The 72,089-nt window shown below is 43.1% G+C and overlaps 2 protein-coding genes across 3 annotated transcripts; both read right to left on the reverse strand.

Moving 5' to 3' along the window:
- Window positions 1-2,220: 2,220 nt before the first annotated feature.
- On the reverse strand, window positions 2,221-26,398 carry hinfp (histone H4 transcription factor). Of its 2 annotated transcripts, none has more exons than XM_080214706.1 (11): window positions 26,320-26,398; window positions 23,221-23,456; window positions 19,997-20,166; window positions 17,580-17,806; window positions 16,075-16,186; window positions 15,344-15,496; window positions 14,164-14,241; window positions 12,838-12,958; window positions 9,881-10,019; window positions 8,670-8,794; window positions 2,221-4,569 (listed from the first exon to the last, which is right to left on the reverse strand). In XM_080214706.1, the coding sequence occupies exons 2-11, from the start codon at window positions 23,238-23,240 to the stop codon at window positions 4,041-4,043; spliced, it is 1,674 nt and encodes a 557-aa protein (XP_080070832.1). In that variant the 5' UTR covers window positions 23,241-23,456; window positions 26,320-26,398; the 3' UTR covers window positions 2,221-4,040. The 2 variants fall into 2 exon arrangements, with proteins under 2 accessions (XP_080070832.1, XP_080070833.1); XM_080214707.1 differs by having other exon boundaries at window positions 26,333-26,387.
- Window positions 26,399-32,713: 6,315 nt separating this feature from the next.
- On the reverse strand, window positions 32,714-50,838 carry dpagt1 (dolichyl-phosphate (UDP-N-acetylglucosamine) N-acetylglucosaminephosphotransferase 1 (GlcNAc-1-P transferase)). The gene is made up of 10 exons (XM_080214739.1): window positions 50,723-50,838; window positions 50,472-50,626; window positions 45,796-45,916; window positions 44,671-44,884; window positions 43,835-43,981; window positions 41,193-41,277; window positions 39,270-39,458; window positions 38,777-38,864; window positions 36,498-36,653; window positions 32,714-34,843 (listed from the first exon to the last, which is right to left on the reverse strand). Exons 2-10 carry the CDS (start codon window positions 50,624-50,626, stop codon window positions 34,778-34,780), a joined length of 1,221 nt encoding a protein of 406 aa, XP_080070865.1. The 5' UTR covers window positions 50,723-50,838; the 3' UTR covers window positions 32,714-34,777.
- Between the last annotated feature and the right edge of the window lie 21,251 nt (window positions 50,839-72,089).

Raw genomic sequence — 72,089 nt, forward strand, 5'->3', positions numbered from 1 at the left:
TTCCTCCTCAGCTGTATCCATCATACTGAGCTATCAGTTCAGAGGTCAAAGAAACACAGGTCACAATTTAAAAAAAAAATAGAATTAGCATGAGACAGCACCATGGGTGGTTAGCACTGCTACCTCAGTGCCAGGAACCCAGATTCAGACTTTGGATGACACTTGTGTGGAGTTTGCACATTCCTCCTGTGTCAAACACATACATCCTCTCCTCAGCAGTAATCGTTGGGTTGCATTCAAGGAGGGCAAATTATTGCCCATTCCTCGCACCCCCATCACTAATTTGTACAAACTGTGCTGCACCCACCAACCATCCAAGGTGAAGATGGGTTATGTGAACATCAAACTGGTATCTGATGCTGCTACTACTAGCCAAACCAGACAGAACTTCAGTCAATTCCCACCTTGGTCCCTTGATCATCCCTTACTTTTATAGTTGCAGTACTGGCAGCCAGGCCTTCAGCAGCCTAGAGCTTTGGAACTCATTAAAAACTCATCAAGACATTCTTTCAAACCTATCACAGTCATCTGCCCTAATATCACATGGGGTTTAGTGTAAACTTCTGTTTGATAATGCTCCTGTGAAGTGACTTGGGGCGGCACGGTGCCTAGCACTGCTGCCTCACAGCATCAGCGACCTTGGGTAACTATCTGTGTGGAGACTGCACGTCCTCTCCTTGTCTGGAACATAAGGCCTTTGATGCAGAAGATTAGTAATGCAATCCTGATTTGTCTTCCTGATAAACAAAGAAAAATTATAGCATTCATTCCATTCTATTCATGTATTTGTCAAGACACCCCTTAGAAGTCACTATCATATCTGCTTCCACTACCTCCCCAGCAGCGAGTTCCAGGCATCCACCACCCTCTGTATAAAAACACTTGCCTCGTACATCTCCTTCAAACCATGCCCCTCGCACCTTAAATCTATGCCCCCTCGTAATTGACTCTTTCACCCTGGAAAAGCTTATTTATTAGTCACATTAGCCTTACATTAACACTACAATGAAGTTACTGCAGAAATCTGTTAGTCTCCGCACTCCAGCGCCTGTTTGGGTACACTGAGGAAGAATTTAGCATGGCCAATGCACCTAACCAGCACATCTTTCAGACTGTGGGAGGAAATCAGAGCATCTGGAGAAAACCCATGCAGACACGGAGAACATGCAGACTCCAGACAGTGACCCAAGCCAGAAATCAAATCCGAGTCCCTCGTGCTGTGAGGCAGCAGTGCTAACCATTGTGCTACTGATATTCAGGAAGATATGGAGAGGAGGCACAGTGGCTCCTGGGACTAGCTGACAGTAACACTACAGCATCTTTACAACCAGAGCACCCTTATACCAAAGCTCAGAAGGACAGATAAACATGGCAAAGAACTGGGTCAAGACAAAGTTACAGTTCAAGCAATTGGGACCAGGAGGCACTACCTTCAATCAGGAAAAGAAATTTAAAAAATGCCTCTAAGTGCACACACTAGTGAACAGAGATTTAAACAAACTTGCTCACTATTCCAACACATATTAAGACATTTTACTCAATAGCTCTTTTAACCCATACTGACAAAACACCATCTTACAGAAATAAATGTTAAAATTTTAAAATCCTAGCAATCTAGTTGGCGCACCAGCTAAACATCACATGCAAACTCTAGGGTGGAAGCTTAAATGACATCACTTGTTACGACCCAGTAGTTGTCGGTGCTTGTAAAAATAGTGAAAGGCTCCATCTGGAGCAGACTGCATTATACTTTTGACTACAAGAGACAGTGATAACTTGGGAGCAAAATATTATTTTATAGTGGGGGTGGGCAACCTGCAGCCCAGGAGCTACATGAAACCCACAAGACATTTACAAAGAACAATACAGCACAGGAACAGGCCCTTTGGCCCTCCAAGCCTGCACTAATCACGTTTACCTATCTAAACCAACCACTTATATCCCTCTAGTCCCTGTTTGTTCTTATTGCCTATCACGATAAATCTTAAATGTGGCTAACGTAACTGCCTCAACCACCTTATGTGGCAGTGCATTCCAGGCCCCCACCACCCTCTGTGTAAAAAAAAAAATCCCCTGCACATCTCCATTTAAATTGCCCCCCTTAACTTGAACTTGTGCCCTCTTGTAATTGTCATTTCCGCCCAAGGAGAAAGCTTCCAACTGTTAGGTGTTGATGTGATCGGCGCAACTCGTGGGCCGAAGGGCCTGTTTGTGCTGTAGTGTTCTATGTTCACCCTATCTATACCGCTCATAATTTTATAATCAGGTCGCCCCTCAGCCTCCAATTTTCCAGGGAGACCAATCCCAGTTTGTTCATTGATAATACCCTCCATACCAGGCAACATCCTGGCAAACTATTTTTGCACTCTCTCCAGAGCGTGGTGACCAGAATTGGACACAGTATTGCAAATGTGGCCTAACCAACGTTTAACAGAACTGTAACATAATTTGCAAACTTCTATATTTTATTTGATTGTTGCCAGTGCACAGGGTTGCCATATTCTACTGATGTCAGTCCATGTGGTTGTTTTTTATTACTGGTGTGACAGAAGTGATTTCCACGTAAATCAAGGGCACGCCCTTGAGTGTGAGAGCAGTACATTCCCTCTGCACCTAACGTATAAATAGTTCTTTTGTTTTTACTATTTGAAGTTGATGACAGTTCTATTAATATATAAATGATTAAGCATTTTCTATATAACCCATTATGAAATATTCAACATGTATTAAACATATTTAATCTTATTCATGGCGTCGTGATTAGTGAACAAGCCCGATTTCGATCTTGTGGCCCAGAGATGGAGAAGGGCTAATCATGCAGCCCACTCACTAATCTTAGGTTGCCCATTACTGGTTTATGCACACAAACACAACGGGAATTAAATCTTCAATTAAAGTGTTCTTGATAAAGTTCTCTTCAGCCTGTCTGATTCTGCTTGTTCTTGGGCGGTTGCAATGCAAACTAAAGTTAAAAGTACAAACTCAACAATGGGTTGTAGAATAATGAGGTGAAGGAGTGATCAGTCACTCAGAAACATCCTTACTATTGAGTTCAGATGGTGTTTCGATTTGAACCAGAACAGGTCCTTAACAACTGGAGCATGACATGGTAAGATACTAGTTACAGCACGTAAACATTTGGATCCTTGTGACGCTCTCTAATGCTTCTACATCAAGCTAGCAGGGATCAAGGGCTCACAAGTGAAAGCATTCAAACATTTCAGCGATCACGTTATTATTCCTGTGTAAAGAAACAGTGGAGGTTGTGTGGCCACAGGGATTAGCACCCCGCCTCTGATCTGGGAGCTTCAGGTTCAAGTCCCATGTCAGGACTTGATGGCTGAGGAAGGTGTGTTTATAACGTGATCAAACAGGTCGATTATCAGCCTGTAGATCCTTCCAAAAATGTCTGACGGCAGGCAATAAGACTGGGGAAAGCTTCCAGGTCAACCATTCTGCGAAGGCAATGGCAAACAAAACATAAATCATGGACAGTGACTGCCAATCTACCTTTGGGCATGGTACCCGAAGGAGGAGGAAAATAATGGCAATACCTGAAGGCAACAGTAAATCCTACAAGAGTAAGGAAGAGTTATTTTATAATTGTTTATGAAAAGGATTGCAGGGCAATAAAGATAGTGCATTTCACAAAAATGAACAGTAATAATTCCAGAGCACTTTTACACAATAAAAATACAATTGCTGGTATTTGCTGTATTCACACTGACCACCCACCAGCCGTCAAAATTTATTTTCCAACAGATTTGTTTGACCTAATATTTAAAGCATAATTTAGTAGGGGCTGCACCGCGCCTGACAACGCTACAGGTAGAATGTAATGAACCACTTATTTTGAAGGGAGGGGTAAATTAGAAAGAAACATGATATATATAATACAGCCCCATGTTGACCAACCCAAAACCGATACAGCATTGCAGCAAAAGCTCATTCCTGACTCAAAAGTAAAACAGAATATACAGATCAGATCACGGCTTGAAACTTGCATCGAGAAAAGTGGTGATGTGCGTGGGTGGTTAATCCTAGCCAATTATTTGAATGCCTAGTTCTTCCGCAGTCTTTTCTATATTGTCAGCGGAGGTTCCCTCAATCTCCATATTCATGTCCTCACCAGGTACGTCTGTGTTCCCTGGGGTATGCGGTGCATTGGTCAGAACGTAGTAAACGGTTTCACTTTCTCCGTGCTCATTTGTCCGATTGACTACACGAATTATGGGATTTTTACTCGAGTCGGGGGAATCCAACTGTGATTCCTGGGGGTGGTCCCCACCAGCAGCCTCATCATGATTGGGATGTTCCACGTACTCGGGCGTACAATAGTTCAGAGCGTCAGGGCTCTGCCTCCCTGGGTCAGGTTCCTCACTGTTTGTTTCCTCTATTGGTTCCAGTATAATCCCTCTTAGGTTTGCTTCTGACAAAACCAAACTCTCCGACGTGCTGTCCATGCGACCATCCTGCTTTTCCCGGTCTTTCATCAGCTGTTCCGTCAGCTCGACACTCTCATAACGTACCAACTGCAGACGCATGTAGCCATCTTCATGCTCTTTGTATCTGTATGAATGAACATGAGTGGGAAAGGTGAGAACATGCAATTTGTGGTATTTTTCTCTGCTTTACTGACCTTAGCCAAGAGAGGGGACCTGGGTGGCATGGTGGTTAGCACTGCCACCTCATAGTGCCAGGGACCCAAGTTCAAATCCAGTCTCAGGTGATTGTGTGTATGGAGTCTGCATGTTCTCCCCATGTCTGTGTAGGTTTCCTCCGGGTGGTCCAGTTTCCTTCCACAGTCCGAAAGATGTTCAGGTTAGGTGCATAGGCCATACTAAATAGCCCTTAGTATCCCAAGATGTGTGGGTTAGATGGATTAGCCATGGGAAATGTTTGAGGCCTGGGTGTCAGAGAGTTGGTGCTGATTCAAACAGTCGAATGGCCTCTTCTACACCATAGGGATTCTATGACCTTCTCCTAGTCCTTTTCAAGCAAGGTGCCAGGGTCAGCAGAAGTTTGTGAGCAGGGAGAAGTTTTATTTTTCCCCCTCCCTGCAAAGTATTGATTTGTAATAATAGTTAATACTCATGAACTGCTATGTGGGAAATGACAGATATGAACCCAGGACAAGTGCATCAGTGCGCTGTGCCAACATACCTTACAAACCATGTGAGTGTCTTTCCGAGTGAGGTCATTAAAGATTGGGAACAGCTGACCATAAACCTAAGTTCAGTCCTGGGCAAAACAATACGTCAGTCCAGGTGAAAGCTACTTTTCTGCTCTAAGATGTGCTCATTGTTTCCACAAGCAAGTAGTCAAAAGGACAGGCTCAATTTTTTTCTTCTCTACTGACCAGTTCAGGCACATTTTGTCCTGCCTGGAGGTAGAGGATTACAAGAACGATCCCAGGAATGAAGGGTTTGTCATATCAGGAGCAGATGAGCAGTATGGGTCTACACGATGGCCTTTAAAAAGACGGGGGGGGGGGGGGGGGGGGGGGGTTGGATTGGAATACTGAGAGGCCTGGACAGAGTAGAAAGGACGTTTCCACTAGTGGGAGAGACAAGAACTCAGAGTAAAAGGGCGGCACGGTAGCACAGCAGTTAGCACTGCTGCTTCACAGCTCCAGGAGCCTGGGTTTGATTCCTGGCTTGGGTCATTGTGCAAACTCCACACAGACATTCCCCTAGTCTTTGCGTGGGTTTCCTCCAGGTTCTCTGGATTCCTCCCACAGTCCAAAGATACGCGGGTTAGGTTGATTGGCCATGCTAAAATTGCCCCTTAGTGTCCCGGGATGCGTAGGTTAGAGGGATTAGCAGGTAAAACATGTTGAGACATGAGGGTAGGGCCTGGGTGGGATTGTGGTCGGTGCAGACTCGATGGGCCGAAGGGCCTCTTTCTGCACTGTAGAGTTCTATGATTCTTTAAAACTGAGATGAGGAGGAATTTCTTCAGCCAGAGTGATGAATCTGTGGAACTCATTGCCACAGAAGGCTGGGGAGGCCAGGTCATTGAGTATCTTTAAGACACATATAAATAGGTTCTTGATTAATAATAAGGGAATCAAGGCTTATGGGGAGAAGGCAGCAGAATGGTGATGAGAATCATATCAGCCATAATTGAATGGTGGAGGAGACTTGATGGGCTGAATGACCTAACTGTGCTCCTATATCTTATGATCTTACAGAAACATAGCCTTAAAACCAGAGCACAGACATTCAGGAGAGAAATTAGGAAACATTGGGGGTGATTCTCCCATTGCGACCTGTACATTTTCTGGTGGATGTGGTCAGAAAAATTGTGTGTCAGCCATTTTGCCAGATTCGCATTTGCATTCCTGATGCACGTGCGTCTCCCAAAGCCAGGGAACAGTCACAGTCAGGACCGCACTGGAAACCACTGGGGAGAGGGGTAAGTGATTTAAATCTGTTTTTAATATATTTTAAATCTATTTTGCATGTGATTATCGGGCATGGCAAGTTAGCATCTCCCACCCCACCTGGAGTACTTCACTCTAGGGAAGTTTAGAGTAGCTTCCCATGTTCGGAGAACTAGCAGGAGACCCCGCTGGAGTGAAGGGGGGGAACAATCAGGGAGTTGGCAGGGGACCCAGGGGGGTGGGCAGCAGGGGATTGATGTCCCTGGGCATGGGCCCCTTGGCAATGCCAGTCTGTGCCTCCTGATACTGCCCAAGGGGCAAAGTGCCCACACCTAGGGGGCACCTTGGCACAGCCCATCAGGCATGGGGCAGTGCCAAGGAGTGGGGCACCCCACTGCCAGTCTGCATGGGGATCAGTCTGGGTTGGAGGGAGGCCAGTGATCAGGGTAGGCTCTGGGGAGGGGTGTGTGTGTGTGTGTGTGTGTGTGTGTGTGTGTGTGTGTGTGTGTGTGTGCGTGCGTGCGCGTGTGCGTGCAATTGTCTGCCGGGGGGCCTACTACTGTTGGATGCAAGGGTCTAGACATCAGGGTGCTCCAGGACGGGGGTCAGGGCTGGCATGGGAATTGTCATGGGGGCCACAATCAAGCTGGCCAGCAAACGGGAAAACTGACAGATCAGGACTACTGTGCACGCACAGAGTTCCAGAACTGTCAGACTTGCAGTGTGGAACTCTTCCACAAAAAAAGCAGCAGATGCTAGTTCAATTAACAATCTACAACTCAAGATCAATAGTTTTGGTAAGCAAAGTCCAGTGGATTGAGTTAAGCTTCAGATTAGTCATGACCCTAGACCATTTACCCATAGCAAACTGTTCCCAAATTAATAACTGCACATTTTTTGTATTTCTTTACATATTTTGTTCAAATCTGAAAGGGACTCTAAAATAGAAACCGTTCTTCATTTCAAGGCCATTCTGAGGAATGAAACAGCCTTCTGCTCAACACAGCTGGAATAATTCGATAGTCGTAAAGATCTCTTAGCACAGCCAAACAACAACTGCTCGATCCAAAGCAGCTCCGCTTTCCAAAGCAGCCATTCCAATGGTCATTGTAACCGAGACTGCTAACTCACTCAGTGCCAGACTTTGGATAACTTTGCATTGCTGAGTTGTGGCTGCATTAACTCATTTGATACAGTTAAAGAGATGCCTCCCATCAATCCAATAAAAAAAGCAGCAAAATTGGAATTTCATAGCATCACTACCGTGCAGAACATCATTCGGCCCATTGAGCCTGCACTGACAACAATCCCACCCGGACTCTATTCCTAGAACCTCACATATTTAGCCTGCTATTCCCCCTGACACTAATGGTCAATTTGGCACGGCTAATTCACCTAGCCCTCTTCTTTGGACCATGGGAGGAAACCAGAGCACCTGGAGGAAATCCACGGAAACATGGGGAGAACATGTAAACCCCACACAGTCACCTGAGGTCAGAATTGAACCCATGTCCCTGGTGCTGTGAGGTGGTAGTGCTAACAACTGTGCCACTGTGCCATCCCATGCAGCTAACATGGAAATGAAGTGTAAGTAACACAGTAGCACGAATAAGGAGCGGAATTAAAGACCAGTCTTGCATTGGCTGAGAGTTAAACCCAGGCTTCCTAGTGAACCACCAGTGCTCTGAGTCTCTAGTTTAGTTCTGGTAAGAAATCCTACAGTAACAATTTGTTTTTTAACCGGAAGAAATATGAAAGGACAGCAACTTGACCCAGTTTCCTTGGGATCATATGACTTCAACCTAGATACAGTAAAGATAAACAACTCAACAAAACTGACACTCACCATCCCATTCTAAAAGTTCACCGTTTTTTCCAGAGTTGGAACATTTATACGGTGTCAATTGGCACAAGCAGTTACTATTCTGAAATGGAAGTAAATTCACTGCCCTTGGACAGGCACATGTGCAAGTCATTTATAGTTTGACTGCAATTTAAAATGAATTATCCAGGTCAAGGTCTCTGTCATACTTAATACGGAAAAAAATGTACTTACATACAAACTTGCTTTTGTAAATTTAAGAGTTCCTGGACACAGGAGTGATGGTGGAGGGGCAGGGAAGAAACAGGATGTCATCTGGTTTGCTACCCCAATTCTTGCGCATCATTATTCTTGCTCGTTAGATTGGTAGAGGACCCTCCCCTCTCATCTAACAAACTGTATCCCACCCAACACGAAACCCAGAATGAAAAAGCGTTAAAAGCACATGAAAGGTCAACACACCTGAATCGTGGGTGACCTGAAGGCCACTTAAACTGGTGCTTCTTCCTGAGGTGCACAGTCAGATTGTTACCTCTGGTGAAACATTTGTCACAAACATGACATTTGTATCTGGGTTCCAAATCTCCCTGGAAAAGTCATAATGTGCACAGTTACACCACATCATTGTTAAGACTTTTAAGATAAATGCCTGTCATAACTCATTAAAAAGATTGAGCCCCTACAATAAGTAGGGAGTAGAAACATTTATAACTATAATGAAGAATTAGTGCAATTTGGTTCCAAAATTAGGTAATGAAAAGAGAACAAAAGAAAATTATAGCACAGGAATAGGTCTTTTGGTCCTCCAAGCCTGCTTTGATCATGCTGCCTGACTGAACTAAAACCCCCTACCCTTCTGGGGACCATATCCCACTATTCCCTTCCTATTCATGTATTTGTCAAGACGCCCCTTAAAAGTCACTGCCATATCTGCTTCCACTCCCCCCGGCAGTGAGTCACCAACCCCTGTAAAAAAAAAACTTGCCTGTACATCTCCATTAAATGTTGCCCCCCTCACACTTTAAACCTATGCCCCTCAGTAATTGACTCTTCCACCCTGAGAAAAAGCTTCTGACTATCCAATCCTCCTGACAATCTTGAAAATTGGCTTTCGGAGAGCAACTGAGCACCTGTGTGAAAGAGTCAAATTAATATGCAGTTGAAACTAATATGGTGGAAAAAAATGAGTGCCAGCAATTTAAACATGCTCTAGTAGATGCTCAAGCTGCTCAAGACCAAACTGCTCACGTGCCTGCTTTTCCAGTTCTACATTGAGTGGGATAAATCAAGGAAAGGTGCAAGGGAGAAAACACAGAAATCCTGCTTTCACCAACAACCATTTATGATGGAAAGATCAATTTAGTCATCTGCTTCAATCCCTCTGAGGAAAAGGGACCTTTCAGAAAGTCAAAACTAGTGTTTCTGATATACAATAGGGAAATACAACATGAGTTTAGTCCGGTTTAAAATTTTCATTAACACTTTAATTTGGTGTTAACAGTGATCAAACATCATATCACTGCAAGGGTTTCAAAACGATTTCATTATCGATATAACAACTCACATCAGGTGGAGGGCCGTGGCCTTACGTGGATTGGCAGTGCTCTTGGGCATTACAGATTCCACTTTCCTAAAAAAAGTAGCAAAATTTTACACTGCCTTCAACTGCTTACCTCATGGACCTTCCTGTAATGAGACTTGATGGAATACTGGGATCGTGCACTGAATGTACAACCTGCAAACTCACAGCGATAAGTTGGATCCTCGCTATGTGTATCCAAATGCTTTCTTAGATCCACCAGGTTCTTGCAGCTGGGAGGAAACACATTACAACAATTATGCAAGAAGCTCCAAAAGGTTGTGAACAAAACCCAATCCATCACACAAACCAGCCTCCCATCCACTGACTCTGCCTACACATCCCGCTGCCTCAGCGAAGCAGCCAGCTTAATCAAGGACATTCTCTCTTTCACCTGCTTTCGTCAGGAAAAAGATGCAAAAGTCTGAGGTCACATACCAACCGACTCAAGAACAGCAGCTCTCCTGCAGCCAACAGACTTTTGAATGAACCTATCTTGCAGTAAGTTGATTTTTCTCTACATCCTAGCTATGACTACCACTACATTCTGCACTCTCTCCTTTCCTTCTCTATGAACTGTATGGTTTGTCTGTATAGCACGCAAGGCACAATACTTTTCACTTAATACTAATACATGTGACAATAATAAATCACATGCCTCCCTAAAATATCTTTGCACAGTTCTCAAAACTCGCTAATAATACTGTAAGGCCACAATGCAAATTGCAGCACAGAACTGGAACTTGTCACCAGGAATGCTTGCTTTCTCAAATGCTGAGATTTTGTGGAAGCAGGCACAGATCTATTCTGTTGAAAAAAATCAGTAAAGACCTCAGTGAAAATACAAGGATTCTCCACTAATTTAAAATTTAAAAAGTACATCCCATTCTATCACAGAGGCGAAAGAGAAGTTATTCAACGAGACATTTTTCAACCATAGCACGGAATAGCAGATTGGCCACATTACAAGCGCAGATTACAGGCTGCTGAAGGATGGAAAGTAAACTTCATTTGTAAAGTCAATAGAATGATGGGTAAGTGTAATTGCAGGACATTTAAACTGCCCAGTAAGAGGCAACTTCATCAAAATTGTTAAGATCCTGAGGGGTATTGACAGGGTTTGTGAACAGAACTTGCACTCACCTGATGAAGGAGCAGTGCTCTGAAAGCTTGTGCTACCAAATAAGCCTGTTGGACTTTAACCTGGTGTTATGAGACTTCTTACAGTTCTATGGCCAAGCCAGTTCTGAATCCATCTAGCTAGTTCATCCCCGATCCTGTGCGATTTAATCTTTTGCACCAGCCTGCCACGAGGGACTTTGTCAAATGCTTTATTTACTAAAGTCCATGTAGACAACATTCATGGCCCTTCCCTCATCAATTATTTTAATCACCTCTTCAAAAAGCTCCAATCAAATTAACGAGACATGACCTCCCTCATACAAAACCATGCTGTTGATCGCTAATAAGACCATTCAGTTCCAAATGTGTATAGATCCAAACCCTAAGAATCTTCCCCAACAATTTGCTGTCATTGGTGTCATGCTCACTGGTTTATAGTTACCCAAGTTATACTTGCTATCCTCCTTAAATAACGGGACAATATTGGCTACCCTCCAATCTGCTGCTACCTCATCTGTGGCCAATGAGGAAACACAGATTTCTGTTAGAGGCCCAGCAATTTCCTCTCTAGTCTCCCTCAGTAACCTGGGAGAGATGCCATCTGGCCATGGGAATTTGTCTACCTTAATGCCTTTTAATACACCTAATACTTCCTCCCTCGTAATGATGAAATGCTCTGGAGGGTTTACACACCCTTCCAAGACACTATCAATTGTCGTGTTCCTCTCCTTTGTATTCATTAAGGATCTCACCCACTTTCTTTGGCTTGACGCAAAACTTCCCTCCTTTCTCCTTGAGTGGACCAACTCTTTCTCTTGTTCCTAATATATGTATAAAATGACTAGGGATTGTCCTTAATCCTGCCTGCCAAGGACATTTTGTGACCCCTTTTTGCCCAACTAACTCCCTGTTTGAAAGTACCAGCAGCTAACGTGGGAAGTGACCCTTCAGCTTGAAGCAATCCAATAATTTTATTTTTTGACTTTACTTTTTACTTGGCCAAGTTTAAAGGTCTGATGCTCAGCATATTATTTCTCTTTTGCAAGCATGTTGGGTTTTGTTAATGCATATCTAAAATATTAGGTCATGAGCTTGAATAGCACAAAACTCTTATGAGGCAAAACAGGACACAGGAAATGGTTTAAATGGATTTTTGAAAATGATTTGTCATATTGCCACAAATTACTTGTAGCTAAATTGCTAGAAAATAGAATAACAGGACCATGCCTGCATGAATAAATATTACTGGAGAGCAGCTCTAAAAGGAAGTTGTTTTTGACTGGAAAGGTGCACTGTTTCAATGGGTTTAGGAACCCCATTAATGGGAAGCACATAAGAATGCAAATTTACCAGGATGGAAGGATTAAAAGTTATTTAAATTTTATTAGTGCCACAAGTAGGCTTATATTAACACCGCAATGAAGTTACTGTGAAAATCCCCTAGTCACCACGCTCCAGTGCCTGTTTGGGTACACAGGGGGGAGAATTTAGCATGGCCAACGCACCTAACCAGCACATCTTTTGGACTGTGGGAGGAAAGCAGAGCATCTGGAGAAATGCACGCAGACACAGGGAGAACGTGCAGACTCCACACAGACAGTTATCCAAGCCGGGATTGAACCTGGGTCCCTGGCGCTGTGAGGTAGCAGCGATAACCATAGTGTCACCCTTTGGAGTTTTCTCCACTTAATTCAAAAAGATCAGAGGTTATGAAGGTTATGAGAGGGTAAATTGAGAGATTTGTTTTGATTGGTTTGTGAAACAGCAGCAAAAGTGTATAGATTTGAGGGAGAAAATATCACCACAAGTAAAATTAGCCACAGCAAAACCAGATCCAATCCATACTATGGGGAAGCAAAGAGTAATATGGAGGTGGGAAAGCAGGAACAACTGGGCAAGATAGGCCAAAGTTTTAACTGAAGGACATACCTGTACTCACAGTACTCGCATCTGAATGGTTTCTCGTCGCTATGGCGGAATTTGATGTGGTTCCGCAAGGCAGAAGGTGCTGGACAGGTCATATCACAAAATGGGCACTTGTAATAGTTCACTAGAAAAACAAAATATTCAATGTTCTCTCAAACCCAGCTGAGTATTTCATGTATGTCCTCAAAATGAGGGACAGTCAATGGTTTACTGAGGTGTAGGGTGACTGACTGTTTCTGTATGCAAAAGAGAAGGAACACTAAAATCCCATTTTTATTTCCCCTAATTATTTCGCAAGATTTTTCATATCCAATCTTGATTTGAGAGAAGTGAGTTTTCTTCTGAGAGGGATGGGGAAAGGATTATTACTGTGTTACTTAGCTGATGTTGTGTAAAGGCCATCACTCGAGCATTCAATGCTTAGCGATACCAGTTCTGTATTGAACTTTCCCAAACCTGCTCCAATAGGCATGTAACAATGAAATACAGCTATCTCCATAATACCCTATTATTCACCCCACAGTTTGCAGCAACTAAGTGGCTCCCGCTGCTAAGAAGGGGAAACTGGGAAATTACCTGCAGATGGTGAAATGCATTAAAAATGTTCAAGGGATGAGGTTACTTGGACTGCAATTTATTAAAATGGAGCACAAATCATGTTCATAGAAGAATCTACGTAGCAGGAGGCCCCAGGCCCTATCCCTGTATCTAGAACCAGAGGGCACAACCTCAGGCTAAAGGGACGACCCTTTAAAACAGAGTTGAAGAGGAATTCCTTCAGCCAGAGAGTGGTGAATCTGTGGAACTCTTCGCCGCAGAAGGCTGTGGAGGCCAGATCATTGCGTGTCTTTAAGGCAGAGATAGATAGGTTCTTGATTAATAATGGGATCATGGGTTATGTGAAAAAGACAGGAGAATGGGGATGAGAAAAAAAGATCAGCCATGATTAAATGGCAGAGCAGACTCAATGGGCCGAATGGCCAAATTCTGCTCCTATATATCTTATGGTCTTAACGCCACATATTTACCCTGATAACTAAGGGGCAATTCAGCTTGGTCAATCCACGAACCTGCACATCTTTGGATTGTGGGAGGAAAGCGGAGCACCCAGAGGAAACCCACACAGGAAGAAGGTGTAAAATCCATGGTGTCACCCAAGTCCGGAATTGAACCCAGGTCCCTGGCACTGAGAGGTAGCAATGCCAACCACTGTGCCACACTGTCAGTGAAAACTATTTTATTCTCAAGACAGTGTGACTGAAAGGGCCAGGAGCGTGTGTGCAAAGATCCTGGATATAGAGATAAGCAACAGCATAAAACTCTGCTTACCATGATGCCGCATGTGATCCCTGAGTAGCCTTTCAGTGGCAAATCTCTTTGAACAGTGGGAGCATTGAAAACGTTGGTCTGGTGAAACAAAAATTGCGACACACGATTCTTTTAGTAATAGGTTCAGTGCTGTACTCACACGCTGCCTTTGTGAAGTTCTGTGCCTGCGTCAATGGCATAGAATGGCATGCACAACCACAACCTAGTTTGAAGTCAGTGGCTTTACACCAGCGTCACATTTATTTCACAGATGTTTGTCACATTGGGGCAGCAAATCAATCCACTCAAGAAACTATTTAACAACTGGCGATTGCAGCTCACTCCAGAAATGATTTGCCGCTTTTTGGCAGGATGCAGTGGTTGGGAGCCCTATTATGTGCCTCATTTACATGCCCTAAATTGGCTTTAGGTAACAAAGGCGCCATGTTTCAAAGATAGAATTCTGGTCTGGAGATCAAAAGAGAAAATGCTGGAAAATCTCAGCAGGTCTGGCAGCATCTGTAAGGGGAGAAAAGAGCTGACGTTCCGAGTCCAGGTGACCCCTTGTCAAAGTTAAAAGGCTTAGAAAGCAGGGAGATGTTTACACTGCAGGGTGAGGGAACGAAAGATGAGCCAAAGCTACAAAAGACAAGGGGAGAGGCTGCTAATGGCAGTCCGTAGAGAGAATAAAAGATGTGAATGGCCAAGAAGCTGAAATCAGAGGGTTAACTGTGACAAATGAAGATATGGGGGAGGGAGGAACAGGTGGGATCTTTTTTCCTCCCTTTTCTCAATATTACCTCTCCCACCACATCTTCACCTGTCACAGTTTACCCTCTGATTTCAGTTTCTCTGCCATCTGGCTATTCAAACCTTTTACTGTCTCCATGGGTTGCCATTAGCAGCCTTTCCCCTGGTTTGTGTGGCTTTGGCTCATCTGCCATTCCTTCATCCTGCAGTATAAATATTTCCCACTTTCGATGCCTTTTACCTTTGACAAAGGGTCATCTGGACTCGAAACATCAGCTCTTTTCTCTCCATACAGATGCTGCCAGGCCTGCTGAGATTTTCCAGCATTTTCTCTTTTGGTTTCAGATTCCAGCATCTACAGCAATTTGCTTTTATTCTGTCTGGGGAAATGATTTAAATGTACAACTATGGAACCAAATCACTTGCAACGTACCAAAGAAATATCACTTACATTCCATGGCTGTTTGTCTCCGGATATGGTCAAAGAATTTGGTGTTGCTGGCAAACATCCCTCCACAGGTCGGGCAGGCCACAACTTTCTCCTGTGTGTGGCTACGTAAATGTTCCCGTAGCTTAAATTTCACTTTGAAAGTTGCTTCACAATCTAAAAAGACAGAAAACAGGAAACGGAATGGTCCCAAATAAAAAACAGCAATGACTGGAAAACCCAGCAGGTCTGGCAGCATCCATGGAGAGAGAAACGGAGTTAACACTGAGTCTATGTGACTCTTTTGTTTGTGCCTGCTGTGAGCAAACCATGACTACACTTCCAAATTACTTCACTGGGAGTAAAGTGCTCTGGAATATCCAGTGGAAGATGTTACATAGTTATTGTGGTAGCCATAATGTGGAGTTGCTGGCGTTGGACTGGGGTAGGCACAGTAAGTAGTCTCACAACACCAGGTTAAAATCCAACAAGTTTATTTGGTAGCACGAGCTTTTGCAGTGTTGCACCTGATGAAGAAGCAGTGCTCTGAAAGCTCGTGCTACCAAATAAACCTGTTGGACTTTAACCTGGTGTTGTGAGACTACTTATAGTTCTTGTGACCTGTTATAATTAATCTGCCCAGGAACCTTCCCATTAAAACGTCACCTCACGTCAGATGGGAGTGGGTCTGCCAAATAGAAACTGAGAGACTAAGTAGCGAGTTTGTTGAGCAGTCTAGCTCCAGTAGCTCTCACCTTTCCAACAGCAGGGAATTATTAAATTAGTATCTGTGGTTGCATCACGATCCGAACACATTCCATGCATGTCCACGTGTCTGTAAAACCATTCCGGGTTCTCAAAAGTGCTCTAGAGAGAAAGGAGAAATGTTGAAAAAAGAATGCAGCAAAGCTCAACCGCATTGTTAAAACCTGTTACACGCAACGCGCAAATCTGTGCCAAGTTTCACTTTTAGATTAGAATAGGGCCTGGCTGGCTAGTTCACAAATAATGGAGCTTCTTCCAATTCCCAGGAACCGATACAGCCATCAGTAAGGAGGCAGCTGTAGAGACAGAAACAAATCCAATGCTCCAGTTCCAATGAAAGGTCCTCGCCCTGAAACATTAACTTTCTGTCCCTCTCTTCTCCTGTTTGTGCTTGCTGTGAGCAAACAATGACTACACTTCCCAACTACTTCACTGGCAGTAAAGTGTTCTGGAATATCAGTGTTCTGGCCTGCTGACGACCTCAACTGGGATCTTGGGTTCATGTCTCATTATCTGTAACCCCCACGACTTGCGTGGGCTTGCAAAATCTCACTAACTGTCCTGGTTGGAGACTGTACACACCTTTTTAATCTATGTTTAACCCTCTCTCCACTCACTGTCTGTATCTTTAAGACTTGATTACCTATAAAGACTCACATTCCAACCATTATCTTGTAAATTGAGTTTGTGTCTGTATATGCCTCCCACTCACCTGATGAAGGGGCAGTGCTCCAAAACTTTGTGCTACCAAATAAACCTGTTGGACTTTAACCTGGTGTTGAGAGACTTCTTACTGTGCCAAGTGTTCCCAGAATTTGCAGTTTTTATTTCAGATAAGGGGAGGCGACAGCCTAGTGGTATTATCGCTAGACAATTAATCTAGTAAATTAGCTAATCTTCTTGGGGCCCGGGTTCAAATCCCGCTACAGCAGATGGTGGAATGTGAATTCAATTAAAAAAATCTGAAATTAAGAATCTAACGATGATCATGAAAGCATAGAAGATCATCATTAAAAACCCATCTGATTCACTAATGTCCTTTAGGGAAGGAAATTTGCCGTCCTTACCTGGTCTGGCCTACACATGACTCCAGAGCCACAGCCATGTCTTTGACTCTCAACTGCATTTGGGCATCTAGGGATGGGCAATCAATACTGGCCAGCCAGCGGTGCCCATTTCCCTTAAGTAAATATTTTTTAAAAATTTCCAGGATCTGCAACTTTTTGCATCAGTCAATATGCTGCAAGGGTGACAAAGGAGCAATGTTGCATGGGTGAATTTTTCGAAATGTCACTATCCTCCTCCGGGCAACATCACATTCCCCGACCACAATACAGTTCTTTCTGCATTTCGAGGGCTCTTTCTTATGCTTTATATCATTGAAGTTCAGAAATAACTTTCTTTCTGCATCTTGTGAGTAAAATTAAAATAAACCAGGACAGAGCGTGGAGAACTAAACGTGGAACCGCAATTGAGATTTGAATGGTTGACTCACGTCACAATGGCCCCAGAGACAAACAAAACTCTCTGGGATTTCTGGAATGACGTTGCGGCTCTGCTGATCCAGTAAACAGTGCTCGAGTTCAGTCTGAGCCTGCAGCGATTGCAGGCCCCAGTGCTTCAGTTTGGTGTGGTAGGCGTGAAAGTAAACGTGACGGATCAGATCAGCTGAGCTCTCCACTGAGTAGAAACCACACTCTGCCCACAGGCATTGATGCTCCTCTAGGGAACAAATACACAAAACGGGATCAGCACAGGATTACTCCGCTCTAGCGGAGCATAACTTTTATCATGTTTCCACATCCTACCTTTAAAACAGTGTTTCGTCTCCAGTACCCAAGTCAGTGTTATCTACCAGATGTATTTACTGAGGTTGAAGCTTTTAAATTGCTCCTTGTTTGTGAGGCACAGTGATTAGCACTGCAGCCTCTCAGCTCCAGGGTTCAATTCCAGGTAACTGTGTGAAGTTTGCACATTCTCCCCATATATGCGTGGGTTTCCTTCAGTCCAAAGATGCGCAGGTTAGGCAGGTTGGTTACGCTAAATTGCCTCAGTGTCCCAAGATATGTACGTTAGATGGATTAGCCACAATAAATGTTTGGTGTTACAGGGATAGGGTGAGGGAAGGGGGCCTGGGTAAGATACTTTGTCAGAGAGTTGGTGCAGCCATGAAGGACCAAATGGATTTGCACTGTAGGCATTCTATGATCCTGGAGAGTGGAGGGTTTGGATTGTCTTCTACTATATTGCCTCATAAGCCATCTAGCTTTATCCCAGGATATGTCAGTATACTTGTGCAGTTCATAACCTCTTCCTTGCCATTTTTGAATAGCTAGTTCATTTGACTTGGGTCAGTGGGAACAAACTGTCCCAACGTAAATGCCACAAATTTACAATCAGGACAGCCATCTTGTTGTATCTGATGTCAAACGAAAGAGAGGCAAACACAAAACATCTGCTCCCACAATGCTGAGACAACAGTTGTAAAACAGTAAATGATGTAACATGGGCCAGCAGAGATCATGTTAAAATTGCACGACTCTCCCTTTCAATTAGTCTGAATTTGGGCAATTTAAAATTAAAAGTTTCTCTTTTGCTTAGCTACATTTACAATATATACATAATAATGAAAATATATTTCCAGACAATACACAATTCTTCCAGAGCAAGAAAAATTGTGTTAAAATGTGAATCTGCTCACATTTAATGGCTGAAAAGAAAATCCTATTTCTAGAATATTTCCAAAGTGTCAGAAAATGGCTGTGCAATTTTTAAAAATATTTTGCAAACTCCAACTCATCCAACATTTCACTGGTTTATTAAATCTTGCTTATCAAACTCCGCTGGTTCCTTGTGTCCCAGTGGATGGAATATTAAATGTTTTACCAACTCAGGCCTTTCCAAATTGTTTTACAGCCAATAAAGTGACTTTAAAATGCATTGCAAAAGGGGAGAGAAAGAATACATCAATTAAAGCAGGGCTACAAGTTACCCTTGTATATTTTCCAGTAGCCAAAACAGAGCAGCAGTGATGGAAACTCGGGAGTTAGACACTCATAGCCTGACATATATAACTCTGAACAGGAGAAAAATGGCCAATGGAAAAAATAGAGCTGCAACAAATTCTGCCGTGGGCGGCACGGTAGCACAGTGGGCAGCACTGCTGCTTCACAGCTCCAGGGACCTGGGTTCGATTCCTGGCTTGGATTCGACTCTGCACGTTCTTCCCGTGTCTGTGTGGGTTTCCTCCAGGTGCTCTGGTTTCCTCCCACATGTGTGGGTTAGGTTGATTGGTCATGCTAAAATTGCCCCTTAGCATCCTGAGATGTGTGGGTTAGAGGGATTAGCAAGTAAATATGTAGGGATAAGAGGGTAGGGCCTTGGTGGGATTGTGGTCGGTGTAGGCTCGAAGGGCCAAATGGCCCCTTTCTGCATTGTAGGGTTTCTATGATTCTGTGAAAGCCTCTTGTACTCCAAATGTTGACAATCATAGATTAGAATCTCTACAGTGCAGGAGGCTAACATTCAGCCTGTTGAGCCTGTGCTGGCAACAATCCCACCCAGGCCCTATCTCCGTAACCTAACCAAATTACCCTAATAATCCCCCTGATTATTTAGCATGCCCAATCAACCTAGCCCTCACATCTTTGTGGGAGAAAATTGAAGCACTTAGAGGAAACCCATGGAGAGAACATGCAAACTCCACACATTCAGTCACCTGAGGCTGGAATTGGACCCAGGTGCCTGGCATGGTGACGCAGCAGTGCTAACCACTGTACTGGTTAGTTCTTAGTTATTGTCATACATTGCGCACCTAATTTCAGTATGGCACTAAGAGTTTTTAAATCAGAAGTTACCATCCTCAATCTCAAAATAATTTTATACTGACCATCCACTGTCCTATGACCCTACCTTGTGGTTCGATGTCATTTTCATCCCCTTGGGCTTGGTCCTTTAAATGCCCTGCAATGTGGTTGCTGAAATCTTCCATTCCCGAGGCAGTGAATCTGCATGACCCCCATTCGCATAAAAGCATCAGAGAATCATACTTCATACTCTTCCCAGCAGCCATTACATCACACCTAGTCAAATAAGAAATAACAAACGTGAAGTAATGCATTTTGGAAGCTCTAATACAAATAGGAAACATACAGTAAATGGCAGAGCCCTTAGGAGTATTGATAGGCAAAAGGATCTGGATGTACAGGTACACAGGTCACTGAAAATGTCAACGCAAGTAGGAAAGAGTAGCGTCAAGAAGGCATACGGCATGCCTGCCTTCATCGGCCAGAGTATTCAGTTTAAAAATTGGCAAGTCATGCCAATTAGTCATGCTTTATAGAACTTTTATTAAGTCACACTTGGAATAGTGTTCAATTCTGGTTGCCGCACTACCAGAAGGATATGGAGGCTTTGGAGAGGGTACAAAAAAGATTTACCAGCATGCTGCCTGATATGGAAGGCATTAGCTACGAGGAGAGGTTGGAAAAACTTGGTTTGTTCTCACTGGAATAACGGAGGTTGAGGAGAGACCTGACAGAAGTCTACAAGATTATGAGAGGCATGGACAGAGTGGATAGTCAGAAGCTTGTTCCCCAGAGGTGAAAGAGTCAATTACTAGGGGGCATAGGTTTAAGGTGTGAGGGGCAAGGTTTAAAGGAGATTTACACAGAGGGTAGTGGGTGCCTGGAACTCAGGGGAGGTAGTGGAAGTGGATACGATCGTGACTTTTAAAGGGCATCTCGACAAGTACATGAATAGGATGGGAATAGAGGGATATGGTCCCCGGAAGGGTAGGAAGTTTTAGTTAAGTCGGGCAGCGTGGTCAGTGCAGACTTGGAGGGTCAAAGGGCCTGTTCCTGTGCTGTAATTTTCTTTGTTCTTTGATATTGAATTCAGGATGTTACATAGCTTCTGCTCTGTCAGGTTATAATTTTTTTATAAAAAGATTAATTACACAAATTGAAGAGTTTTAAAAGGTTCGGACCACCTTCCTAGGAGTTGATAATTCAGTTATAATAAACTTATAAAAAAACTTTAATTTTACAGTTGAACAGATTTTAATGATTCTTAAAGAATTAAATGTGAAAGAAAAGGTAATGGTTTATTTACTTTCGATATTTTCTATTCAATGGGAACTGGCTTCTTTCTGATGATTCAGAGTGTGGAACTTCATTCCAGAACCTGGCTGTAACTGTGTGGCACTCCTCAGTGTTGATCATCAAACGAAAGCAGTGTGCGTGAGAGATACCAAGACGCCTTAAAATTACGCTTAAGTGAATGTGCTTTAAAAACTGCACCATTACACTTTGTGAAATGTCTAATTCAGCACTGCAAACTGCTCCTGTTATTAGTGACAGTCATGTATTCAAATTGTCATCTAGAGAGAACTTAAATTGAACAATGTTTATGTAATACCTTGCATGTCTTCTGAAAATTCCAGACTAATTTACAGTCAAAGAACTACCATTGAGGTCACTAATAGAATCCCTACAGTACAGAAGGAGGCCATTCGGCCCATCAAGTCTGTATCAATCACAATCCCACCCAGGCCCTATTCCCATAACACCACGTTTGCCCTACTAATTCCCCTGACACTAGGGTTAATTTAACATGGCCAATTGACCTAATCCGCACATCTCTGGACTGCTGGAATTTGAAACAAAAACAGAAAATGCTGGAAAATCTCAGCAGATCTGACCGCATCTGTGGAGAAAGAATAGAGCCAACGTTTCACGTCAGGATGATCCTTGTCAGACTATTCTCTCCCTCCATAGATTCTGTCAGACCTACTGAGATTTTCCAGCATTTTCTGTTTTTGTATAAAAATTTTAACTTTCCTTTCATGGAAGCCCCAGTGAAACCACTCCTGCAGCGCAAGGCCAAAATACCTCCAAGTTTTACTTGGCCCTCGTGACACAATCCTCTATAGTGAACCACCCCAAAACAGGCGTCACATTTTCACTGAAAACAACTATCAGATCATCTATTGTAAAAATTAATCTTTTAAAGTTGACCATTTTTTGCTTTTGATTCAACAATCACATTTCACTCCCAGTGGAGAAGCTTAGCTGGCTTTAGCACCCAAACAGAAAGGGCATGAAATTTTTCCTGTATTAATGGAAAGTTACTGAGAGTCCAAACAGAAAATCCAACTTGTACTTAAGCAACTAATAGTAAAATCTTTAGAAGAATCTAAGACCTTACAACACTCATTGCTTAAAAATCATTTGATAAATGATAATTTAATTAAAATACTAATCGTACAGTGTACAATTTCAGTAATACGCAACAGTTTGATATTTTTTCCATTTGAACTTGAAAAATTACCCAGCCGTACAAAGTGACATTTTGTGTTTTAAATGTAGACTGTGTTTACGGTATTCTGAGCTGCACATACCACAATAGTTACAGGTTTTCCAATAGTACTATAGGGCACAACCTGATGCAAGATCATAGAATCCCTACAGTACAGTGGGTGGCCATTTGGCCCATCAAGTCTGCTACTACTCTCCGACAGAGCATCTTACTCAAGTCTTATCCACGTAATCACACGCATTTACCACTTTGGACACTAAAGGATAAGTTAGCACGGTCAATCTTTGGACTGTGGGAGGAAATCGGAGCACCTGGAGGAAACACATGCAGACACAGGGAGAAAGCACAAACTCCACACAGTCAACCAAAGGCAGAACTGAACCCGAGACCCTGGCACTGAGGCAGAAGTGCTAACACCTGTGCCACCATGTTGGCATAAGTATGATTTCTCCTATATCGCTGTCAATACACAGCTCAAGATTAGTAACAGCATTGGAAAAGTGCGCATCTGGAAAGCTGGTACCAACCAACTTCTCTTATCGAAATCTAATATGAACATTTGTTTATGGCCTGAAGTTGCTCGCATATAAGTTCTTCTATTCATCATAATTTTGGAAGACCATGTTGTAAATTTTCCTTTTGTGGCTATGGGAATTGGAAGATCCTTACTATAATTCCTGGCTTCACAGAAGTGTGGGGTTGAGAGTTTTCAATTAATTCTGTTGTACTTGACTACGTTGTACAAAATACTTTCTAGTGCTGTTGACCACTGACATGGTGTATTAAGGACACTAGATATTATGTTAAGAATCATTTACCCTCTCTTCCGCTTGGCCATTTTGTCCCACTCAAATCACATCCTTCATCCAGTTGACCTTGAGTATCTGAGAGCTTGCATCTTCTAAGATGCTAAGATTCTCAATATACCAGCGTGCACAGTTCCATCGTTGTTGCCCTCTCGTTGCCCAACCCAATTTCCATGCAGAATGAATCTATGATTGATTTACTTCGGAAATGGTTCTTCAGTGGGGTGTGCTGATGGTCTGAACAATTCCTGAAAATATAAAAGGATAATTAGCACACTGTTTTTAAGGTACATTGTGTACTGCCATTTTGTTTACCTGACTCACTGAAGATAATCGCCCTTAAACATATAGATATAAACTTTAAATTGTAAGGGAGTTTTATTAATTAGTGTCACAAGTAGGCTTACATTAACACTGCAATGAAGTTACTGTGAAAATCCCGTAGTCGCCACACCCCGGCACCCGATTGGGTACACTGAGGGAGAACTTAGCATGGCCAATGCACCTGAATGGCACATCTTTCAAACTGTGGGAGGAAACCGAAGCATCCGGAGGAAACCCACCACATGCACGGGGAGAACTCTGGAGACAGCGACCCAAACTGGGAATCGAACCCAAGCCCTGAGCGTTGTGAGGAAGCAGTGCTAATCACTGTGCCATTGTGCCACCCTCAACAGCGTGGAGCTGCTTTCACTACACTGTCTGTTTTTGTCAAAAACAATGTTCACTAAAAAACATTTAAACTATTTCAGGCCACAGAACATTGGATAGAATTTTCAGGTGGCAGAAAAATACCACTGAAAATGCACACACATGGGGTTCTAATCTGGCAGGTAACTATTAAAACAGAAAGATTGCAGCTGGTGAGGAGACTTTCCGCAAAGTCTTCCAAGAACACATTTTTAGTTTCATTTTAAAACGACATAACTAGATTACATAAAAAGTATTTACATATAGTTTTACAGCAGAATGTATATAATCACTAAAGATGCAGCATACCTCAATTCCCTGCCCTAACTCACAAATAAAACCTTTCACTTTGAATCTATTGAAGATCTAGATTGCCCCAAATCCATTCCAAAAATCAGAGTATCCACTTATTGTTGCAAGTTTTAAAAGTGTGTGCTGGTAAAACTCAGCAAATCTGGCAGCATCTGTAGAGTGTTAACATTTCGAGCTCAATATGATCCTTTGTCAGCATCCACAGTGCTATCAGGAAGAATTTTAATATTTTCACCTTGCAAGACAAAGTAGAACTGGTACTTCAGGCCCCAGTCTTGCTCTGACGTTGCTGGCTTGAGAGTGGTGTCGTAAGGTGAGGAAAAAGCCTCACATTTGGGATACAGCAAGGCAGCGCTAAAACTGCCCTTAAAATATGGCAACTCGTGACCATCTCATCTCCTGGATGGGAACATAGAAACAAAGGACTTGGGAGCAAGAGTTTGGCCTCTCAGGCCTGTTCCACCAATCTGTAAGATCAAGACCAATCTGGTTGTGGTATCAATTCCACTTTCCTCTCTCTCCTCCATAATCCTTATCTATGTAAAATCTGTTCCATGCAACATTGAATAAATTCAATGGTCCAGCCTCCACTGCTCTCTGAAGGGAATTCCAGTCTAGTGACCCTGAGAGAAATATGAGATCCTAGTCTAAAAGAGAATTCAGCCTAATGAATTCTAACATTCTTTATCCTAATCTCACAGAATTTAGTTCAACGACCCTCAGATAAATATTTATCCAAACGCATGCAATTGAGAGTAGCTTAGTCGTTAAAAAAAAACTGGGCGGCATTGACAAGTTGGACCAAAGGGCCTGTTTCCATGCTGTAAACATCTACGACTAATCTCAGAAGAGAATGCCACAGCTCAATGATCCTCTGAAGGAAATATTTATCCTCATCTCAGCAGATAATTCAGCTTAATAACCCCCTGAGAAATATTTCTCCACATCACAGAAGACAATTCGGATCAATGACCCTGAGCAATATTTCTCCTAATCTCAGAAAAGAATTCATCCTCAAGACCCTTTGATTAAAACTTCTGATCTCAAGAGAATTCCACAACCCAATGACCCATAGAGAAATATTTATCTTAATAACCCTTTGACAGAAATATTTCTCCCAATCTCAGAAGAGAATTCCACAGCCCAATGACCCTCTGATTAAATGGTGAATCTGTGGAACATTTAATTGCAGAAGGCTGTGGAGGCCAGGTCATTGAGCGTCTCTAAGAGAGAGATAGGTAGGCTCTTGATCAATAAGAGGACCAGGGGTTATGGGGAGAAGGCGGGAGAATGGGGATGAGAAAAACGTCATGATTGAATGGCGGAGCAGACTCGATGCACCAAACAGCCTAATTCTGCTCTTATGTCTTATGGTCTAATCCCGGAAGGAAATTTCACTGCCTAATGACCCAAAGACAAATATTTTTCTTAATCTCAGAGAATTTAGCCCAATGATCCTCAGATTAAAATTTATCTTAACCTCAGAAGAGAATTTCACAGCCCAATGACTCTGAGAGGAATATTTATTCTCAGAGAATTTAGCCCAATGACCCTCTGAAAGAAATATTTATCCTCATCTCAGAGGAGAATTCCACAGGCCAATGATTCTCTGAGGGGAATATTTATTCTAATCTCAGAGAATTTAGCCCACTGACACTCTGGTTAAAATTTATCTTAACCCTAGAAGAGAATTTCCACAGCCCAATGGCCCTGAGAGAAATATTTATCCTAACCTCAGAAAATTCAGCCCTCTGAGGGGAATACTTATCCTCATCTCAGAAGAGAATTCCACAACCCAATGACCCCGAAAGGAATATTTAACTTAATTTCAGAGAATTTAGCCCAATGATCCTCTGATTAAAATTTATCTTAATATTTATCATAATTTAAGAGAATTTAGCGCTGAGGGGAATATGTATCCTCATCTCAGGCTGAAACAAGGCGCCCTCTTATTCAGAGACCTTGTCCCCCTGGCTCTGGTCTCCCCTCTGCTTGCCTGTAAACAGGTGGGAAAGAAGAGTGAACATGAAGCCTGCTCCCGCAGCCCCGGCTATGAGGGAAATGGAGGTGGAAGCTGCCGGAGCCGATACCTGCTCTTTGCCGCCTTACCTGAGCGCCTCACCTGCTTTCCGCCCCGGGGTCAGGGCTGGCACCGGAAGTGCAGAGTCCCACACGCCGCCTTCGCTCGCGCGTCTGAAGTCACTTCCGCCGACAATCAGATGTCAGCTTCTCGCCCACCGCCGCGCCTGCGCAGGTTCGAAGTCCGTTCCCTTGGCGACAGGGAAAGCGAAAAAAACACTAACCGCAATATTTATTATCATTAATAATTATTAATTATTCCCCCATGACTAATGTTGATCCACAACCTCCTCCGAATGTGAACTCCGCCGTTGCGGGGGGGGGTAAAATCGGCGCTGATTGACATCTTCTTTCTCCATTTGGAAAGCGCGCCCGGAAGGCGGCCCGCCACCCAGCTGACCAATCGGCAACTAGCTGGGTCGGCTCCGGGCTCTGATTGGTGGAGAGTGGTGTCCGACCTATTCAGCGTCCGGGCGGCTCCGCTGGAACTCTAACCGCCGAGGAAAGGTTCCGCCGCAGTGTAGAGATTAAAGCCGAAGCATTTCGAGTACCATTTACTCTATGTATGTAATTCATTGCTACAGAAGGCTATGGAGGCCAGGGACATTGAGTGTCTTTAAGACAGAGACGCATAGATTCATGATTGGGGGTAAGGGGAATCAAAGGTTACGGAGAAAAAGCGGGAGAATGGTGTTGAGAAACTTATAGGCCCTGTTGGAATAGCTGAGCAGTCTCGATGGGCCACATGGCCTAATTCTGCTCCTGTATCTTATGGTCTTATCTGGCCAAGTGGGGTAATTATGCCAGCAAGGCGATGGCCCACTGGTATTAACGTTAGATGTTTGAATCCTGATGGAGTTTGAATTGAATAAAAATCTCGAATTAAGAATCTACTGATGACCACAAAACCATTGTCAATTGTCAGAAAAACCCATCTGGTTCACTAATATTCTTCTGGGAAGGAAACCTGCCATCCTTACCTGGTCTGGCATACATGTGATTCCAGAGCCACAGCAATGTATTTGCCTCTCAACTACCCTCGGGCAACTAGGAATGGGCAATGTCCATGTCCCATGAATGAATTTTTAAAAAATGTTCCACAAGAGCCTCCTTTAATTTAACCGTGTCAACGTTTCCTCTATTCCTTCCTTCCTCATGTGCACACATGGCTTCTAGGGATGCCAACTCTCAAGAATTGCCCTGCAGTCTCCAGGAATTGAAGATCAACCCTCAAGACACTATACGTACAACCTTGGAGAAGGATCATGAAAGAAGATTGTTGTCATTTTCTTTGAAAATTTTCTCTTTACCAGATATAAAAAATTGAAAATGGGGGGTAAAGGTATATTTGGCTGACAATCAAACTTCATCCAATTGGGTAACGAGCCTTTGCTTTCTTGGGTAAGAGTTGGTGCAGACTTGATGGGCTGAATGGCCTTCTGCACAGTGGGGATTCTATAATTGTTGCAGGAAGGCAGTAGGAAAACAAGGATGGATCTGTTGACTGAGTAATAGCTTAACCATGGGGGCATGTCATGTGATGAAACTTCCAGGAGTATATTCAATCAACCTTTTCCTACTTAAATGCATGCATGCTATTCGCTACTCCCTGTGTTACGAGCTTCATATTCTCACCATTCTCTTTTTTCTGAAATCCCCATTGAATTTATTAGTGACTACCTTGTACCAATGACCCCACAATTCTAATGTCATGCAAAGGTGGAAGCGGGAGAAATTTGTTCATTAGCGCTGGATGAAAAAGCCTCGGCATTTTTAAACCTCCTTCATGAACAGCAGATCTCACAAAGCACTTTACTGCCACGTTTTTGAAGAAGGTTTGAAGCTTAGTCACTGTTGTAATAAATGAAGAAATCAGGTTGTACACAACTTTCACAAACAGCAATATGATAATATACAGCTAATTTGTTTCTGTGACGTATGATAGTTCAGAGATCCTTTTATTCCTCCCTTGCCCCCAACACAGTTGCAAAAATCTAGAATTTTGTTGTTTTGAAAAGCATCAGGGAAATAGGTGCAATTCATTTACCATAGGGCAACCAAAGACTTAGTGTGTAATAATTCTGCTATATTTTCTCAGTAGTATTATGCCAGTTACTTTACCCTGTATTAGTTTCTGATTGACAGCCCCACACTGGAGACGGTTCGCAGCTTCGCATATCTTAGATCAACAGTTACCAGCCATCTGTCCCTTGATGCCAAAATCAGCATCAGAATTGCCAAAGGAACAGGTGTCATGTCAAAATTGAGTGCGCACCAACAGCAAACTAACCAAAGGAGTTGGTCATTGATTTCAGGAAGCGTAATGGAGGGCATGCCCCTGTCTACATCAATGGGGGTGAAGTAGAAATGATCGAGAGCTTCAAGTTATTAGGTGTCCAGATTACCAACAACCTGTCCTCGTCCCTCCATGCTGACACTATAGTTAAGAAAGCCCACCAACACCTTTACTTTCTTAGGAGGCTAAGGAAATTTGGCATGTTCGCTCCAACTCTCACCAACTTCTATGGATGCATCATTAAAAGCATTATTTTTGTTGTATCACAGCTTGTTATGGTTCCTACTCTGCCCAAGACTGCAAGAAACTAGGAAGGGTCATGAATGAAGCCCAGTCCATCACTCAAACCAGCCTCCCATTCACTGACACTGTCTACTGGCGAGGGCGAAGACCTGGTAGATGGAGTACAATGTTAGCAAGTGTGAGGTTATCCACTTTGGCAGGAATAATAGTAGGAGGGATTACTATTTAAAGGGCGAAAAGCTGCAGCATTCTACGGTGCAGAGGGACTTGGGGGTCCTTGTGCATGAGTCGCAAAAACCCAGTCTGCAGGTGTAGCAGGTGATCAAGAAGGCGAATGGGATGCTGGCCTTTATAGCAAGGGGGATAGAACATAAAAGGATATTTTGGCCTTGGAGGGAGTGCAGAGGAGGTTCACTAGGCTGATACCGGAGATGAGGGGGTTGGACTACGAAGAGAGACTAAATAGACTGGGTCTGTACTTGTCGGAGTTTAGAAGGATGAGGGGGGATCTTATAGAGACGTATAAGATAATGAAGGGGATGGATAGAGTAGAGGTAGAGAGATTCTTCCTGCTCAGAAAGGACAGCAGGACTAGAGGGCACGGCCTCGAGAAAAGGGGGGGACAGTTTAGAACGGAGTTGAGGAGGAACTTCTTCAAAGGGTGGTGAATCTCTGGAATTCTCTGCCCGTTGAAGTGGTGGAGGCTACCTCGCTAAATATATTTAATTCACGGATAGATAGGTTTTTGGTAGGCAAGGGAATTAAGGGTTATGGGGAGAAAGTGGGAAAGTGGAACTGAGCCACTTCAGATCAGCAATGATCTTATTGAATGGCGGGGCAGGCTCAAAGGGCTAGATGGCCTACTCCTGCTCCTCCTTCTTATGTTATGTACACTTCCTACTGTCTCAGAAAAGCAGCCAGCATTATCAAAGACTCCACGCACCCCGACTTACCCTCTTACATCTTCTTCCGTTGGGAGAAAGATATAAAAGTCTAAGATCATATACAACCAACTCAAAAACAGCTTCTTCCCTGCTGCCACCAGACTTTTGAATGGACCTACCTCTCATTAAGTCGATCTTTCTCTACACCTTAGCTATGACTGTAACATTCTACACTCTCCTCTATGTATGGTACGCTTTGTATAATGTGCAAGAAACAATACTTTTTACTGTATACTAATACATGTGACAACAATATAGCAAATAAAATCAAAATTATAGAGCTCTGTGAACCAGGCTTGTGTTCTCAAATCCCTTCTTTCCAATAGTGAGGTGTGGACAACTTATGCAGCCCCCATTTCCTGTCAAGACATATGTGCCAAACATAGAAACATACCACAGATCACCAGCATGTTTACCCTTGGGTCAGTGGTGACTCTGTTATGTGAGCTGAATGGATGATGGTCACATTCCCAAAGACATCCTCCAGGCAAGATTGCTTTCAGCACAAGATCAACATGTTGCCCATGTGTGTGACAAAAGGATGTCTGCAACTGGAACTTGCTGGGATCAAAATTGATATATTGAATGCCTCTGCTACTGACCGGAGTGCCTGGAGACAAGCAAAGGTGTGGGAAAAATCAGGGGGCAAAAGAAAAGAACAGCTGAAGAAAGCCCACCATTGGAAAAAAAACATTGACCTCAGGACAATGCTACTCATTTGTACCTGCTGTGCAAGATACCACCACTTAGGAATCAGCTTCTCCTTCTGTTACAGTGGCACAGTGGTTAGCACTGCACCAGGGACCCTGATTCAATTCCTGGCTTGGGTCACTGAGCGGAATCTGTATGTTTTCTCCATGTCTGCATGGGTTTCCTCCAACAGTCCGAAAGACATGCTGGTAGTTATATTGGCTATGCTGAATTTTCCCTCACTGTACCCGAACAGCATCAGAATATGGTGACTGGGGGATTTTCACACTAACTTCAGTGCAGTGTTAATGTAAGCCTTATTTGTGACATTAATAAATAATCTTAAACACAATGTTCAATCCATAAGTCATGATGTGGAGATGCTGGCGTTGGACTGGGGTAAACACAGTAAGGAGTCTCACAACACCAGGTTAAAGTCCAACAGATTTATTTGGTAGCAAAAGCCTCTAGCTTTCAGAGCACTGCTCCTTTGTCAGGTAAGTGGGAGTTCTGTTCACAAACAGGGCATATGAATCATCTGAACTTTTGCTACCAAATAAACCTGTTGGACTTTAACATGGTGTTGTGAGACTTCTTACTGTGACAATCCATAAGTGACAGACACTTTAGGCACTGTCCATCATCCCTTGAGACAGATTGGATGCCTGAGTTTTTAACAATGGAGCCTAAGCTGTATCATTGTTGCCTAACTGTGATCACAATTCAATGGCATGAGTAAGTTTGAAGCCAGATATGACACACCAGGTATTCTTGTCTTTATTCTTTCATAGGATGTGGGCATTGCTGGCAAGGCCAGCATTCATTCCCCATCCCCAATTGCTTTGGACAGAATGGCTTGCTAAACCATTTTAGAAGACAGTTATGAGTCAACCACGTTTGGAGTCACATGTAGGTCAGATTGGGTAAGGATGGCAGATTTCATTCTACGAGTGAGCCAGATGGATTTTTACAACAATCAATGATAGTTTCATTGTCACCTTTATTGAGACTTCCACTTTTTAACTAACTAAATTTAAATACCACCAATTGCTATGGTGGCATTTGAACCCATGTCCCAGAGCACTAGCCTGGATCTTTGGATTACTAGTCCAGTGACATTACCACTATGCTGCCTTCTCCCAAGATAGATATCAACCTCAGCTCATTAGGTAACACTCGTGCCTCAAGTTCAATCTCATTCCAGAGACCAAGCACAAAATCTGCACTGACAACATAATACTAAAGTGTTGCATTATCAGAGATGTTAACCTAAAGTCCCATCTGCCCTCTCAGATTAAGGACTCCTTGGCACTACTTTGAATAATAGCCAGAGAGTTTTGGCCAATATTTCTCCCACAATCAATATCACTAAAACAGATGATCACATTTACTGTTTTTGGAACCTTGGTGTGCACAAATTGACAAAAACCATATTTGTGAGTCAAGTCTACAATGAGGAGACATCTTTCAGGAATGAAGCTAGGAAATAAGTTGAAATGGATAGGGTGGTTGTGAGAAGTTTGTTGTCCTTTTCTGCATATTGCATTGAGATTGACAAATTTCTGTTAATCAAAGATATTTATCACAAGATATGGTACAAAGGTGAGTACAGTGGGTATATGGAATTATGATGTGGAGATGCCAGCATTGGACTTGGATGGGCACAGTAAGAAGTCTCACAACAACAGATTAAAGTCCAACAGGTTTATTTGGAATCACGAGCTTTCGGAGTGCTGCCCCTTTTCACGAGATGAAAGAGCAGCACCCTGAAAGCTTGTGATTCCAAATAAACCTGTTAGACTTTAACCTGGTGTTGTGAGACTTCTTACTATATGGCATTAGATAACAGATTAGCCGTGATTTCACTGAATGGCAGAATAGGTTCAAACTACTCTTGTTCCTATATATTTCATTGGTTATAAGGTGCTGTAAGATGACAGGAACTGGTGAAAGGCACTACATAAATACAAGTTTTTCTTTTTGTTTGGCACCAGAACAAAGCAGATCCTCAATATTCCCAATGAATAAAGCAATGTAAAACAGTTCCCTTTTGTATTTGCTACGTGCACATATTGCGGTGATATATAGTCAGTGCATTTAATAGTTACTTTCTTTAAAGATTTTATTCAGATGCTGAAGGCATAATTCTCAAACCCATGTTTGCCGTTATATTATCCAGTCAAATACCAAAAGTATCACAGTCTCAGTTGTACGCACACACATATATACACACACACACACACACAAAGTATAATCTTTTATATAAAAAGCAATATGCTCTTCACTTCACTTTATTCACTTATTCATTCAGTAATCTTTCCAGTTACCATGCACTGAATCAGTGTCACTCTAGGGCAATGACAATTTAATAGTGCGAATTATTCACACTAAGGACTAGTAAATGCTCGGCTAAGGATTTCAAGAACCATGTGCATAGCCTGCAACGGCTCTTCACAGCGAGAAGTTTCTTAGACTCAAAATATTCAGATTACAGTATTTCTGCTTCTTATCCAGTACTAAGATTAAATTAACAGTGCCAACTTAAGTTATTACCTGTCTGCTGTCAAGATTAACAATAATATTTTCAATTGCATTTTCAAATCAGTTGTTTCGAAACTTGATTTGAACTTAGAAATAAATTACAACTTTTGAAGCTGGCCAGCAATATTTCAAGCGGAATTTTTTAGGGCTTCATGCATTCTGCGTTTAGCTCTTATGTACGTTCCCTCTCTCCATTTTCTCACTCTCTTTTCTTGAAAAATAAATTTAAGTGACAGTGGACAAACATGTTGGACATGCTCAACAAGTCTGGCAGCCCAATGGGGAGTTAATGCTTCAGGTCAACTGACCTAAAGTTTCAGCTCCCCACAGATGTTGCCTGGCCTGTCAAGAGCATCCAGCCCTTTTAGCCATCATCTCAGACTTCCAGCACTCTCTCTCACAGCATTTTGGTTTTATTGAACTAACACGTAATTTCTTTGGATCTTTGGCCTCCGCAACAGGCTGTTTAATAACAGACTTACTGCTAACCAGTGGCTGGTGCGATAGGATAGTCACATCTCTTAACGTACAAACCACTTTTGAGGGAGCTGCTTGTCTCTCTGTAGCCTTTGATTGCACTCACCCTTTTAAAATCAGGGCGGCAATTTAGTCAATTTGTCAGATCATTACGCTTTGCCGTTCCATTCTGAGTGTTGTAAATGTATCATCGCTGAAATTTTGCATAGTCTGGGAAAACTGTAATGGGCGCTGGAGAACAAGCGACCTAACCAGATTGCATTGTCAGCTTTTCACCCGAGCGCAGTTCAATTCGGTACTTATTGCAGTTTTAAAATGGATGCTCCCCTTTGCACACTCTGAATGCATATCCTTTGATATCACATCTCGAATCATTGGCAAAGAGGCCATTTTAACATTTGATAATATCATACTCAACCTTTCAAACTGCACAACATTTGTGGGGTGGGGGTGGGGATGGGGGAGACGCTCAGGTATAGCGATGAGCTTTCTCCTTGGTTCTTGCTGGTGTACAGTCTTGTCTCAGTGATGGCTGCTCTGAATTCTCAAAATCTTTATTACTTCACTGAAGATCCAGAGCATAAACACTAACAGACACCCTTTAAATCCTAATACACGATTGGAAAGGCTATTTTATGGCTGAACTTGGATCAGAATGTCAAGTTTCCACATCTGAACAGCGAACTGCAATGATACAGAGCTTGAGCAATGCTACGCTGCCTTAGTGCACATTGGAGTTCAGAATCTATAGAACTAAAAGATATTTGAAGGTGACAAGTAGTCTCGAAATGAAAATAAATGTCTCTGTGACTTAAGGTATTCAAAAGTTTCTGTTAAAAGTAAAACAGAAAAAGCCCTTAAATATTGCACCAAGTTCTAGAGGAACATACAGCAATGAAGTACATATTAGGAAAAATTTACATAGAATTTAAATTATCCCCACACAAACTGGAGGAAACATAGTCATCTTATTATTTCAAGTGATCCCTCAATGTAAAAACAGAACTGTGACTGCGCATTCCCCATTCCATCATTTGATCCTGCAATTTCTAAGCAAATTAAGCAAAAAAAATCTGCAAAACCTAATCTTCAGCAACATTATTTAACAATGAGACAACGTACTTATGTTCAAAACACAAATCCCTCAAAAACCCAAGCACTTGCATCCAGAGCAGCAACTGACATTCCACAATCCACTGAGGGGGGGTGTGCAGTAACGGGAAAAAGAGAAAAGTAGCCTGACCCACCCCAACTGCAAGAATACCGATATTGTACTTCAAGTATTTTCGGTTGAGAATCAGACATCGTAAAACCAGCGGACCAGATGGTAGCGGACCATGAAGGCAAATGCACTTCCAGCAACCTGGATATTGGGGGTGAGAAGACAAATGGAAGGTTAAAAACACAAGAAATAAAACAGTGGCAGGAGGTGGCCATTTGGCCCATCGAGCCTGCAGCAACAACAATCCCACCCAGGCCCTTTCCCCGTAACCCGACATATTTACCCTGCTTAGGTGCATTGACCCGACAGGAGCCGGACTGAGTTGACTGGGGGAATTTCACAGTAACTTCACTGCATTGTTAATGTAAGCTTACTTGTGACACCAATAAATAAACTTTAAAAGTTAACTTTGCTAATCCCTCTGACATTAAGGGGCCAATGCTAAATGTGCAATGCTAACCCACACGTCTTTGGAGCATGGGAGAAAACCGGAGCACCCGGAATAAACCCATGCAGACATGGGGAGAATGTGCAAACTCCACACAGACAGGGACCTGAAGCCGGAATTGAACCTGGATCCCTGGTGCGGTGATGCAGTAGCGCTAATCACTATGCCACCCTAATTTACTTTCTCTCTAGTGTGATTTTTTTTGGTGTAGATTTGATCAAATATAAGGATTAATGTTGCAACAACATTTGGTCAAATTGGATAAAGCATACAATTTTTTTACTTCCTGATGCTGGATTCAGTCCAGAAGCAAGAAACAAAAATCCTCTCTCTACTGGCTGCAAACATCCAACATAGGAGCATGGTTTAATTCAAAATTTGTCAGGAGTTTGGGAAAGCTGTTCAGAAAGACTGCAAGATTACGATGGCACAGTGGTTAACACTGCTGCCTCACAGTGCCAAGGAACCAGATTCGATTTCTGGCTCAGGTCACTGTCTGTGCGCAGTTTGTACATTTTCCCCACGTCTGCATGGGTTTCCTCAGAGTGCTCCGGTTTCTTCCCACAGTCCGAAAGATGTGCTGGTCAGGTGCATTGGCCGTGCTAAATTCTCCCTCAGTGTACCCAAACAGGCGCCGGAGTGTGGCGACTAGGGGATTTTCACAGTAGCTTAATTGCAATGTTAATGTAAGCCTATTTATGACTGTTTAGCACAGAGATGAGATATTTCTTCATCCAGAGTATGGTCAGCCTGTGGAATTTGCTACCACAGAAAGTAGCTGAGGCCAAAACATCATATGTTTTCAAGAAACAGTTAGACATAGCACAGTTAGATGTAAGTGAAGGGGATCAAAGGATATGGGGGTAAGGCGGCATCAGGCTTCTGAATTGAATGATCAGCGATGATCAAAATGGCAGAGCAGGCTTAAAGCCTGCTGTTAGAGCTCAAAGGGCCAAATGGCCTCCTCCACCTATTTTTTGTTTTTATCATCTGCTCTAACAGCACCATGCATTACTGATTCTGCAACATTCCACTTTCCACCCTCCCATTCTACAGACAATCATTCTGATGAAACCCCGCTCAACCTATCACGACCACAGCGAAACAGAATTTGTTGGCGATCTCAGGTCATAAAAGTATATATTTGTTGAAGCAGACAAGGCTATGTCTAGCCATTTACAAATAATTGAACACAAGGAATTACAGCAAAATAGTAAGAAACACCTAATGTTTTTTCAAGCAATGCAGTATACACAGCGACAACTAATGTCTTACAATATCTTTCATTTACACTATCAGTTCAGTGTACTTGGTTGCAAGGGGTTTGCTTCCTGCTGCAGGCCTCACCTGGATGAGCAGAAGAATAATGGTCAGGGTTCTTTCATGTGTTGGACCTATCAACTTTATTACAAAGTTAATCAGAGTGAAGTTGTTGCACTCCGTGTACTCATTGTTTTCTCCAACCCCACGGTTCACCTCCGCCAGTCGGATTTTGTCAACCACCTAGGAGAAAAAGCATTAACAGTCACCTGCAAAGGGAACAGTTTTCATTGTTTGCCAACTTACTTTACTCAAGGAATTCCCTCCACATGATTTCTGTGACTCACGCATTAGGTCATGTATTTGGCATGTATTTCCCATGGAGAAAAGTGTTTTCTATCGATTTGTCTCACTCTCACAGAGCATGAACTTCCACTCATTTTAGGAGTAGATTTTTATTTGTTCGTTTGCATCTTAAACACTAATCATTTCATCACTTGAATATGCAAACAGCTCTGTCACAGGTCAGTATATGTGAATTGGATTTTTTAATAAAGTGAAATCTGAAGCTAATAGATCAAAAGCTCTATGTCTAAGTTATTGGATAAAAGCATCTTCTCCAAGAGAAAGCTGGAAATTGTGGGTAGGTAAAGATAATGTGGACAAAATTAACTTAGATAAATTGACATAATTACAAAATCTGTAGCTCAAGGACATTAAAAGGAAAATTACAATTCTGATCAAGAGAATGAAAGAAAAGCCTATATTCCAATACAATTCTTCAACAACTCTGATTATCCAGTTATATGGACGGCATGGTGGCTGGCACTGCTACCTCTCACTGCCAGTTTAATTCCGGCCTCGGGTCACTGTCCGTGTGGAGTTTGCATGTTCTCCTTGTGTCTGTGTGGGTGTGCTCTGGATTCCTCCCACAGTCCAATGACATGTGGGTTAGGTTGACTGGCCATGCTAAATTGACCCTAATATCAGGGGATTACAATATCAAGTTAAAGTCCAACAGATTTATTTGGTAGCATAAGTTTTCGGAGCTCCTGATGAAGGGGCAACGCTCCGACTTGGACTTTAGCCTGGTATTGTGAGAGTTCTTACTGTGCCTACTCCAGTCCAACACTGGTATTTCCGCATCAGGGGATTAGCAGGCTAAATATGTGGGGTTACGGAAATAGGACCTGGGTGGAATCGTGATCTGTGCAGACTCGATGGGCTAAATGGCCTCTTTCTACACTGTAGGGATTCTTATCACAAAGTGCTGCACGGACAATAAAGGTTTTTGTTTGAAACGTAGTCACTGTTACAATGTTGGAAATGTGGCAACCAATTTGTACACAGGAAGCTCCCAGAAACAGCAATGTGCTAATGATCAGATCATTTGTTTCTGCAATGTGGATGGAAGGATAGATATTAGCCAAGACAATGGGGATAACGCCCCTGGTTTTCTTTGGAGTAACACCACGGGATCTTTTACGTCCATCTGAAAGGACAACCACAACTCTGACACGAGCTTTGTCAGTGCTGTACTCCCTCAGTGCTGCACCAGAGTGGCAGTCTGAACTTTTGTGCTCATGTTTCAAGAGTGGTACTTGAACATCCTTCTGACACAAAAGGCATGAATGTGCACTGAGCCGCAGCTGTCAGTTTCATTAAAAAATAACTTAGATTTATACCCCACCTCATCACATCTCAAACACAGCACTTAACAATAACATAGTCACTTATTTCAGCGAACTAGCAGCACTTTGTCATTGTTGACTATGTAAAGGCGGCTGCCTCACTATGCCAGGTTTGATTCCCAGCCTGGGTCACTGTCTGCGTGGAGTTTGCATGTTGTCCCCATGTCTGTGTGGGTTTCCTCTGGGTGCTCCGGTTTCCTCCCACATTTTGAAAGATGTGCTGGTTAAGGTGCATTGACCGGAACAGGCGCCAGACTGTGGCGACTAGGGGAATTTCACAGTAACTTCGTTGCATTGTTAATGTAAGCCTTACTTGTGACTAATAAATAAACTTTATTTGTGGAAGGTTTCATTTTCAACATTTGTTCGTTGAAGGCAGATTTCCGACTGGTGTGACTGGGTCAATGAGCTGCGCAATTCTTTGTCCAGAGAGCAGCGGAGAATGGATCATTGAATTTATTCAAGGTTGAGTTAGATCGACAAGGGAATGAAAGGTTTGATGGTGGTGGTGGGCAGTGAGTGGGGGTTGTTGTTGTGTGTGTGTGTGTGGGGTGCAGACAAGAAAGTGGTACAATCAAATCAGTCATGATCTTACTGAATGCAGAGCAGGCTCAAGGGGTTGAATGGCCTACCCCACTCCTAACTCTTGAGCTCAGTTCCAAATAAAACAAATACCTTCAATATAAAGTCTCCGAGTTGAGGCAAATCCTTGGTTTTGAATCTCGAGTAACTCATGCCCAGCTTTCCTGTACTAGGGTCTAATCTGGGTGTGAAAATAGGGAAGGAATAAAATGCAAACATGATTGCTATTGATGTATGATTTTCTGACACACATTATTTATACTATACATGCAAGTACAAGGTCTAGTTACAGACAATTTATACACAGCATCTAAGGCAACTTTTAAATAGACAAGAAGCTGGTTGGAATCCACACTCGACTCAACTTTCAAAAGTTTAACATTAGATACTGACAATGCAAACGTTTAGTTCACATTCAGAAGGTACTTTCTCAGTGGATTTAATTTTCCTGACTTTAAGTAGATGGTCGGCAGAGGTTTAGAAACAGATTGCTCATTTCCTCCCTCTATCAGAGATAGTGTATTACCATGAGGAGGAGAGAATCTCACTCTGATTTTTAAAGAAGATCCCAGTGATGTGAACGTACCTTGGCAGTCTGTGTCGTGGACACGGAACGATGTGGAAGAGCTGAGGCACCGAGTAAAGAAAGTTGAGCACCTGAGGGATGAAGAACAGCATCATGGTCTTACTGAAGTGGCCAAGGATCCCGACCACTGCGAAAGTCATTCCCGCAAAGTAACAGAATGTGTCGCCCACAAAGGCGTTAGATGGATACCTGCAGCACATGAAGGAGCACGGGTCAGAACGGCTTTACCCCAACAAGCTGCAGCACAGCTTCAGCATAAAGAATAAATCACAGTGGGATAAGGAATTTGACTGCCTATTCCTTCTACTTTCTAATGCTGTAAATGTACAGTGACCCCCATGTTCAAGTTTCTTTCTACATATAGTTTCACGTTTTTGCAGTGCTTTCTGGCTTTTTCCAAGAGTGCTGAAGCCACTACTATCCATTTAACTACACTTTCTTTGCACTTATTATTTAAAAAAGGAGTCTTTAAAAATTTATCTCACAGATGTGGGCATTTGCTTGGATCACTGTCTGTATGGAGTTTGCATGTTCCTGTGTTTGTGTGGGTTCCCTCTGGGTGTTCTGGTTTCCTCCCACAGTCCAAAGATGTGCAGGTTAAGTGGGTTAGCTGTGCTAAATTGCCTGTTAGTCTCAGGGGGAGTAGCTAGGATAAATACATGGGGTTATGGGGATAGGGCCTGGGGGATAGGGATAGGGAATTGTGGTCGGTGTGGACTTGATGGGCCAAATAGCCTCCTTCTGCACTGTAGGATTTTATGATACAATGTTGAGCCAGTGACAGTGAAGGAACGGTGATATTTTTCCAATTCAGGGTGGTGTGTGACTTTGGAGAGGAACTTGTAGGTGGTGGCATTCTTTTTGCAAAACACGAACCAAATACATTAACCAACATGATGGCAGAAGAAAGAGGAGATTATACCTTTCCTCAATCAGTTTTGGCAATAATATACACATGCTCTCATGGTCCAATGTTATGGAAAACGAGGAGGTGGAAGGCTGACTGAATTATCATCGAAAGGTACTGTCACACTTCGTGATTGCTTCATCGTGATTCAACAGTCATGAATATGTTTCAGCCACACTGCATCTCAACTCCTTTTTTTTGGGGGGGGGGGCGGGGGTGTGCTGCAAATGGATACCAATGGTTCATCGATTTCAGTATTTTACGAAATTAATAGCATTATTCAAACTTTCTTTACTAACTTTGTTGTCATCTTATATGAATATATCTTCACCATCTGTTACTGGGCACTGCGATAGGTGATTAACTAATACTGATAAAAAGAATGCTTCATAGAGACAGAATGGCCGTCCTTTGAGTAGCTGACATTGTGTTAACGTGGTTAAGACAGGGTCCTCCAGGACTGTATTAATATTTGGATGATCATCCTCCAAGCCACTGCCGTACTTGAGATTCCTTACTGGATTTAATAAATTTATGAATTCAGTGGAATTTTAGGTGCTGGCCACAGTCACATTTCTTCCACTTGTAATTGCCTGCTTCTGTGCTCTAAGTTCAGTGCAGTTTGATATCGGCAATTTTACAAAAAATTCAGAGGTTATTTGGCCCCTTGAACTAGCTCTACCATTTGATATGATCATCACTGGTCTGATTGCTGGCTTCAACTCTACTTTCCTGATGACCTCCTATACCCAGGGATACTCTACATGCCTAAGGAATTGGAAGGACCAAATCCCATCCTGTTGCGTTCGTGGTCACAAGATACAACATTTTGTTTGCAAATGTTTTTGCCCTCCTGCTTCTTTACAATTCCCTTTTGAACTCAGTCTGCTTGCTGGATATTTTAATTATCGCGTACAGACGTAAGCCAAGCCATGCACAGCAAAGAGAAAATAACAGTGCAAATATCAGTGCAGGTGATTCCAGGTAAGTAACAGAAATGTAAAAAGCTGTCGTACCAGTTATGGTACAGCAGTCCTAACGTAGTGAAGAAAAATGGTATCATGAAGTACAAGGAGAATATGTGGTCATCCTTGTAGTCACCTAAAAGAGAAACACCAATTAATATTTAACTCAGATACATGAGTTAGTGCCATTACATGGAACAGATGCAATCACTTGCTTTAACCCTTCTATACAAGTTTGTTTTCCTCCCTAATGCTGTTTGCCAATTCACAGTCTAAAATGTGTCACTTCACTGGCACACAGAAAAGAACCTCTATTATCTAACTTCAGAAAAACACAATTCCTAATATTTGGCCCTGCCCACTGTGGCTACTGACCCATAGGAACACAGCCAGGTCATTCAGCCCCTCGAGCCTGCTCTGCTAACTGGTGCTGTAGTGTAGTTTCCAGTCTGCCTGATAGCCTTGATTAGCTCATACAAATAGATAATCTCTAAATACAGGATAAAAGCAAATTACTCTGGATGCTGGAATCTGAAACCAAAAAGACTGCTTTGACTCGAAACCTCAGCTCTTTTCTCTCCTAACAGATGCTGCCAGACCTGCTGAGATTTTCCAGCATTTTTTCTTTCAGCTCTAAACACAGGCCTTTCTTGACAGGATGTTTCGCCATGTGTGGCCTGGCACAACCAAAATCGCTTTAAAACAAAAAAAAAATCTGGTATCACAGAGGCTACTTGTGGGATCTTTCTGTGCAACATTTGGCTGCTTTGTTTCCTCTGTTATAGTAGTGGCTACACTTCAAAAGTACCTTGTTAGTTGTAAGGCATTTTGGGGACCTGAGGTCATTAAAGGAGTTATATAAAAACCTACTTCATAGCAAAGCTTTTCATTGCCTTGACCAGTTTTCCATCAATTTCTTTTGGCATTTCTCCCTCCGAGTAGTTTGCCGAGCCCGGTTCGTTCCTCGTTCCCCAGCCTGTTTGCTCCATTGTCGGTACTCTTTCAATCGTGGTGCCTCTATCTGCTGAACTGCCCCCCCAAATCCCTCCATTGCACTTCTCACTTCTTCCGTTACTTTGTTCCGTCTCCCACTCGCAACTACACAGACACCCATTCTCCATCACTACCAGCAGATTGCAATCAGGGGTGAGCCAAACGTAGCAGGACCAACTGCAGCATTGTATAGGCTGGGATCAGCTGAGAACACAAATCGGAGATCAAAATGATATAGCTCCACTGCCTTCTTTTTTGCTCATCCCAGTTTAAGTGAAAAATCAGAAACCTGTCACTTGCACACTTCTCAAGACAGCTCAACGCATTGCACCTACACTAAACTCGTTCTTTAAGCCTTGGTTTGGAAGTAATTAAAGCGACAGAAGATTGCAGCTATTCCCATGTAACAAGCTGCTTCATAAATCAAATAATTTATATTTATATAACATTCTTTAAAAGGTCAAGATAAGTCTAAATGCTGGAAATCCAATATAAAACCTTGGAAATGCCCAGAAAGTCTAGCAGTATCTGTGGAAAAAGAAACTATTAACATTTTGGGTTGATGATCTTTCAAAAGAAAGTTTGAACTTTTAAAAATGGCAGCACAGTGCCAAGGTGGTTAGCACTCTGCCTTACATCACCAGGGAACCGGATTCAATTCCAGGCTTGGGTGACTGTCTGTGGGGAATCTGTACGTTCTCCCCGTGTCTGTGTGGGTTTCCTCCAGGTGCTCTGGTTTCTTCCTACAATCTGAAAGATGTGCTGGTTCGGGTGCATGGGCCGTGCTAAATTCTCCCTCAGTGTACGTGACCAGGTGCTGGAGTGTGGCGACTAGGGAATTTTCACAGTAACTTTATTGTAGTGTTGAATGTAAGCAAACTTGTCACTAATAACTAAACTTTCCTTTACATTTTATTTTACATGGATTGTTGCTCCTGAGTGTGAAGAATATTGGTACTGGGGAACATGGCACGCTTTTTTATCTGATCATTTCAACACCAATAATCTTCAAGTTAAGTACACTAGGAGGGCTACATCCCTGCAACCTGAAGAACATCATCAATTTTTCACACCTATCTTCCTTAAAACTTTGCTAAGTGACTTACTAACCTTGTGTCTAGTCATGCACAGCTTCATACTATAACTTCACGTCCACCTGGAGCTGAACTGAGAATGTCCTACCTCACTTTATTTAAGATTTGGATTTATAATTAACTGCACCATGCAATACTAAATTGGGTTACAAGGAACAGAGGCTACTTCTTTCAACTACAGCTTTTTTCAGGTTTTATTTAAGAGAACTAAAAGTTAGCAAGAAATAAAACAACAATAGCCGTAGCAATATACTGCACATTTTGCCTTAGGTATTTCACGGGAATCTATGAAATAAGTTAACCTTTATCCTGTGAATCACCAGTAGACCATGTTTTATATCCAGCTAATGGATTAAAATTCCAGTGTTCAGGCATTTCAAATCCTAAGCCAATAGTTCCCAAGTTACTGAAAAATCACACCCCGTGTTTGCATGAGCTGAACCAAAAAGATACGGACAGGTGTCAGAGCAATGACTTTACCAAAACATTCGACTGGGAGCAGGTAAAGCAACAAAGAAAAACCTAATGTATGAAACAAATTGAAAATGTTGACCCTTCAAGAATGTGAGGCTGCAACATCCAAAGCCCATGGTTAGGTCAACTTACCATTTAATTCGATTAAATTGAAAGTAATGATGGACGTGGCGATCACCAGGGACTGCCCAGCCTCAATGCCATTGATGCCAGCCAGAATGTTGATGGCATTTGTGCAGAACACGGCCAGCATTCCCATATATGCATAATACAGGATTCCTGAAAGGGGAAATAGAAAAAGACAGATAATTACACAGGAAAAATTTTTTGTTTTTTTTTAATTCATTTCTGGGACATGGATGTTGCTGGCTGGCCAGCATTTACTGCCCATCTCTAGCCGTTGTTCAGATGACAATTGAGGAGAGTCAACCACATTGATGTGGTTCTGGAGTCACATGTAGGCCAGAACGGGTAAGGACGACAGATTTCCTTCCCCGAAAGACATTAGTGAGCCAGATGAGTTTCTCCGACAATCGACAATGGTTTCATGATTATCAGCAGATTTCTATTCCCAAATGTTTTTTATTGAATTCAAATCTCATAGTCTGTAATGGGATTCGAACCCAGGCCCCGAGAATGTTAGCTGAGTCTCTGGATTAATAGTCTAGCGATAATACCACTAGGCCATCACCTCCACAAACAGGAAACAGCAGCTGGTTAGTCCATGCATAAGATTTTGTGAAATTGCCTCACTAATTCTGGGTTGTTATGGACATCAACTTAAACATAGCATAGGATCTCGGGAGTACAGATTAGCACCAGAAAATGTCAAAGATAAAACTTATGGAAACGATTTGTTAGTTTTTCACAAACTTGCAAAGCAATAGACATAAGTCAAGCAAACTCCCACTTTGCATTATCCAGGCAGCATCTGTAATAGATAGTCAAGTCCAAGCTTGAGAACTCACCCAAGTCTAAATGGAGGCCCAAAAAAATGCGAAAGGGCTTTGGCACTACGATCATAGTATTGCCAAAGTTGGTAAAGTAGACCATGAGAAGGGGCAGGGACGCCATGGTCGGCAGTAGCAGCTTGTGTCTCCATTGCAAGTTCAAGACGTCGTCAGCGAACCCCAGGAATATCATGCAGCAGATGGCAAGGAGCGCCCCAATCAACTGTACAAACTGATAGAGCACAAATTCAAATAAGATCACAGCACAGAATCAATATTTATACAACGCGTATCCTGTGCTGACTTTCCAATGAAGCTCTTACCTCTCCTTCTTGTGACACACACACACCACAAACTTCCCTGAAAAGGCAATAGGAAAGTATCCTATTGAAACTTACAGGATACTGTGAGGCCTGGATACAGTGGATGTGGAGAGGATGTTTTCACTAATAGGAAAAACTAGAACCAGAGGGCACAACCTCAGGCAGAAGGGACAATTCTTTAAAACAGAGACGAGGAGGAATTTCTTCAGTCAGACAGTGGTGAATCTGTAGAATTCTTTGCTGCAGATGGCCACGGAGGCCAAGTCATTGAGTGTCTTTAAGACAGAGAATAGGTAGGTTCTTGATTAATAAAAGGATCACAGGTTATGGGGAAAAGGCAGGAGAATGGGGATGAGAAAAATATCAGCCATCATTGAATGGTGGAACAGACTCGATGGGCTGAGTGGCCTAATTCTGCTTCTATGTCTTATGGCAGGATCTGTTCACACTGATACTGCCAGATGCCCGAGAAGCCTGCAGGGAGATGCATTCAAGCAATTTAGGTAGCTTGTCTCTGTTTTCAGATTATAAGATTATATAAGATTACTGATGTAGGTAACCTGCTTACTGGATTTACCAGTTTTTAATTGTATTTGTAATGTCAAAGTATTTGTTAGTTCAAGTTGGAATAAGACCGCTCTGCTGCTTGAGTAGTGTCTAGGGAGGTTACACCTGATTTTCAGAAATGGGTCGGTACTGATCTTAAAGTGCTGTGCACAGGGTAACACTATTTGAACTTGTGTAATGAAAGCTGCTGAGGGATACATGAATATTCCATATAGGCAAGGCATTTTTTGAAACAGGGAAGGAGATCACTTACCACATCGTGAGGGAAGCTGGTACATTGCTCCTTCACCCAGCAGTGCAGAAAAGGAACCGGGATGAAACAGAAAAGAATGATGAGGAAGACTACACCACTGATTACTCCCTGGGATTCTGGGCTGTGGGACAAACGAGCAGAAAATACAATGGAATGGAATCACATTTTTAACATTCAACTTTGAACTCAGACATGAAGTTCAAACTTCAGAGTGACCAGGGCTAGCTGCCCAATGTGAAGAAAACTCATATCATACTGCTTCGGGAAATATTGCAGGGTTTTCTTTAATCATATTGATTTATTAGGTTAACAAACCATATGGCTGCCAACGGGGTAAAGTTATCATTTGACTGGTTGCATTTGTGTTTCTGCAGTGAAGTGTCATCTGTAACGCGCTGGCAGCATTTTACACCCAAGTTAGAGAGTTGTAGATTCAAGTCCCATTCCAGAGAATTGAGCACAAAATCAGTACCCAGGGAACACTGCACTGTTGGTGGTGCATCTTTCATTTCAAAAAATCCCTACAAAGCAGGAGGCGGCCATTCGGCCCATCGAGTCTGCACTGACTCTGACAAAGCATCGTACCCAGGCTCACTTCCCCCATCCTAGCCCCATAACTTCACACATCCCACCATAGCTAATTCATCTAACCTACGCATTTTGGAACACTAAGGGGCAATTAGCATGGTCAACCTACCTAACCTACACATCTTTGGACTGCTGGAGGAAACCGGAGCACCCGGAGGAAACCACTGACAGTTGAGCCATTAAACTGAGGCCTGGCCTGCTTTCTCTAGTGGATATAAAAGATCCCACAGCACCACTGAGAAGAGGGGCAGCAGAGTTCTTTCCACTGCCTTGAATAATATCTATCCCTCAGCCAATGTCACAGAGAACAGATTATCTGATCATTAGTTCATTTTAGGAAAAGTGCCTGTCACATTTCCTAAATTACAACAGTGACTATATTTGAAAAATACTTTGGGACATCCCAAGGTTGTGAAATGCACTATATAAATGCAAGTCTTATTTTCCATTGACAACAAGACAAATTTACACCTCGTGTTTTAGCCGCATATAACAATTCACATTAATTTTGGAAAATTTAATGAGGGACTAAACTAATGCTGTCTTGTCTCCATTTGGTCTTGCATACTGCAATTGTTGAGATGTGATTGGGAGTTCCATATTAAGCAATTATATGGTCCAATGAGACACTGAGCGGGATATTCCTCCCCCTCTGTGGTGTGTTTCGCAGCAGCGGAAGGTGGTGCACAGAGCAGCTCACTAGTGGCAGAATCTTATAGTCCCACCATTGTAAACAGAGCTTCCTGTAGAATGCATCTCTTGCTACTGTGACAGGGGTGCATCATATGCGAGGCTGTAAGATTCCACCAGTGTAAACGCCAGCAAGATTTCAGCGTCAAAATCTGAAGCACCCTAATATCAAGCAAATAGTGAACATACTGAACTGGACTGTTTTCAACTATATCAAAGAAGGCCCCGCAGAAGGGCAACATGCAGAAAAGATGCGTGGGTTAACTGGATCGGCCATGTTAAATTGCCCCTTAGTGTCAGGTGGACTAGCTAGGGTAAATGCATGGGGTTATGGGGATAGGGCCTGGGTGGAATTGTGGTCGATGCAGACTTGACAGGCCAAATGGCCTCCTTCTGCACTGTATGATTCTATGCACAAGTTCCAGGGATGAAGCACTTCAGCAACAAAGATAGACCGGATAAATTTGGACTGTTTCCCTTGGAGAGCAGAAGGCCGAGAGGAGATTTGGTAGAGGTGTTTAAAATCATGACGGGTCTGGACAGGATAGATAGGAAGAAACTGTTGCATTCACGAAAGGATCAAGCACAAGAGGGTGCAGATTTAAAGTAATTTGCAAAAGTTGTACGAGGAAAAACTTCCATATAGGTTCAATTGAGGCATTGAAGAGGGAACTAGAATGTTATCTGAAAAGAAAGAACATGCAGAGTTAGAAGGTGGGAGATTGGTAGAAAGTTAATTGTTTTCAGAGAGCAGACACAATGAGCCAAATGGTCTCCTCCACTATAATAATTCTGTCAACTGACACAATCACATTTTGGAACTTGCTACGTTTTCCAAATTTATCAGAACACAAAAGAAATGACAAAGAAATTCAAAAACTCCTACTTAAATATTATAGAAATATTGACTTGCAAAATTAGCGGTAGCCCAGGACCCAAGCTGGCGGCAACAGACTCTTGAAGACCCCATCACCTGTCAGTAAGAATGGGCACCAAGAACTGCTTCATTTGGAATGAGAGTCAGTCACTTTGTACAGAAATGCAACCCATTTTAATAAAGTTCCTTCTGAAATGGAGAAAAATCCATACACGGATTGTATTTATTGCAAAATGAAGCTTTGGCCCCTTTAAATAGTATGTAGAAGAAGAAATTGAACAGAGAAAAGTCAACTGAACATGGACTGGTCACAGTAACACTAATTTTGAAGAGTCATATATCTATTAACCAGGATTGTAATTTGCCAACTCTTTAGAATCACAAACTGTATTCCTATGTCTTGCAAAAGATGATATTTTCCTGTTGCAGTGAGCGTATATTTAACTCTACTTTACTATGAGTGAGCAAACCCCTTACTGCTGATTTCAGAGCGGAACCAATTAGAAGATCAAAAGAAAAATGCTCGAGCCACAGAATACGTCAATGGAATTCACTTTGCTGCAACGGGTTTATGTAAAATGATGCAACAAATTGGCTCACAGGTGTCTAGCTCTCCTGCACACCCAGCAATTAACCCAGCCTGTACAAAATGCGGTCAGTGGGATTATCATTTCTTGCTGCTGGGCAAAGTATGGAGGAGGGCCTTGAGATTATTGTTTGAGAACTGACTTTTGCTTTGCTGCTAAACCTTATGAGGTGGCACAATGGTTAGCACTGTGGCCTCACAGCACCAGGGACCTTGATTCGATCCCTGGCTTCAGTCACTGTCTGTGCAGAGTCAGCATGTTCTCCCCTTGTCCGTCCCCGGGCTTCCTCTGGGTGCTCCGGTCTCCTGCCACAGTCTGAGGCATGTGCTCGTTAGATGCATCAGCCATGCTAAATTCTCCCTCAGTGTACCCGAACAGTGCCGACAAGGAGATTTTCACAGTAACTTCATTGCAGTGTTAATGTGTCTATTTGTGACACAAATACTTAAACTTATTATTGTCATCAAATCACAAAATAAATAAAACCGAACTTGTAAAGATCTGAAGTAAAAACAAAAGACAATGCTTCAAAAGTTCTTCATTGGCTGTAAATGCTTTGGGACATGTGGTAGTCATTAAAAGCATGGTATAAATGTAAAACTTGCCCAGCACTGAGATGCTGATCACTCAAGCCCAGCTCTTCAGGGTGAGACATGTCATTCGTATGCCACACACCAAACTCCTGAATACACTGCACTACAGGGAACTCAATCATGACAGCAGCCTCCCAGGAAGACAGTGGGAACAATGTTCGCAAAACATCCGTGAAGAGATCAAACTTGGGAGATGCTGGCACGTGACCGATCAAATTAGAGAAGGTTCATTTGGCAATGCATATATCAGGAACGTGCAAAGGCAAAGTGAAAGCGTCGGCAGGAGCGCACAAACCTCAGAACAACCCACCTACCCTACCCGTCAAGCACTGTCTGCCCTGTCTGTAGCAGAGCCTGCAGGTCGCACATTGGACTTATCAGCCATCTTAGAACCCACTGGGCTGGAGTAGAAGCAAGTCTATCCTGAGAAAGAAAGATTGAACAAGGGACTTTCTTCCCTTTTAATTCTCTCTCAGCAGGCACACCTGTTTTGCCATACAAACCGGTGTGCAATTCTCCACTGGCACAGAAGGGCATCACAACACAGGTTCCTACCCAGGTCAAGTCTCATCCAGTTGACATGCAGCTGGAGGGACACAGCCCGGGTGCAACCATTATCGCCAATGGTTGGCAAATCCAGGAAACACCTCCCCAGTGCCATTACACGCCCTTTCCCCCTCCCCAGTGCCAGTCCCCCCCTTTCTGGTGCCAGTTCCCCCCTTTCCCCCTCCCCAAAGCCAGCCCCATTTTCCCCCTCCACAGTGCCAGACCCCTTTTCCCCTTCCCTGGTGCCAGTTCCCCCTTTTCCCCTTCCCTGGTGCCAGTTCCCCCTCCCTGGTACCAGTACCTCCTGCCAGTGCCAGTTACCTTCCTTTCCTGATGCCAGTCCCCATTCCCCCCTCTCTGGTGCCAGTCCCCCCTCCCCCCCCATGCCAATCCCTTCCTCAAGATAAGAAGGTGGGGGGGGGGGGGGGGGGCAGTTTAGAACGGAGTTGAGGAGGAACTTTTTCACTCAAAGGGTGGTGAATCTCTGGAATTCTCTGCCCGTTGAAGTGGTGGAAGCTGCCTCGCTAAATATATTTAAGTCACGGGTAGATAGGTTTTTGGTAGACAAGGGAATTAAGGGTTATGGGGAGAAAGCGGGAAAGTGGAACTGAGCCACTTCAGATCAGCCATGATCTTATTGAATGGCGGGGCAGGCTCGAGGGGCTAGATGGCCTACTCCTGCTCCTATTTCTTATGTTCCCCCTCCCCGGTGCCAGTATCCCCTTCCCCCATACCAGTGTTTCCCCCTCCCCCCACTTGCCCCTCCCAGTGTCTCCCCCGGGCTCCCACACTCACATTTGCTGCTTGGAGGTTTTGTTGAGGTCGATGCCATAGAGCCTGGCTGCGATGAAATGCTCCCTGAAGGCGGGGATAAGGACGAGGGTGCCCAGAAAGCCCAGCAAGGAGCAGCTCAGGTTGATGAGCAGAGGGAGGGTCGGCAGCGCCGACATCTGAGAGAGGAAAAGGGAACAAAATTAATTAAACCCCCAGCGCAGGAAGCACCCGCGTCTAAACATCTCCTTACTATCCACTGAGGATTTGCCTACCTGCAAACCCCAGGCCTACCGAATCTCAGAGCAGAGAAAGGCAGCTCTTCCCTCACTCATCCCCAGCCCCGGGTCCGCGCTCAAACCCGGAGACTGGATAGGGCTCAACAAACGACTGCGCATGCCCAGACATCGCCAGCCACGAATGCGCATGCCCAGCCATCGCCAGCCGCAACTACGCATGCTCAGCCACTGCCAACCACGAATGCGCATGCCTAACCACGGCCGGACGCCGCTGCGCATGTCCAACCAGCGCCAGCACCTAATGCGCATGCCCATCCACAACTAGACGCGTCGGCAAGGCGACAAATTTTGCGCATGTGCAAATACAACGTAGTCCAGCAGCATGCTGGGAGTTGTAGTCTTTCCCCTCAGCCAGGTGAGCATGTCTTTCACCTATCTCTTTCTCTCTCTTTCATATTTGAATAATGTTCTCTCACCTGTTCAGCTAAGCTTTCAGCAAATCCTTCTGCTATTGGATACATTTAAAGAAAATTTTCTTTTATCTATTTTCCTGCTCCTCCCCCCTTTGTACAGCACAATAAGATGTTTTCTGTCCAATTTGATTTGTTGTTGCTAAGTATATTTAGATGGGTATCTCTCTCTCTCAGGTGTCTGAACAGGACAAACACAAAGCCTCTTCTGGGGATTAAGGGTTATGGGGAGAGGGCGGGAAAGTGGAACTGAGCCACGACAGATCAGCCATGATCTTATTGAATGGCAGGGCAGGCTCGAAGGGCTGGATGGCCTACTCCTGCTCCTATTTCTTATTTCTTATGTTCTTTGCTAGACCTTATTGGCGACATGGTGGCATAGTGGTTAGCACTGCTGCTGCACAGCGCCAGGGACTCGGTTCAATTCCAGCCTCAGGTGACTGTCTGTGTGGAGTTTGCATGTTTTCCCTGTGTTTGCATGGGTTAGGTTGATTGGCCTAAATTAGCTCCTTAGTGTCATGGGGTTGTGGACAAATTCACAACTTCCATTTCTTACAGTTAAAATTGGAGAAGCTTGAAGACACCAGTATTAAACCTGGTCCATTCTGAATCCCCCCTCCCAGTCCTTTACTCAGTTCCAACTAAGTATCATACAAACTTGTTGCCTTATTTGACCTAGGGCCGAACTTCAGTCCTGGTCCTGCCCATCATCACAAAATTGCTTATCTCCTCCATCTCTATCCCCCCTCCACTGAAATCCTTATCTGCACTTTGACATCTGCAAACATGGCCCTTCCAATGTCATTCCTGTCAGCCTTCCATACTCCACCACACAAACGCCCAACTCATCCAAGACTAAACAACCCGTATCCTGTGCAACACAATACTGCATAGCCATTAAAACAATCCCATCTGCCCTATATTGACTCCCTATCCCCAAAACAGTGAATTTATTAACTTCCCATCACATCCTCTTCTGCAGCCTCTATCTTGTATTCTTCTTTTATTCTTTAGTACTCAGACTCTGACCTTTTCTGTATTACTCTTCTGTTTACCCCATCGTTCCTTTTAGAGTGAAGGGCAAGGCTGATAGAAGTAGGGAATCCTGGATGACTCAGGTATTGAAGTCCTTGTCAAGGAGAAGAATTAAAGAATCCCTACAGTGCAGAAGAAGGCCATTCAGAACATCGAGTCCGCACCGACCACAATCCCACCCAGGCCCTATTCCCATAACACCATATATTTACCCTGCCAGTCCAACTGACACTAGGGGCAATTTAGTATGGCCAATCAACCTAACCCACACATCTTTGGACTGTGGGAGGAAACCGGAGCACCCGGAGGAAACCTATGCGGACATGGGCAGAATGTGCAAACTCCACACCGACAGTGACCTGAGGCTGGAATTGAAACCTGGACCCTTGCGCTGTGAGGCAGCAGTGCTAACCACTGTGCCACCATGCCTGCAACTAATGCAGCTAACCATCACGCCTTTCGGACTGTGGGAAGAAACCAGAGCACCCGGAGGAAACCCACACAAACACATGGAGAATGTGCAGATTCCGCATAGACAGTGACCAAAGCCAAGAATCAAACTGGGGCTCTTGGCACTGCGAGGCAGCAGTGCTAACCATTGTGCCATTGTAGTGTCTTGTATAAGTTCAGCATAATCTCCTTGTTCTTGTACTCTATGCTGCTATTAATAAAGTCCAGGATACTGCATGCTTTATTAGGATAGTAACAGCAAAAACTGTGGTCCAAACACTGTTTTCTTGGTTGCAAAGTACTTCAGATATCCTGAGGAGCAGAGAAGATGAGTGTGAGCAAAGATTTAATTGAAGTGAGATGGAGATATCTCAGGGGAAAAGGGAGTGCTTGTGTGAGCAGGCTTCTCCAACTTGAGAACTTTACTATATAACAGATGGATTGGATCTTGGTGGACTGTTGCAAAGAAATACTTACAGTTTTTATAATACCATTCAGGTTTTCTGGAATTCCCTCAACATTTAACAGCCAATTACTTTTGAAATTTAACAGCCAATTACTTGTGACCACAATTCGGTTACGTTCACCTTAGTGATGGAAAGGGATAGGCATGAACCTCGGGCCAGTGGTTTTAGCTGGGGGAAGGGTAATTATGAGGCTATTAGGAGAGAATTAGGAAACATAGGTTGGACTAGGAGATTACAGGGATTGGGAACGTCCGAAATGTGGAGTTTTTTCAAGGAGCAGCTACTGCGAGTCTGTGATAGGTATGTCCCTGTCAGGCAAGGTGGAATTGGTAAGGCTAGGGAACCGTGGTGCACCAAAAAAGTTGATTCGCTGGTTAAAAAGAAAAAGGAGGCTTATGTTCGGATGAGACGTGAGCACTCGGATAGTGCACTAGAGAGCTTTAGATTGGCTAGGAGGGAGTTGAAGAGTGAGCTAAGAAGGGCTATAAGAGGACATGAGAAGACTTTGGCTGATAGGGTTAAGGAGAATCCTAAGGCGTTCTATAGGTATGTCAAGAACAGAAGGTTGGTTAGGGCAAGGTTAGGGCCAGTTATAGACGGCAGAGGGAAGTTATGTGTGGAACCGGAGGAGATTGGTGAAGCATTGAACCAATATTTCTCTTCGGTGTTCACGCAGGGGGACATGGATATAGCTGAGGAGGACACTGGGTTGCAGGGGAGTAGAATTGACAGTGTTACAGTTGATAAGGAGGATGTGCTGGATATTCTGGAGGGTCTGAAAATAGATAAGTCCCCTGGTCCGGATGGGATTTACCCCAGGATTCTCTGGGAGGCAAGAGAAGTGATTGCAGATCTGGCTCTGATCTTCAGGTCGTCGTTGGCCTCTGGTATAGTACCAGATGATTGAAGGTTAGCGAATGTTGTCCCATTGTTTAAGAAGGGGAACAGAGACTTCCCCGGGAATTATAGACCGGTGAGTCTCACTTCTGTTGTGGGCAAGGTTTTGGAAAAAATTATTAGGGATAGGATTTATAGTTATTTGGAGAGTAATGAGTTGATTGGAGATAGTCAGCATGGTTTTGTGGCGGGTAGGTCGTGCCTTACTAACCTTATTGAGTTTTTTGAGAAAGTGACCAAAGAGGTGGATGGGGGTAAGGCAGTGGACGTGGTGTATATGGATTTTAGTAAGGCGTTTGATAAGGTTCACCATGGTAGGCTTCTGCACAAAATGCAGATGTATGGGATTGGGGGTGATCTAGGGAACTGGATTAGGAATTGGCTAGCGGATAGGAGACAGAGGGTAGTGGTTGACGGTAAATATTCATCATGGAGTTCGGTTACAAGTGGTGAGCCTCAGGGATCTGTGTTGGGGCCACTGCTGTTTGTGATTTTTATTAATGATCTGGATGAGGGTATAGTTGGGTGGATCAGTAAATTTGCTGATGACACCAAAGTCGGAGGTGTGGTAGATAGTGAGGAAGGGTGTCATAGTTTGCAGGAAGACTTAGACAGGTTGCAGAGCTGGGCCGAGAGGTGGCGGATGGAGTTTAATGCAGAGAAATGTGAGGTAATTCACTTTGGTAGGAATAACAGATGTGTTGAGTATAGGGCTAACGGGAAGACTTTGAATAGTGTGGAGGAGCAGAGGGATCTAGGTGTATGTGTACATAGATCCCTGAAAGTTGGGCATCAAGTAGATAAGGTTGTTAAGAAGGCATACAGTATCTTGGCGTTATTGGTAGGGGGATTGAATTTAGGAGTCGTAGCGTTATGTTGCAACTGTACACAACTCTGGTGCGGCCGCACTTGGAGTATTGTGTGCAGTTCTGGTCCCCACATTACAGGAAGGATGTGGAGGCTTTGGAGAGGGTGCAGAGGAGGTTTACCAGGATGTTGCCTGGTATGGAGGGGAGATTATGAGGAGAGGCTGAGGGATTTGGGGTTGTTTTCGCTGGAAAGAAGGCGGCTAAGAGGGGATCTTATTGAAACATATAAGATGATTAGAGGTTTAGATAGGGTGGATAGTGATAGCCTTTTTCCTCTGATGGAAAAATCTAGCACGAGGGGGCATGGCTTTAAACTAAGGGGGGGTAGTTATAGGACAGATGTCAGGGGTAGGTTCTTTACCCAGAGGGTGGTGAGGGATTGGAATGCCCTGCCTGCTGCAGTTGTAAATGCGCCTAGTTTGGGGGCATTTAAGAGGTCTGTGGATAGGTTTATGGACGAAAAGGGATTGGTTTAGGTTAGTGGGTCATTGTTGTTGTTTTTTTTTTAACTGGTCGGCGCAACATCGTGGGCCGAAGGGCCTGTTCTGCGCTGTAATGTTCTATGTTCTATGAAATGTAGTCCCTGGTGTATGGTTTCAGGAGTATACTTGCAAAGATGTTGAAGATGCACTTCAGATTATAACACACAGCTGAAAGAATGGTTCTATTGTCCATGAACACAAATAAGCCCCAAAGCACTGAACAGTAAAACCAACATAGCTGTAGATTCATATCAGAATTGTCTCAGTATTGAATGTGATATTTCACATATAACAACAAATCAAGATCAGCCATTCTCATTCTCAGAGGCAAAGTGGTATTGTCACTGGACCAGAGATCCAGAGTTTGCTTTGAACATATGAGTTCAAATCCCACCTTGGCAGATGGCAAAATTGAAATTCAATAAAAGTTTGTAATTAAAAAGTCTAATGATGACCAAGAAACCATTGTCGTAAAAATCCATCTAGTTCACTAATGTCCTTTAGAGAAGGAAATCTGCCATCCTTACCTGGTCTGGCCTACATGTGACTTCAGATCCACAGCAATGTGGTTGACTCTTAAATGCCCTCTGAAATGGCCTAATGAGCCACTCAGTTCAAAGGCAATTAAAGATGGGCAATAAATGCTGAGCACAGCCAGCGATGCCCACATCCCCTGAATGAATTAGAAAAAAATACATCTGCTTGAAATTGCTGACTTTTCAAGAAAGAAGGAAAAAAATAACAATGGCTTCGGTATGACTTCCAGGCACTAGACTGATGTTAAAATTGGCAATAACGCGATAACGTCTGATTTGTAGCCCAAACAAATGAGACAGCAGCAGAACAAAGAGGGACGAATGTTGATCAAAGAGAAAATGATAATTTGTTGCATCAAATCTTAATACAATGCCCGATCTAAGTGAAAAAGCATGAATCCCATATAACAAAACACTGGTCAGTGCCAAGCTTGTCTTTATGTAATGAAATTTTCACCTTTGTGAATTTGAAACATTAACATGTAATCAAGATATCCTTCAGGTGAAACAGCAAAAGCTAAAGTTCACCCATTCATAAAAGCACAGTATTGTCTGAATTGCTATTGAATAAGCATCAATTGTTGTTCACGCCTGAAAAACACTAAAGAAATGGAAGTGAATTTTCAACAAACAAAACCCATGAGGACCTAAGTAAACTTGCGATCTCTCACAAAGTGTCACAAGGTGCAAACTAAATGAACTGTTTCCAAACAAAGCAGGCTGAAGGATACAAGGCAATGAATATTTGAGAATGCAGTGTAACAAATCTCACAATAGCAGGTTAAAGTCAAATAGATTTATTTGGTAACACAAACTTTTGGAGCGCTGTCCCTAAGGAGCAGCACTTTGAAAGATCGTGCCATCAAATAAACCTGTTCGAACTTATATTGGTATCGTGGGACTTCTTACTGTGCCCACCCCAGCCCAACACCGACATCTCCACATCATAAGTCTGCAGTGACAGTAGGGCAATGTGTAGACACAACAAACCTGTGCAGTGAGAGAGAACTAATACTTTGATGGCACTTCAGCAGTAAAGATGTCCTGGAATAGACTGCCTAATTAAAGTTTTGGAGGTATCATTGCTGATCTCAAGTTTAAATACATTTATCAGGTAAACTGGTAGCTAGGAGGAAATGACTGTGATTCTCAGTGGAAGAGGGACTGTGATTAAACACACGGTCTGGAGGTGGCAGTGATCCACAGATGTAGAAGTCATACAGTCCAATATTTGTAGATCTTTTGGACAAGTAGTCATTTCAGGTGTTTATTAAAGAAGAGATCAATGAAAGCGAATAGCGAAAGAACAAAAACCAATCACAACAAAAACGTATATTTCTAAAGCACCTTTTGCATAATTAAATATCCCAAGGTACTTCACAGGAGCATTATTAAAATACGACATTGAACTACGTAAGGACACATTAAGTCAGATGACCAAATGCTTGGTCAAAGAGGTTACTGTAATGTCCCAATGGCACGGTGGCACAGTGGTTAGCACTGCTGACTCACAGTGCCAGGGGCCCGGGTTCAATTCCCGACATGGGTCACTGTCAGTGTGGAGTCTGCATGATCTCCCCGTGTCTGTGTGGGTTTCCTCCCACAGTCCAAAAGACGTGCTGGCTAGGTGCATTGGCCGTGCTAAATTCTCCCTCAGTAAACACAAACAGGCACTGGAGTGTGGTGACTAGGGAATTTTCACAGTAAATTGATTGGCGTGATAATGTAAGCCTACTTGTGAGATTAATAAATAAACACTAAACTATGTTAGTTATTGTGGATTTTAAACAAAAAGAAAAAAAATGTGGTTTTCACATGTAGATTCAAAATAACAACAACAAATTTATTGTAGGAGATATTGCCTGTGCAGAATAGAAAATGAAATTAAGCGGGAGTTTGTGTAACACCCCAATGACATCACCATTAAAACATATGACTGGCTGTTAAAGCAATCAGGCAACCACTTAAATATATAATGTAAGTTTAAGCAGTGAAGGAAAGTGAGGTAGAAAGGCAGAGAGGTGCCGGGAAAGTATTCCAGAGTTTGGAGCCAAGGCAACTGAAGCTGTGACCACCAATCACAGAGCAATTAAACTCAGGCGTGCTTGAGACCAGAGTTAGAGAAGCACAGATATCTCAGAGAATTGTGGGGTTAGGTTTAATTTGCAACTAGTTTCCTCTTGGGCAGAAAGAGCTTCTCAGGTAGTCTTACTTCAATGCTGTTCCCTGAGGCCATGCCAAATTCTCCTTATGAATATACCATATTATTTCATCCCAATGCAGGTATTACAGCTGTAGCACAGGAGTTCACTTTTTCCTGATATCTAATTCTGCTTCCAGTTCTTCAATTTCCTTCAAGAAAGCTTTTTTCTTTGAGACAGATACCAAGCTCTGCTGTCCTTTTTGCTCCACCTCAAATACTGCAGTGAGTTCCATGGTTATATTGTCAATCTTCTCTTCAATATCTTCCAGATCCAGTTCTGCTTTGGATTCAAAGCAATCTCTGCATGAACAAATATGATGTTAATTTTAACAGCAGCAATGCATTTCATTTTTAGTACATATTTGCGAAGCTAATTATCTCGTGAGTCTTCTGATTATGTCACAGGATAACAACATGAAAATTCTTATTATGTTTGTCCGAAATTACTTCATTCGAACAACTGATTTTTCTCTACATCCTAGCTATGACTGCAACATGACACTCTGCACTCTCTCCTTTCCTTCTTCTCTATGTAACATAGAAACACAGAAGATAGGAGCAGGAGGAGGCCATTTGGCCCTTCGAACCTACTCTGCCATACATCACAATCATGGCTGATTGTCAAACTCAATAACCTAATCTTGCTTTCTCCCCATAACCTTTGATCCCATTTGCCCCAAGTGCTATATCCAGCTGCCTCTTGAATACATTCAATGTTTTGGCATCAACTACTTCCTGTGGTAATGAACTCCACAGGCTCATCACTCTTTGGATGAAGAAATATCTCCTCATCTCTGTCCTAAATGGTCTAGTCTGAATCCTCAGACTGTGACCCCTGGCTCTGGACTCCCACACAACGAAATATCATAACAATTTATGTTTACATTGTACTAAATTACTTGTTGTAAGAATATCCATTGAATAAAGAAATGCTGAATGTTTACCTGTACAGCTTAATATTAATGTCTGAACACATAATACAGTGATTCCATAGGGTATATACAGCTTTAAAGGAACAGGACAGAGTGTTAGTGAGTGCAGTAACACCTTACCCATTGTTATCCTGTTTTTCTTTCTGGCTCTGCAGATGTTCAATTATTTTTTCAGCTCGCTGCTGTTTCGCGGATGTTATGGTTGTGTTGTTTCTCCCAGCTCCTGTGTGCTGCTGCAGGTTATAAAAAATATGCTTGATTGTACATTTAGCAAGTCACACATTCCCTTGTTGGAGACGCTGATATACGAATCCGACACGAGTGCCGTCAGATTAATTTACAAAAGTTTTCAGGAGGCTCTCTCTTCTGCACGATGACCATTTGCTGTTGCCTCCACAAATACTATTACCTCTGTGAAGCTTTTGATTCTTGGAATTCAAATGTGAAAAATATATCCCCGGTTCGCCACGCTATTCACAGAACAACATCTCATGTTCTCAATTAAGACTTCAGAAAACATAAAAAGACTACAAAGGATGGCCACTCAAGGGGCACCTGACTTCTCTTGTGGATTGAAATGTTCCTGTCTCGAGAGGGAACAAAAGGAACTTTTCGGACTGAGGTTGATGCAATGCCTTTTCTTTAAAACTAATTCAAAAGGGTAATTTCAAATTGAATGGGTCCTTCAAATAAAAGGAGTCTAGCTGTCTCAAACTCTCAAAATATTAAAGTTATCACTCAAATTAATGTGGGTTGTACGATGGCACAGTGGTTAGCACTGCTGCCTCACAGCGCCAGGGATTGGGGTCCGATTCCTGGCTTGGGTAATTGTCTGTGTGAAGTTTGCACGTTCTGCCCGCATCTGCGTGGGTTTCCCCTGGATACTTTGGTTTCCTCCCACGGTTCGAAAGACGTGCTGGTTAGGTGTATTGGCTATGCTAAATTCTCCCTCAGTGTACCCCAACAGGCACCGGAGTGTGGCGACTGGGGATTTTCACAGTAATTTCATCGCAGTGTTAACATAAGTCTATTTATGACACTAATAATCAAACTAAAAAATATATAATCAAACTGGTCATCCACCTTATTTGGAAAAGGACTTTGGATTTGTAACGGGTTGGTCACGTGGTGAGACAGCACAAGTCAGGAGTGTGATGGAACACTCTCCCACTTGCTTGGATGAGTGCAGCTCCAAACAACACAAGAAAACCATCCAGAACAAAACCTTCCAAACTCACTACCACTACCATCTACAAGAAGGGCAGCAGATACCTGGAAACTCTGTCACCTGGAAGTTCACCTTCAAGTCACTCACCATCATGACTTCCTTTAGTTCACTTATTGGTTCACAACTTAGTTATTTTATTGTCACTGGGTCAAAATCGTGAAACTTCCTCTCCAACACACAGTATGTGTACCTACACCTCTTGGACAATGGTAGTTCATGAAGGCAGTTCTCAACCCCCTTCTCAAGGGCAATTAGGGTGTGCAATAAGTACTGGCTTTGTGAGTGACACCCACATCCCACAAATGGCTAAAAATAATTATTAGAAGTCTTGCAGCTTGCTGAGTCTGCTTAAACAATCTTCACTTCAACTAAAAGCATCCATTAATCTAAGAAACTACAGGCCTGCCATGAAAGACACAGAGAGAGAGAGAGAGAGACTGAGACAATTATGCTTTGCAATTGTATTTTTTTTCTCTTCAGCTGTATCCATTTGTACAAGTGTTAGTTTGCGAGTTTTTAATCCTCCTGGACTAGTAAACTCCCAAAAAAGCTTGCTGCTGGAATTATTTAAATTGGAACAAGCATTCTGCTGTAATATACACACCTCACATACAAAACCCACTGGTTGTAGACAGTAAGAAAATGCAATCCTTTTCTGTGACAAATTGTTTATTTAACTCCGAACAGGGATATTTGTGGGATCTTGTGATGTGAAAAATATCTGCCATCCTAATAGACAGTGCATTTCTAAATAATTCCTAACATATAAAGGACTTTATAATGTTTCTGAGATGAAAGATTCTCTTTAAATACAAATCTTTCTTCCTTTACTCTAAATTCTTTAGACGATTGTAGAGTTCTGAATTTCTCTAAAGGAAGGGTGCAATCAAACAAGTCTAGCTGTTGAATTATATAATTTGGAATGAAAAAAAAATCATTACCTCTGCAAATAATGCCAATGTTTTCGGATCCTTCAGCTTAACGTTCAGTAAATCCGAAATTGCATCAGTGTAGATTTCTGGGTGGAGATCTTTTTGGAATAACTTGTCCACAGTGGAAATCTTTGGCTCAATTGCATTGCTGGCAGGAGGAATTTGGAATCTGATGAAGAACATATCTTCAAACAAGGCCTTTAACGCCTGGAATTAGAACAGAATAACCAGCTTGTAATGACTTCAACAAGCCCCATGAGGTTGGCCTCTTAGAGTATGAGCTCCTTGATTGAGGTAATGATTGCCTGCCCAATCAGGGAGTCTCACCTGTGCATATATTTCGGAGTGTCAGGTCCATCAGGTACAAAGACAGAATCCGTAGTGTCAGGTCTACTGACACTTCGGATTCTGTCTTTGTACTTGAAGGTATTGTCACTGGACTAGTAATCCAGAGACCCAAGGTAATGGTCTGAGGACCCAGATTCGAATCCCATCGTGGCAGATTGAAATTTCAATTCAATAAAAATCTGGAATTAAAAGTCTAATGATTGTGAAACCATTGTCAATTGTTTAAAAACCCATCTGGTTCACTAATGTCCTTTAGGGAAGGAAATCTTTTGCCCTTAACTGGTCAGGCAACTCCAGAGCCACAGCAATGTGGTTGACTCTCAACTGCCCTCTGAAATGGCCTTGTGACATACACAGTTCAAGGGATGGGCAATAAATGGCTGGTGTTGGCAGCAATGCTCACATCCCATGAACAAATAAAAAAAAGTTTGTAAATAAAGGGAAACTGGTGAAGGGACATTGGCCTCTTAGGTGTTACTTCACAGCTGTTTCCAGATACGGCAATTAAGTGGTTGCCATTACTCTCTAGTGCGTGTTTAGTCTGTACAGAATTTAATTGTGTCGCTACAATACTGCACAGCATTACCTGGTGAAACAGCCTGAGAAACAGAGGATTGGAGTCATTGCTTAGCTCGTCCGCCGCAAGGTGAGACAAACAGTGGACCAGGAGGAGGGAGAAGTCACCCACAGAAGCCAGTCGTTGCCGTCGAATAAATAGTGCTTTCCCAGGATACTGCAGTAAAAAAGCTTTGCACATTACTGAATGGCCCTTAAAGCTACAATATCAAAGTTAAAACTGTTTCCACTTTGTATAAAACTGATGACAAACAGACAGAACGCTTATTTTCTTTGTGCCCATACTTTGTGAGGCTAATCAGCCTGGGACCCAATTTGGACTGAGTGATCACTGGAAGAAGAAAAAAATGTTCAGCGTTACCTTTGAGTCAGCCTCAGAACAAATGGTCCTGCAGCAGCAACATGGCTGCTTCTCATATTTCTACACCAACCATTCATAATCAGCCAATCTGTGCGAGGGTGCCAATTTGAGGACACAGCCCACAGTACAATTCCTGCTAAGGTCAGCACAGTGACACAGTGGTTAGCACTGCTGCCCCACAATTCCAGGGACCCAGGTTCAATTTTGGCCTTGGGTGACTGTCTGTGTGGAGTTTGCACAATTTCCCTCCGTGTTTGCATGAGTTTCTTCCGGGTGCCCCTGTTTCCTCCCCCAGACCAAGAAGATGCAGGTTAGGTTAATTGGCCATGCTAAATTTTCCCCTTAGTGTCCCAAGATAGAAAGGTTTGGGGGAATTAACAGAATAAATACGCAGGGTTACAGGATGAGCCTAGGTAAGAGACAGTGCAGACCCGATGAGCCCTTCTGCACTGTAGGGATTCTTTGATTCTGTGCGTATCAATGGATAGTTCAAATGGCATCTCACAATCAGCAATAAAAGACTGGTTTGTTTTTTCCTGTGTTAGATTGAAACTCTGGTCTTAGTACTGAACTAATTCTGGCAAAAATGTATTCTCTCCATTTAGAAAAATGTTAACTAGTATAATCTTGCCTATCAGAGAATCTTCATCATTATACGAGATTGCTCCAAGCAGCAACTTTGATGACAGATTTTTGCCAAGTATTTACAGGTAGGGGTGCTTTTTATTTTAATTATTATTCTGGGGAGAGGGCTTACTGTAAATAACAATACTTCTTGCACAACTAGAGTCTCTTCTTGAAGCATTTCTCTAACCCTAGCTGTGATTGTAACACTACATTCTGCACTCTCTCCTTTCCTTCTCTATGTATGGTATGCTTTGTCTGTATAATGTGCAAGAAACAATACTCTTCACTGTATGTTAATACATGTGACCATAACAAATCAAATCAAAATCAAATGATGAATTCACATTTGCTGGGTTGGCTTGCGTGTATCGATTGTGGCCTGCAACATTTGTGGGCCTTGATTTTAATGGAATTTTATCTCCCAGTTCTCTGGTGGTGAACCCATTGGAAATTTTTGGGGTCAGTTGGAAATAACTTCAGTTCTCCAAGGAACAGTGGGTGCTGGAGTTACTAAGGGCTATTTCCGTGCCCACCTGTTCGATCTCCATGCCCACCTGCCCCATGCCACCACAAACTCTGCTGTCTTACCACCACTGAATAGAATTCTGGGCGGCGCGGCAGCACAGTGGTTAGCAATGCTGCTTCACAGCTCCAGGGACCTGGGCTCGATTCCTGGCTTGGGCCACTGTCTGTGTGGAATTTGCACATTCTCCTCATGTCTCCGTGGGTTTCCTCTGGGTGCTCTGGTTTCCTCCCACAATCCAAAGATGTGCGGGTTAAGTTGATTGGCCATGCTAAAAATTGCCCCTTAGAGCCCTGAGATGCGTAGGTTCGAGGGATTAGCGGGTAAGTATGTAGGGATATAGGGGTAGGGCCCGGGTGGGATTGTGGTCGGTGCAGACTCGATGGGCAAATGGCCTCTTTCTGCATTGTAGGGTGCTAGGATTCTACGAATTGGCCCAGGTCCACTTCCCGACATCTGAAACATGCGCATTAGCTGCAAGAATATACAGTTCTGCCATCTGGGATGAATGCTGATCCTCCATTTGGACACGAGTCCATCCCTGCAACCTGGTTCATTTGGGTTCACCTGGAGGCTTGTGCAGAGTCGACAGATTGGGCTCCAACTGAGTCAGGGCAAACATTTCTGTTTTTTCTCAAAGTGTTAACTAGGGTGGGAAAGTTGGGTGTAGCCCGCCCGCCAACTGCACTGCCAGATTTTGCCACCAAATTTACAAACACTTTGAAAACAAAACCCAGGAGGCGAGAGCCATGATGTCATGCTGGTAGGGTGGACTCGAACCACCCTACGAACAACCCCCTCCACAGGAAACCCACCTATCATGGACATGGACTCCCCCCTCCCCCACAGACATGGATTCCAGCCTAGACATGGAACCCTCCATCTCTCCCACCTCCCCATGGAAGCCCCCCTCCATCCTCTTCTCACTCTTGGCACTGTGAGCAGTTTCAGGGGCAGTACCAGCATATTGCCCAGGCATTATCTTCTCCCTCGGGGGCTGTAATTACCTATGCGCCCCCAGCGGGTTCTGTCTGACCGTTCCCTGATTTTCAAAACCTGTCATGAACTGCGCTGGTGTAACTCATGGGGAATTGGGCGGGGGGGGAGTTTTCCTACTTGCAGAATGTTACAATGAGGAGGTTTGCTAATCGTATTTAATACTACACTGTGATGTCGCTGGTGGTGGGTGGGGAGAATGAAATCATCCAGAGGGGAAATCCCGCTGGCATAAATGCTGCTTTGGAACTCCTGTTCGATTCTGCACCCCCTCCGCCACTCCGCCTGCTGAAAACAAGAGTAGAAAATCAACCCCCCACCCCCCCTATGAAGTGGGAACCCCCAGTGTAGCAAGTCCAGATCCTTGGCTCAACTCTGACTCTGACCCTTGACCCCATTGACCTTATAAGAGATGGGTGAAGGGTCACCAGTCATCCCTGCCCAATTCATGTTGGTAGAAGAATAAGTTACGATGAGTTACATACCTGATAAAAGAAGGAATTGCGGAAAGCATTGTGTGTGTAATTGTTAGTCGGCAAACTGGAGGCAAGAAGCAGATTGATCTCTGGAGCCTATAGAGAAATGTGAAAATGTAACAGCTCAAGATGATTAAGGCAACACTAACCTAACTTGCCAGGCAAAAGCCTCATAGCAGAATGCAAACACCACCCAATGTTGTTCCACTCTTCAACAGGGTGTAAGAGCAGCATTGTTAGGGGATAGGGTCTCAGTGGGACTGTGATCAGTGCAGACTTGATGGGCTGAATGGCTTCCTTCTGTATTGTAGGATTCTATGATTCCATGTTCTAATATAATGAAGGACGTATTTCTAACTCTCCCTTTTGCTCTTCTGGTGATGTTCCTCAGTCTATAACCCCCTTCATACTGATTCTTCAACCAAAGTAATCAATCTCTCAGCACCTTCTAAACCTGCGACCCCACCACATGGAGAGACGGTGGCAGCATGGGAACACCACCATCTGGAAGCACCCTTCCAAGCCACACATCATCCTGACTTGGAAATACATCATGGTTCCTTTAGTACCGTGGGGTCAAAATCCTGAAACTTCCTTCCCAACAACTGTGTGTGTGTGTGTGTGTGTGTGTGTGTGTGTGTGTGTGTGTGTGTGTGTGTGTGTGTACATTGATACCACACGGACCGCAGTGATTCAAGAAATTGGCTCATCACCACTTTCTCAAGAGTAATTGGCGGTGGGTTATAAATGCTGACCTAGATAGTGATGCCCACAACCCATGAACAAATAAAAAAATTACCCCTTTCACTGTATAAAGAAGTATGATTAAACCTCCTCTTAGTTGCCTCTGCTTCAGCAAAGAAAAACCCCACCACCAGCATAGAAGAAAGACTGAGGAAGACATTTCATATTTGAGATCTTAGGAAGAAATGAGTGTGAGTAAAATAGAGGATGATGAATCTTGACATTTAGACAATGCATGTGCAGATTCTAGTTCCAGACTTTTCCTCCACAATCCACAGGAAACTCTCACGTTGATCGATCTTTTCACCAGTTGGGCCACGAAGATTCCAAAACGATAGGTGACGAGCTCGGACACCGAAAGCTTCTCCAGAGGCAGTGGCACCAGCTTTCCTTCACATGTCCACTGGGCATCCATAATGTCTATGTATGGCGTGTCTGCTTCTGTAACGAGACAGTATCTCATTTCAACTCACGAAAGCATCAGAACAATAAATGTTTTCATCAGGAAGCTCACAAGTTCTAACCACCGCCCCTTGACATTTAATGGTGTAACCATCACTGAGTCCCCCATTGTCAACATCTTTGGGGTTACCATTGACCAGAAACTCAACTGGACTCACCACATAAACACAGTGTCTACAAGAGCAGGTCAGAGGCTAAGAATACTGCAGCGAGTAACTCATCTCCTGATTCCCCAAAACCTATCGACCAACTACAAGGCACAAGTCAGGAATATAATGGAATACTCCCCACTTGCTGGTTGGGCGCAGCTCCCACAACACTCAAGAAACTTGACACCACCCAAGACAAAGCAGTCCACTTGATTGGCATCACATCCACAAACATCCACTCCCTCCACCACTGCCACTCAGTAGCAGCAGTGTGTACTATCTACAAGATGCACTGTAGCAATTCACCAAAGATCCTTAAGCAGTACCTTCCAAACCCACAACCACTTCCATCTAGAACAACAAGGGCAGCAGATACATGGGAACACCACCATCTTCAAACCACTCATCATTCTGAGTTGGAAATATGTCACCGTTCCTTCACAATCGCTGGATCAAAATCCTGGAATTTCTTCCCTAACGGCATTGTGGGTCAACCCACAGCACATGGACTGCAGCGATTCAAGAAGGCAGCTCACTACCACCTTCTCAAGGGCAACTAGGGATGGACAATAAATGCTGGCCAGCCAGTGATGCCCATGTCTCACGAATGAAAGAAAAAAAGCTCAAGATCAACATTTTTCGCTTGTGCAGATAATCAGTTTAATTCTATAGTTTCACAATTTTATCTGGATTGTTGATTTATTAAGCCAATGCACCTTGAGATTTGATTTCTGCTTGACTTGTATTCTGTTGATTGTCTTTCTCCTGTAGAAATTCCTTTGTTTCTGGATTTGCTGTCAGCTGTTGATTTATTTCCTTAAGGAGTTTGAAGAGTGGCGATTGTGGCAGCAGGTTGGCCTTCTCTTTCTCTGCAAGAACAAAGAGATGAACTTAGCAGAAACCCTGATCCTTTGAAATCCCCATCTTGCTCTTCAGATGGGCCAGGCAGTTCAGTCGAACGCAGATTTATTCAGACAGACTAAGCTTTACCTTTGATCTTTTTCTCAGTCAGTATGTTCTTTTGGATGGAATGTCTCACAGCCCCAACACTGACTTCACATTTAACATGTGCCATACTGCATACGGGCCATTGCATTGTGTTTCCATTTCTTTATGTTAAAGACACCGTAGGGTGCATTCATTCCTCAGAATAGACGTAGACAACACTGGTATGTTGAATTTCTTTTATTGAGCAGAATTTAAAATTAACACGTTATAGAAAGTGAAAAAACAGGTTTACTAGAGAGAGAGAGATACCAGCAGACTTGACCCAAACCTTATACTGAATACATATAGCTGTACCCAGAATTATAACTTTGCCGTTATCTGTGTTATGAAATAACTTGGTATAAGCGGTCTCTAACTTTCATAAACAATTTGCAGCTGTGGTCATGAAGGCATTTGTTTTGGCTTATGAAAAGCCTGTTTACCTTTCAAAAATGTAATCAATTTCTATGCTAATCCCAGCATGCCTACTGAGTCTTAGAATGTGGCCAAGTTAGCTTTAAAGCTTAGCATAGTTAATTACATAGGCAGAAATATCTTAAAATGAAGTCTTTGCATGAATGAAGCAAACCATACATGATCCACAATAGGCACTTACATAAATGCAAAAGTTGGTTGTGTTTGGAAAGCCTTTAGTGGCTTGTTTCCAATGCATAGATGACACATTGACTATATTTGAACCTGCAGCTGCATAAAAGACTTTCCCAACACATCTTAATGTGCTCTATCTCGCACTCAAATTCACCTGTGAAATGGAGCAGCCTAACGCTAAGTTTGTTTATTATTGCCACAAGTAGGCTTACATTAATATGCAGTGAATTTACTGTGAAAATCCTCTAGTCGCCACACTCCAGCGCCTGTTCGGATACACTGAGGGAAAATTTAGCATGGCCAACGCACCCAATCACCACGTCTTTTTAGACTGTGGGATGAATCCAGAGCACCCGAATGAAAATCCATGCAGATACAGGGAGAACATGCAGACTCCACATAAACAGTACCCAAGTTGGGAATCAAATCCAGGTCCCTGGCGCTGTGAGGCAGCTGTGTTAACCACTGTGCCACCGTGCCACCCTAATGCTTTCCCTTTCCTCAACCTGCTAGGTAAGAAATTCACGAATGCGTTCTCCGATGCTGTTACTGCAAACCTACTGGTCATCGTATGTGTTAGGATTCCTAGAGCTCCACATGCTACAAAATTGCCTGATCAGCAATCTTGCAAAATAGTTTGAGCCATTTGCTCACCACGCAAGCTTATCTAAATAGAGCGCATCAAAGCTATCCTGTGTAATATTGTCTACACTGATCAGATCATTATGTGTGTATTCTGCATATTCATTCTCACACATGGGCCTACTTCAAATTACCCTGGAAGGTTACAGTGTCTCAAACATTTCAGCAACAAGTGAACACTGCATCCCAATATGCAGTGGGAACACGAGTGCTGTTTCCCACTAACAACCATGTAGCCAAATATGTGTTGCCTGCCTAATAAATGAGCCATGTGGTATATGAATTTCAGCACCGATGCATTGCCAAGTATGTATGCCATATGTCCCAGTGACTGAATAATTGCGTCAAACAGCTTGTCCCTTTATATATTTGCAATAGACATATTGTTGTCCCTACTAAACCAACTTGTGCTTGCAAAATTCAGAACATAATATCTAATGTTAGAGATGATTCTGCAATTGGACAACACTTGCAGAACAATCCCAAATGTGCTGTGAATTTCACTAACAACAATTTAAGATTCTCAGTTGGGCTTGCAATAATTCATTGTGCTTGCTAGAAGCTGCATATATTCATAAGCAAGGCTCTGTACTCTACAGGAAAAAAGGAATATGTCCAGGCATTGTATCTTTTTTGAATAAGTAAAAGCATGAGGGACAACAGTTCCCTGAGGCATACGCCATGGCAACATCTCGACCGCTCAGAGCCAATTTGTTAGTGGGAAACAGCACTCATGTTGCCACTGCACAGTAGCAGTGTAAAGCCTTTACTTGGTGCTTAAATATTTCAGATTCTTTATCCTTCCAGGCTAATTTGAGGTAGATTTGGTATTTTTCAGCTTGCCAACCAGACGGCACAGTGGTTAGCACTGTTGCCTCATGGCGCAAGGGATTTGGGTTTGATTCCAGCCTTAGATGACTTTATGGAGTCTGCATGTTCTCCCTGTGTCTGCATGGGTTTCCTCCAGGCACTCCGGTTTTCTCCACAGTCCAAACATGTATAGGTTAGATGGTTTAGCCATGGTAAATGTGTGAGGTCATGGAGATAGGGCAGAGAGGAGAGCTGGGCTCCTTCAAAGAGTCAGTGCAGACTCCAAGGGTGGGATGACCTCTTTCTGCACTGTAGGGATTCTATGAAATATTTTAATTTTTTAAATCATTTATGGGACATGGGCGTCACTGGCTGGCCAGTATTTATTGCCCATTCCTAGTTGCCTGAGGGCAGTTGAGAATCAACCACATTGCTGTGGCTCTAGAGTCACAGGTAGGCCAGACCAGGTAAGGGAGGCAGATTTCCTTCCCTAAAGGACACCAGTAAACTAGATGGGTTTTTCCTGACAATCTACAATGGTTTCATGCTCATCAGTAAATTCTTAATTCCAGATTTTTTTTATTGAATTCAAATTCCACTACCTGGCGGGATTCGAACCCAGGTCCCCAGGACATTAATTGAGTTTCTGGATTAATTTTCTGGTGATAATATCACTAGGCCATCACCTCCCCAAATCATCCACAATTCTATGAAATTAAAGGTTAAGAGTTGAAAAAAAGACAATAGGTGTTTAAATATGTCCAATGGTTACCTTTGCACGATACAAGGTTTAGCGTCTCTGGTGATAAAATGATGTTCTGGTTGGCCTCCAACAGGCCTATCAGCTGTCTGAGAAGAGGAAGCACCTTTTGATTGGTTGAATCTGGAGCCCCGTGAAAATGACCACCAAATCGGCTTCCAATCAATTGGTAGTCTCCGAAACAGTGAAGCTCTCCAAAGAGGATACTCTGAAATGGGAAGGTACACTGGGATGAGAACTAGTAATCTTATCTAATCCGAATGGTTGTTCTCCATGGCTGGGGAAAGCTAGCTGGTGAGTTTGAGTTGTTCAGCTTCGTTAGCAATACCTCACCATTGGAAAATCTACCCTAATAAGATGCTGTTTGTAACTGATTGAGGATTAGAGTTGATACAGGGAGGAATAAAGCATCGTTTAGGGTTAGGTGCTTCATGTGGAAAGCAGTGACTATATGGAATGGGAGACCATGGGGTTGACTGTCAATAAATTCAAAAGTAGATTGGATAAAAACTAGAGACCAAAAATTGATAGAGTGATATGAGAGAGGTAATGAGACATCATATTGTCTATACATTAAGCACAACCATCCTTCCTTCAGCTGTAAATTCCCATGTTCCTGTGGATAATTCACAGATAAATGACTTTTTCAATGCTCTGTGTTTACCTTGGCTTCCAACACACACAGCTCTGCCAGATCTCGGAGGTGCTCCAGCCTAGTGTAGACCATGTCAAGGCTAGTCCATCTTTCTATCATGTTTTTCTGAAACTCTTGAGTCAGAAACGATTGCACCTAATGAGACAAAGACAAAGTGGAGAATGAACTGCATATTCATAGAATCATAGAATCTCTACAGTCTAGAAGGAGGCCATTCAGCCCATTGGGCCTGGACCAAACACAATCCCACCGAGGCCCTATCCCCATAGCCGCATATTCACCCTGCTCATCCCCTGCCACTGAGGGAGAATTTAGCATGGCCAATGTACCTAACCCGCACATCTTTGGTTTGTGGGAGGAAACTGGAATACCTGGAAGAAACCCAAGCAAACATGAGGAGAATGTGCAAACTCCACATGTTCCCTTCCTGTTAGTGAACAGTTCAGCAGTCACGGGCATTTGGCCTCTGACCTTTGGGTAAGCACTCTCCAAGGCGGCCTTCATGACACATGACAGCGCAGAGTCGCTGAGCAGAGATTGATAGCCAAGTTCTGCACACATGAGGATAGTCTCAACAGGAATCTTGGGTTCATGTCGCACTACCTGTAACCGCCATGACTTGCCTGGGTTTGCTAAACCTCACTTACTGTACTGTCTGGAGACAATACACATCTCTTTAACCTGGTGCTTAATGCTCCTTCCACTCACATTGTTGGCCACTTTAAGACTTGAATAGCAAGTCAGGTGTAAAGACTCGCATTCTAATCCAGTAATTTGTAAACTATCTGTGCTGTTACATGCCCTGTCTGAGGCCAGAACTCTCCATTCGCCTGACGAAGGGAAAAACCCTGAAAGCTTGCGAGTTTACTGTCAAATAAATCGGTCGGACTTAAACCTGGTGTTGTCAGACTTCTTACTCTGCAAACTCCACATAGACAGTGACCCAAGCTGGGAATCGAACCTGGATCCCTGGCACTATGAGGCATTCAGTTTAAAGCTTTATTAGGAGTAATGATTAGATAGCTGAGAATCATAGGGTAAACTTTATTCACACTGAGGTACATGTCTCATCTTAGTGAGGATTAGGTCCCATTTGTGAGCTTTGACAAGGGATCATCTGGACTCAAAACATCACCTTTTTTCTCTCCTTATGGAAACTGCCAGATGTGCTGAGATT

This window comes from Carcharhinus amblyrhynchos, chromosome 29 (genome assembly GCF_965287045.1).
Source record: "Carcharhinus amblyrhynchos chromosome 29, sCarAmb.v2.hapA, whole genome shotgun sequence".
Taxonomy (NCBI): domain Eukaryota; kingdom Metazoa; phylum Chordata; class Chondrichthyes; order Carcharhiniformes; family Carcharhinidae; genus Carcharhinus; species Carcharhinus amblyrhynchos.

Bases quoted from the DNA above. Each gene is read 5' to 3' on its own strand.
- dpagt1 (XM_080214739.1), bottom strand. From the start codon at position 50,626: ATGTCGGCGCTGCCGACCCTCCCTCTGCTCATCAACCTGAGCTGCTCC. The intron at 39,459-41,192 runs GTACGACAGCTT...CATGTGCTGCAG, and splicing joins GGACTGCTGTACCATAACTG to GTATCCATCTAACGCCTTTG. The intron at 36,654-38,776 runs GTATTTGTTTTA...TTTTTCTCCTAG, and splicing joins TCGGAGACTTTATATTGAAG to GTGGTTGACAAAATCCGACT.
- hinfp (XM_080214706.1), bottom strand. From the start codon at position 23,240: ATGGCCAAGCGGAAGAGAGG. The intron at 20,167-23,220 runs GTAAATGATTCT...TTATTTGACTAG, and splicing joins ATGGCCAAGCGGAAGAGAGG to GTGTGATGTAATGGCTGCTG. The intron at 10,020-12,837 runs GTATGTCCTTCA...GTTTCCTCCCAG, and splicing joins TGCGAGTACTGTGAGTACAG to CTGCAAGAACCTGGTGGATC.